The sequence below is a fragment of the Centropristis striata genome, chromosome 19 (assembly GCF_030273125.1).
Source record: "Centropristis striata isolate RG_2023a ecotype Rhode Island chromosome 19, C.striata_1.0, whole genome shotgun sequence".
Lineage (NCBI taxonomy): Eukaryota > Metazoa > Chordata > Actinopteri > Perciformes > Serranidae > Centropristis > Centropristis striata.
This window is the reverse complement of record NC_081535.1, coordinates 31568941-31641029: the sequence shown is the minus strand read 5'-3', so window position 1 is coordinate 31641029 and position 72089 is coordinate 31568941. Positions and strand designations below refer to the sequence as shown.

Here is a 72089-nt window from a genome sequence, read left to right as displayed (position 1 = left end):
GTGTGTGATAAGCAGCAGTGTGTCTGGTGTGTTGGTCTGATAACAGCCCAGGTCCTGACAGCAGAGACATCTATAACAGGCCAACAAAGCGGCAGCAGACAGCCCATCAATACTCGGCGTGTGGCGGCGGGACAAAGCGGCGTGTCAATAGCCGAGCGCTCTCTCAAATTAAAATCTTGTATCACAGCGAATCTGATGGCAACAACTCTTTAGTGGCCATATTTTACGTGCGAGCCAATGAAAAGTAATAACAGTTTTATTTCATGTATCTGCTGCTGGCAGCTGCCGCGCTCGCTGCCTCTTAATAGGAGCTGTCCATCACCGTCAGCACGCCACAGGGCCCGCCACCGCCACCGCCACCGCCACCGCCCCGCCCACGCCTGCCGTAATAAACACAAGAGCAGATAACAGCAGCATCACACCGTGTTCACTTCCTGCTCAACACACCGTTTGTCATCTCACTTTGAAACCTCTGATTCTGTTTATAACCTCACTGTAACACACACACACACACACACACACAGTAACACACACAGACACACAGTCTGTTACAGTAACACACACACACACACACACACACACACACACACACACACAGTCTGTTACAGTAACACACACACACACACACACACAGTCTGTTACAGTAACACACACAACACACACATACACACACACACACACACAGTCTGTTACAGTAACACACACACACACACACACACACACACACACACAGTCTGTTACAGTAACACACACACACAGTCTGTTACAGTAACACACACACACACACACACACACACACACAACACACACATACACACACACACACACACAGTCTGTTACAGTAACACACACACACATTCTGTTACAGTAACACACACACACGCACGCACACACACACACACACACACACACACAAACAGTCTGTTACAGTAACACACACACACACACAGTCTGTTACAGTAACACACACACACACACACACACAGTCTGTTACAGTAACATACACACACACAATCAGGAAAGAAGTAAACAACAAATAAAAACAACATGATGATTTTTATTCATTTACACACATAAGAGTGCAAACATCCACATAATAAAAAAATGAGAAGTGATTCAGGAGGTCAGAGAGCTGCTGTCAGCTGCAGAGGATAACAAACAACAACAACAACAACTAATTTAGAAAATCACAGAACACAAAAATGGTACGAAATGAATTAAAAAACTCCGGAGGTGACGTGTGGTTTTCCATCGTTGCATAATTGTTTAGCGACAGTTTCGACCATGATCACATACACAACAGATTAAACATCGCTAACTGTGCACAACATCAGCAGGTGATCAAAACAAGCAGCATGGCTAATTATGTACAGCATCTCCGCTGATCATAAACATAGTGATCTTGAATTAACTGTGAACAGAGTGTCCGGTGCTTGTTGTAAACAAACAGAGATCGCTCAGTGAACACCTCCTGCAGCAGCAGCACATACACACTGTACTGCTACAGAGCTAACTGTTAGCCTGTTAGCACATACACACTGTACTGCTACAGAGCTAACTGTTAGCCTGTTAGCACATACACACTGTACTGCTACAGAGCTAGCTGTTAGCCTGTTAGCAGGACTGTGCCTCTTCGATTAGTTCTTACTCTTCTTAACGAGCCGCCGTCTCCTGCGACGTCATTCTGGCTGCTTGCTGCTTCCCCTCCTTCTCCTCCTCTTCTTATTAGGGCCTCGGGCAATCGCACCGAGCACTGATCCCATACAGCAATAGCTGTATTTAGCTCTATTTAAGTTTACGATTCAAACGGTTGGGAGTTACTTTTAAACTGTATTCCACTGCAGATGAATAAATAAAAAGTAGCTAACATATTCTAACACTTAATACAGTTAGTCAGTTTGTGTTATTGTCTGTCTTCGTTGATTTAAAACCTTTTGGAACCAAATAAAACAAACTAACCAACTGACAGTTTCAGGTTCACTAACAGCTCCTGTGTTCTGTCTGCTAAAATCACTGTTTTTATGAATGGAGTCTGGTTGAAGAGATCACAGATAACAGCTGCTGACAGCAAGAAAAAGAGGAGAAAATATAATAAGTGTAGTGTTCACTTTAACTGGTGTTGTTATTTTTTTCATAGGTGAAGCTTTTTTTAGTTTGCAGTGCACCAGCTGTTTTTATTGTTTAGATTAAGACTGCAAACCAGCAACTGATGGAAACAAATATACATAGAAGGGACATTTCTTATAGAGAGGAGTGGATGGCTGCTGGTTTTAATAGCTTCATATTTTATATTTGTAAGTCTTCAAATTATAGTCAATAAAACATTATGTAACAATTGTATTCCTTGCGACTAAAAGTGTAATTCACTTCCCCACCATTCACTGGAGTAATGAACAGCTGCACATATTCATTTGTTATGATTACATTATTTACAACTTTACCGACAGCCAAACACCAAGCGAGTGCAACAACACAAGACATAACAAGCAGCTAATATTACTCACTAACATCACAGCTCTGTGGCTGTCTGCTTTAAAATACCACCAAAAATCCACCGTTTATGGTAGAAAGGAACTGTAAAAACAGGCATTATCATCAGAGTTTGAACTCTCCGACTGCACTTGAACAGATCATCTGTGAAGACATGATTGATTCTGCTGAGACCAACGGTCACGTGACAAATATTCACTGAAAATCTGTTTACACAGAGCAGAGAGGAGAGGACAGGAGAGGCTGTTTACACAGAGCAGAGAGGAGAGGACAGGAGAGGCTGTTTACACAGAGCACAGAGGAGAGGACAGGAGAGGCTGGAAACATGATATTTGGAGGAAAAACTGGTTTTGGACATATTACATTTTATGTAAATATATATGGTAAGAAAACTTTTTACGACATTCAGGACACTGTAGTGCTTTATATAAATTCTGTTTTATTAACATTTTTTGAAATAATTTATCAGAGAAATTCAACTTGTTATGATTTATGTCACTTTGACTTACTGGATTAACATTTTGAACATCAAAAAATATCATCAAATCTGATTTTGAATTGTTTTTATCACAGGATCACCATGCAGTGGGGGTAAATCATTATTATCAACATTATAAAGCAAAGAACTAGAGCAGTTTCCTAGACTAACAACAATCTGCAGTGTCCTTTCTATCCTGTTAATTCTGATCTTTGACCCACTCTCAGTGAAAAATGTCTGTTTACTCTGTCTGTAATATTTTTCCTTCTGCTTGTTACTGTATCTGCACATCCATCAGAGATAACCTGCAGTCTGTATTTGGTTTTAAAATGTAAATATATTCTGCCTTGTGTTGGTGCATGTACAGTGGCTGTGCAGCTGTGTGTGTGTGTGTGTGTGTGTGTGTGTGTGTGTGTGTGTGTGTGTGTCCTCCCGTCATTAGAGGACAGCAGTGTGGGTAATAAGAGCGTGGCGTTCTGGCTGCAGTTTTAATCTTTATAAAAACCTTCACCCGGGTCCCCTGTCCCAGCGGAGGGAGATTAAATGCTTCTTCACATTAGTAATGTCAGCACAAAATGATTATCTTTTCTGAATAATTTATTCCTCAGCCCGCCGTAATTTTCTTATCTCTCCCTTTTTGCCTCTTTTACTCTGCAGGAGACAGTAAATGGCTGTTAGTCTCCAGAAAACCTATGGATCGCCGTTTCCATCAATCAATTAAAAAACACTTACCTCACACTCAACATGATTTATATCTTGTTAATAGAATTGTCTCACTATATCCCTATATTATTATAGCCTTAATTCCATTAGCTGTTTGCTTAATGCTTTTTTTAAGGCTGACCTCCAGGAGCAGCGAGATGGAGGGGGGATTAGTCTCAATATTGGCCAGAAAACAGAGGCTGTTTCTGGGAACGCTGTAGGTCAGCACGGCCGCGGGGCGCGGGACGCCGGCTCCTCATTGGCCGCCGCAATCCCAAAGACCTCATCCTTCCATTATTCCCTGTTTACTGACGAGACATTCGATTAAATGACCTCTGGGTGGAAGACGGATCAGCGTCTCTGACTCTGTGACTCTGACCTCTGCAGATGAACCGTTCCGACTCTTTATCACTGATGATAGTCTCAGGATGGACTCTGGCCGCTTTAACTAAAAAGCCTTTTTTTTACTCTTTAAGACTGAAAACACAGCAAACAGCAGTGAAGCTGCCAGGCCGAGTCCAGAACGGACCACAGACTGTATGTGAATAATGGACGTCGTCATGGTGACGTTGGTCAACATGGTCTCACAGAAATCCGTGAAATAGCCACGGATTTCGCTTAACTCAAAATCCGTGGAATAGCCACGGAATCGCTCAAATTTCCGTGAAACTGACACGGATTTCGCTACAATGCAAGTTAATGACAGTCATGTCCCGTGGCTATTCCAACATACAAAGTGATTATGTACATTCACTGAGTGAATATTTAGAAAATAAAACATATATTTCTCGCTAGAAATGTGATCAGAATCCATTTTTATGCAGAAACTAAGTCAAAATATTGATTTTTCACTAAAAATGAGAGAACTGTCCGCCATGTTTTTTGTTCTGACCGATGGGACCTTGAAAGTCACGTGACTTGGAACAAACCAATAGCCACGGGATATGACTGTCATTAACTTGCATTGTAGCGAAATCCGTGTCAGTTTCACGGAAATTTGAGCGATTCCGTGGCTATTCCACGGATTTTGAGTTAAGCGAAATCCGTGGCTATTTCACGGATTTCTGTGAGACCAGGTTGCGTTGGTTTGTGGACATTTGAAGCATCGAGTTCTTTGTTTGTTGAAACCAGCAGAGACCAGATCTGACTGTGGAGGAGCTAAACATGAACTAAATGTACGTTACTTGGAGTCTTTGAGTCCGACCGAACGCTGAACAAGACATTTTTAAATAAATTGTGATGAAGTGGAAACATGGTGAAAGTTGTGTTTAGAGGTCCACGTTGCCGTGGATACGCATTGTTCTGCTTTATCCTGATGACAGCCACCTGTCGATCAAATCACACCCTGCTTCATCATCTGTTTAGTAAAATAAACAAACAAGTCTAGGACCTTCACCCAGGAGACATGAAAGAAAGATGTAAAATGACCAAACAAAGACATAAAAACTACGATAAAGACACAAAATTACAGAAATGACACAAACATTTCCAAAAAAGATGTAGAATTTCCAAAAAAGACACAAAAATTCAAAAAAATTGACGAAATTAAAAGATACACAAAATGACCAAATAAGAAACAAAATTACAAAAACAACACAAAATTACAAAAAAAAAGATGTCAAATTACCCAAAAAAACCAAAAGGCTAAATGGGCCCATTATTGACACAATAACATCAGATTGTCTTGAAGCAGACTTGAAACTAGTGATTGAGACCAGAATGTTGCCACCAGAAGTTTTTCTGAGCTAATAAATGAGGTGAGAAGTCGACTCAGTTTGTGTTGAGATAGAGAGGACCGGACGGTGGCGCCCCCTGCTGGAGGTTTGAAGAACTGCAGGCTGAAGACACTTCCTGTTCTGATTGGTTAATGTTTGGCGCTGAATTCCGGAAACATCACGACTGCAGTGAGACACTGTTGGCTCATTTTGGGTTTGACTTGAGATTGGCTGAAGAACCTGAAACATGGATAGCTAGGACGCTGTTTGAAACTGTCGACTCAGCACAAACTGCACTGTTACAACTTTAGTTTATAGTTTAAGACACGTTCTTGTTATAATCAGAATCAGAAATACTTTATTGATCCCCGGGCAGAAATTGCTTAATATAACTCCATAACTTTAGGAACCCTTTAGGAATCTCTGACCACGACTATCAGATTCTGTCTCCTGTCTCATTCTGTCGGATGTGCTACCTTTGTCTGTTACCCTGTGTTTTCCAGCTGTTTCCCTGTCCTTCGTGTTCTGTGATTGTTTTTGTCTGTCTTCCCTGTCTGTGCTGGCTGGGCGTGGCTTACCTACTTCTTTAACCACTCCCTCATTAATCCTTACCTGTCCATCTTACCCACCTGCCTCTTATCACCTAATCAACCTCCTGCAGTATTTAACTCCGGTTCACCCTTCCAGACTCACATGGTAAATTGCTGTAACGGCTCCCAGAATAACTTCTTGATATTCTTTGGCCGCGTTCAGACTGCAGGCGAATCTGATTCAAATCAGATTCCTACTCAAATCAGATTTTTAGGGCTGACTGTCCACACTGTTTTTAGCAAGTGGCCAAATCGGATATGGCTCTGTTCAGACTGGGCCACATTATTGACTGATCTGACAGGTTGCTATAGTAACAGCGTCTGACGTCATAACGGCGTCAGACGTCATATAATTGCGACGGCGACAAGAACTAAAACAACAAACATGAGGGAGGCAGGTCACCTCAGTATATTGGCCTTATCACTGTCCAGTAGAGGTACAGAACATCTCAGACGCACCAGGGGAGAAACCGGACGGATGGACGCCCCCGTCGGGCCCCATGAGTCGGGCGCGGCTGCCGGTGGACACCTCGTCTCTGCGCTGCCGGCGCTATGCGTGCCGCATAGAGTGACGTCACGGACAGTCAAAACAGTTTGGAGGTTCAGACTGAGACACATCTGTCCAAATGCGATCTGAAACTACCTCCCAAAGGTGGTTTCGATCCGGTTCGCAAAAATCGGATTTCATGTGATTTGTGACTGTTCAGACTTCAAAAGAGCCATCCAGTTCCAATCTGGATGGGCTAAAAATCGGATTTTGGCTGGCAGTCTGAACGAGGCCTAAGTCTTGGATGTTTTTTGGATACACACCTTTTTGACTCAACCTGTTTTGTCTCCAGTCCTGCCATACCTACCTGCTCTACTCGCCGCGCTCAGCCTGCCCTAGTCATCTCCCTCGTCCTTGTTATCCTTTCATTAGAGTTTTCCCCCCAGACTTCCCCTGTCTTGTCTGTTTGTGTCCTTTTTGTGTGTGGCAAATACAGCCTACTACATCAACCCCAGTTTTGGGGTTAACACATTCCTCCTGCTGCATGCACAACTCAATCTGAGCCTGTTTGCATTAAATGTGCATTGAACGCCACTTCTCTCCTCCTTCACCAAACCTCATCAAAACATCTCAGACTCCATCTGTCACATGTTGTTTATTACCTCCATCACCTTCCATTGACGCCCTTCTGACACATCGTCTTCCAGCCATCCACACAAAAGACGACATAAAAACGTCTACATGTCAACATACCATAACCCACAGCCGCCGACCAATCAGGAGCCAGTTAAAGCCGTCAAACAGGACGCCACAGCCTGTTTATAGAATCTGATCAGCGTGATGAGAACGTCCTGCTGCTGCCGGCATTTATCATTTATAAATTCTGCACAAAAACAAGAACCTGTGAATCTTTAACCTCACAACTAATAAAACAAACCGAAACAATGTTTTATTTAAACACCAGAGATTAAAAATGTAAATTGCTGAGTCAGGAACGGATCCAGTTTCTGGTTCAGATCAGGTCCTGACCCTCAGACTCTACAGACTCATACAGAAGATACAGTGTGTTTATTATTTAAAGTTTCTTTGTGATTTAAAATGAAAACTGGTTTAAAAGAGCAAAGTGTTTGTTTCTTGACTGTCGTCTCCCTGAGGTTAAACTCATAGTTCACTCACTGCACTTCACACATTTACATGTAAGTTACATTTTAAATATTCATCACATGTGGCCTCCTGAACCCCTCACACACACACACACACACACACACACACAGGATAAAAAGTAGCACAAAGTGTCATTAAATAATCAATCACACTGCGGCTGTGATTGCTCTCATCTATTACTGAAACATGTTGCATATTATTTTAATATATTAGAGCAACTTCTGAACACACTGAACGTTTCTGTTCCCTGCACAAACCTCTCTCATTCTCTCATCACTTTAAACTGATCATGTTTTCATTTTAAATCTCGACCTGAAAAGTAATTAAAGCTCTCAGATAAATGTATTGGAGTAAAAGTATGAAGTTGCATAAGATGGAAATACTAAAATAAAGTACCTCTGAATTGTACTTCAGTAAATGTACTGAGTTACATTCCACCACTTTATTTACTTGAATTATCAGCGCGAAACATGTTGAACATTACTGGAGAACTTCACCTGATGGTAGCGCTGCTCCTCCTCCTCTCCTCTCTCCTCCTCCCTCCTCCTCTCCTCTCCTCTCCTCTCCTCCCTCCTCCTCTCCTCTACTCTCTCCGCCTCCCTCCTCCTCTCCTCTCCTCTCCTCTCCTCTCCTCTCCTCTCCTCTCCTCTCCTCTCCTCTCTACTTTCTCCTTCGCCTGACTCTAATGAGTCTCAGTAATGAAACGATGGAGGAGAATAAACACATTTCTATTGATCACAACATAAAGCTTTCACTAATTTAATAAGGGTTACCACAGCTACAGTCTCCTCCTCCTCCTCCTCCTCCTGCTCCTATATCAGGACCAGAATCCATGTGGGAATACTGGGCCCAGAGCTGAAGTATTCCAGGCTAAAAGAAGGGTCGGATGTGTTTTACATTGAGAATTCTGTAGAGTTCAGTGCAGGGCATGAAAGAGTTCTCAGTATAGAGAATGTTTGCAGCGTGCAGCAATACCCTAATGTAACAAATATATATATATATATATATATATATATATATATGACTTATATATATAAATATGTATAAGTCAGCTTATATATAACTATATAAGTCAGTTATATATATATATAAATATATATAAGTCAGCCCAACTGCAGCCGGACAGAACTACAACTACAGAAGATGTCGTTTCAGGACAAACAGGTGCCTGTTAGGCTTAGAGACCATGTGGTTAGGTTCAGAGAAAAAAATGTGGTTAGGTTTAGAGAAAGAAACTATGTGTTAGGTTCAGAGAAATGATACGTGATTGGGTTCAGAGACAAAACTATGTGGTTAGGTTCAGAGTAAAGAAACTACATGGTTAGGTTCAGACAAAAAAAGCTACGTGGTTAGGTTCAGAGAAAATAAACTATGTGGTTGGGTTTAGACAAAAACGCTACGTGGTTAGGTCCAGAGAAAAAAAATACATGGTTAGGTTCAGAGACAAAACCAATTGGTTAGGTTCAGAGAAAATAAACTACGTCAGAGGAAAGAAACTATGTGGTTAGGTTCAGAGAAGAGAAACTACATTTAGGTTTAGAGAAAAGAAAATACATGGTTAGGTTCAGAGACAAAACAAATGGTTAGGTTCAGAGAAAATAAACTACGATTTAGGTTCAGATAAAAGAAACTATATGGTAAGGTTCAGATAAAAGAAACTACTTAGTTAGGTTCAGAGAAAAGAAACTTTGTGGTTAGGTTCAGAAAAAATTTGGTTAGATTTAGAGAGGAAAATACTACGTCTTAGGTTCAGAGAAAGAACTGGTTTATAGTAGTAGTAATAATAATAATAGTAATAATAATAATAATAATCAGTATGTTATGCAGAAGTTTTGGTCGGGGACTTGAAAGTCGGTGTGTCGTGAGAAGATTAATTTATTTTCAGCCTTTAATTTTCAATTTAGCTTTTTTATGTGATGCTGGATTGTTAAACATCAGCAGGTTGGTGTTTTCAATGCAAAACTTAGTGTCACAATGATTTAATAAATGTGTTAAATTTATTGAATGACTGAGCGAGTCTGTCTCAGCTGACAGCAGGAGTCTTTGTTTCACTGCTGCTGTTGTCAGCTCAACTCAAACAGCACCGATATCAAATTGTATTACTTTATTTTTTTACATAAATGTAAACTTAGTGAGTTTTTTGTTGTGTTCCTGAACAAGAGGGAAGAAAACTCCGACTGCATGAACACAAACAGTTTTAGTAAATTATGAGAAACACAAATATTTAAACGGTTTCCAACCTGCTGAGTTTAGTTTTTATGAGAGATGATCCTCCAGAATTAAAGAAGATCAATTCAATTAATTGGAGAAAAGCCTCTCCATTAATATTTTGGTTTTATATGATTTAATATCTTAAACTATCTGGTGTTATGAATCGTCAGATGAGTCTTTGTGTGTCTGATGTTTCAGCTGGATGCTGCTGCAGTTATCACGTCACTGCCGGACGCAGCTGAACATAATTCAGCCTAATAGAATGAAAGCTCTGCGGCTGATGTGGAACATTAAGTGACATTTACTGAAGCCAAACAAAAGGACAGCAGAGCCTCGTTTAAACATTTTAATCCGCACAATAAATCTCATATCGATTCCAGTTAAACAGGAAATCAATGCAGAAATATAAAACTGAGGGGAGCACATTTAAAGCGTCTGATTAGCAGAATTAAGAGAGCTGCAAGTGGAGAGGCTCTTAATGTGGCGGGGCCTCTGATTCCTGCACGTCTGCAATGTAAAAACAAAATGATATGAAAACAACACAGTAGAGAGCTGTGATTTACAGATTTCAACTATGATTTTATGGTTAATATTCATAGTAAATGTAATTTACTTTTTTTATGGCATTTGCATTAAATGTAGAAAAACCCTGAAAATAATACTGTAGATTTCTGGAAAATAATCAGTTTTAATTTATTAATTTTAAGAAAAATAAAAAATATGTTTCTATTATTATTATTATTATTATTATCATTATTGTCGTTGCCATTGTGACTTTAAACTGCAAATCTTGTAATAATTTTAAAAATTAAAAAATGATAAAAAATGATCATAACCTATTATGTTAATTTACAGATTTCAACTTCCATTTTATAGTTAATATTTGCAATAAAACTAATTAATAATAAATGTATGGCATTTGCACATAATGTAAAATACTGCAGTACATTTCTGGAAAAAAAAAAAATGTTTTATTACAGTGTGTGTGAAACGTCTGTTTCCAACGCGCCTGGATATCATTTTTTATTGTTTTTCTTTCTGTAAACACTTAACATTGTTTAGTCAAAGGGCTGTAAAAAATGCTTTTCTCATTATAATTCTAATTCTAATTTTTGTTGTGGTGTGACATCAAATCCTGCAAATCTTGTAATAATTAAAAAATAAAAAACATATAAAAATCTATTTTATATGGCATTTGCAGTTAATGTATAGAACCATTAAAAGGCTGTAAATGATGCGGAGGCTCTGTGAGAGCTGCTGCAGGTTAAGCTGCTCAGAGTGTTTGTGAGCTGTGAGTCTCAGAGGCTCCGTGGCGGTGGCGGTGGCGGGGGGGGCGGGGTGTGTTTTCCTCCTGCTGCCTTTCCATCTCAGTGCTCCGAGTGCAATGATGGAATGACCTGGACTTGATCTTTGAGGGCAACATGCCTGATGGCTCCTGCAGATTGATAAATTGATTCAAAACTATTACCATGGTAAAAAAGCAATAAGGTCATAAAAATTGCATCGGTCCAGCCGGCTAAGTAAATCCGAGGCATTTTGTGGACGGGCGCGGCGGCCGGGAGACACCGAGAGACAGCGAGAGACAGCGGGCATGAGGTGGAATGAGAGAGCGAGAAATGACTTTGAAGAGCTCATCATCTTCAATCTATTTTTCCTGCCGGGGCTCCATGCCGCTGCATAGAGGCACTTCATTACAGGGGAATAACTGTACACAGGCAGAGCGCCGGCCCCGGCCCCCCCCCCGGCCCCGTGGGGCCCCCAGGGGCCGCCGCCCGCTTAATACCTCATCACGGGCTTCATTGAACGCTTTAATCTGCACTCCTGTGATCAATAGCAGCACGCTGTAAATTAAAAGGGCCATTCCACGTAATCAACTCTGTTAATGCTCATTCTGAAAACCATTATTTGTGGAAGGTATTTACGAGAAAATTGCCTCCGTGACCGCCGCCGCCCCCCCCGGCCCCCTCAGCCCCCCTGCCCCCCCCGACACCCCTCAGCCCCCCTGCCCCCCCTGCCCCCCTCAGCCCCCCCAGCACCCCCTGCACCAGCCCCCCCGACCCCCCCCCAGTCCCTCAGCCCCCCCGACCCCCCAGCCCCCCACCCCCCACGCTGACAGCGAGCGGCGGTCAGTGGTCGGTCCGGTCAAAATAAACTGAAGCAGCAGAATGAGACAACATTAAATGTTTACAGCCGGAAATATGACGACAAACAGAGACCAGAAACCAGAGACCAGAAACCAGAGACCAGAGACTGGAAACCGGAGACCAGATACCAGAAACCAGAGATCCGAAACTAGAGACCAGAAACCGGAGACCAGAAACCGGAAACCAGAAACCGAAGATCAGAGACCAGAAACCAGAGATCCAAAACCGGAGACCAGAAACCGGAAAGTAGAAACCGGAGACCAGAGACCGGAGACCAGAGACCAGAGACCAGAAACCAGACACCGAAGATCAGAAACCAGAGACCGAAGACCAGAGACCAGAAACCGGACAGTAGAAACCGGAGACCAGATGCCAGAAACTAGAGACCGAAGATCAGAAACCAGATACCAGAGACCGCAAACCAGAGACCGGATACTGGAGATCAGAGACCAGAAACCAGAGGCCAGAGGCCAGAAAGCAGAGAGCAGCTCCAGCACCACTGAAGCAGCAGAATGAGACATTATTAAATGTTTACGGCCTGAAATATGACGACAAACAGTTTTATCATCAGACTCATCAGGAGGGGGCTCACATTGAGGTCTGAGGACCCTCAGGGGGCCACAGCAGGCTGCCACAGGGTCCCTCGACACTTTAATATTCTTTATTAATATTTTACTTTTATTTAACCTTCATTTAATCTCAATAAATCATTTTAAACAACACAATCATAAAAAAGCCACAAAGAAGTAAACGAACAGTTTTAAATCAGTCTGAAGGAATTATTACGTTCATCCCGTCGCTTCACTGAACGCAACAAAGACTCAGAGACCATGACACACCAGGACAGACCGGGACAGATCAGGACAGACCGGGACAGACCAGGACAGACCGGGACAGACCAGGACAGACCGGCTGCTACAGGCCATGATTTTCATCTAATAACTGACCTGTCATTCAACACGTTTCCAATCAGACGATTGGAGGGATGTTTATCAATGATGAAGGCTAGATACTGGAGACCAGAAACAGGAGACCGGAAATCGGAGTCCAGAAACCAGAAACCAGAGAACAGCGAACAGAGGCCAGAGACCGGAAACCAGAGACCGGAAACCAGAGACCGGAAACCGGAGAGCAGAGACGGAGGCCAGAGACTAGAAACAGGAGGCCAGAGACCGGAGACCGGAAACAGGAGACAGGAAATCGGAGTCCATAAACCAGAAACCGGAGAACAGCGAACAGAGGCCAGAGACCGGAAACCAGAGATGGAGACCGGAGACTAGAAACAGGAGGCTAGAGACCGGAGACCAAAAATTGGAGACCAGAGACTAGAAACAGAGACCGGCTACAGCACCAGGTAATATTACAAGAATATTATTCGTAATGTCACTTTGTATTTTCTGGCTTTTTCATGATACAAATAGTGCCAAGTGAAGTTTGTTTCTTCATTGTTTTGTGGTGAATGTTTGACATTTCAGTGTAGTTTCGTGACATCCACGATACTGTTAAACTCTATTTCATACAACTTTATGTCTAAAACCCCAAACAACGGCCTGAGCACAGGAAATGACATAGTGACGTGAAAACATGACTCAGAAGTTAATGGACGATTGATTGACCTGCTGCCTTCGAGCCTCTTCCGTGTTTTAGACTTTCCTGCTCCCCCGCCCCGTTTCAACCACTAGAGGGCGCCGCTCAGCCCTCTGACCGAGCTGATAACAACCTGCTGACCTGCCAGCAGGCGGAAAGATGAACACAAGATAACAGCCAAAAAAGTTGATGGTTCCAGAAAAATATTATATATAATCTTATATATAAATAAGTGTTCCTCCTCAGATTTATCACTTGTTGAATCTTTTGGGCTCAAACCAAACAGCATGTTCTCGCTTCATCGATTTGTCTTTGAGTTTCTCAAATATATTAATTTAATTCGAGATGAAACAGAGAAAAGCAGGAAATCTTCTGATCTGAGAGGCTAAAAAACTGATTTTTTTGACATTTTTTTTACAAAACATCACTTCAGATAGTTGACGATTCATCAGTTATTATGGTAAAACAACAAAAAACTTCCCATAAACATCAGGTTACTATTATATTAACATTATTTTATTATTAAAAATAAAAAGGTTTATTTTGTCTCTTACAATAATTATTATAAAATGTATTTATTTATTTATTTATAGAAAAGTTTTCATACACAAGATTTACCTCAAAGTCTTGGAATAAAAACAAAAATATCACACATTAAAAAAGGGAAAATAAAAAATAAACAAGACAATTTTCTGCCATTTTTTCAGGCTTCAACAATCTAAAAAGTTGGTGATTATTTCTCTGTTATTTGTCTTATTGTTTCAGCTGAAGTCCATAAAATGTCACGTTTATAAATGTTTTACTGACCATTAGATTAATATTTAATATTTCTGTCTCATTAGAGAAAAAGAAAATCAGCATTTTATTTATATATTTATATATTTTTCAGGATTTTATTTAGACAAATGTTCTGCTATTTTTGCTTTAAAAATCACTTTAATGATGAATCAATTATCAAAAAGTTGGTGATTATTTCTCTGTTATTTGTCTAATTATTGCAGCTGAGTCCATAAAATGTCCCGTTTATAAATGTTTAACTGATCATCAAAAGTCCAAAAGTATTTCTGTCTTATAAGAGAAAAAAACAAAAACCTTTGATTGAAAATTGATATATTTGGGATTATTTGAGTAATTGTTTCAGCACAAATGATTAAGATAAAACAACAAAAAGTTAACCCATAAACATCAGGACACCAGGACTGACAGAATATTTTATTAGCACATTATGTTAATACAAAAAATAACTAAGTACATGTTGCTTCACAAGATTCATAATTGTGTCTGTCTAATAATTATTAATATAATATAATGTATTTATAGATCATACACAAGTGTTTTACAGGATTTAATTTAGCCTCTTTTTTTTTGCCATTTTTGCTTTAAAAATAAGTTTTGATTATCAAAATATTTTGCAATTATTTCTGTTATTTGTCTGATTGTTGCAGCTGGAGTCCATAAAATGTCGTTTATAAATACGATAAAAAAGTCCAAAAATATTTCTGTCTCATTAGAGAAAAAGAAAAGCATCTTTTTATTTATTTACTTGTGATTTTGCTTCATTTCATTGTGTGTTTGGAGGATAAACTACAGACGTGTTTCTCACCAAACATAATCCGTGTGTGTATCTTCAGAATACGGCGGCTGGTCATCGCCGTGGCGATCTGAGCGAGGTCACGGGGCGGAGACGGGACGGAGAGCCCAACACGGAGCGAGGAGACGATCAGAGAGGAGGAGGGATGAGACACACACACACACACACACACACACACACACACACACACTCTCACACATCCGCCGGGAGCGAAAATGAAATTTTCCAGGCCGCTATTTCTGCAGCAAATTCAATTACTGGAGGCACTTGTACAAAGAGCTGTGACTTCCCTGATGCTGAGATTGGAAACGGCTGATGGCTGCAGACAGTGAATAACACGCCACGCCGCCATGTCTGCTGCAGGGGGGGGCGAGCACAGAAACAATAAGACTGATCCGGACAGGTGAGAGGGTGAGGAGGGTGAGGGGGATTGGAAGGGGGGGGGGGGATTGGGGGGGGGGGTCAGGTGTTGAGGAGAAGTTGCATCACATTATGTTTGTGTGATATAAAGCGAGCGGCGGCGCCTGATTTACACGCCGTTACTGTCGATACAGACGAGTCATCGTCCATCACAGAGACGCACCTGAGATGATAAACAGCCGCAGAGACAGACAGGATATTAACCTCTGCACACACACACACACACACACACACACACCTGAGGAGAAATCACCTAAAATCTGCTGCAAACAAATGTCTGAGAAATAAAAATGAATGAATACAGTAAATAATATACATGTAAAATAATTTAATACATTTTTAAACATCACTTTATTAATATTGAATAATTAGATTTTTTGATGATTATTTTCTTATTATTTTGCTGTTTAAATTAGAATAAAACTGTAATAATAAAAATGTCTTTAACATATTAGCAAGATATTTTTGTTTTTTTAATTGTTAGAAGATTTGCAAGAATAGAAAAGAGACACACCAACAACAATACTACTACTACTAACAATAATAATAATAATAATAATAATAATAATAATAATTACTATTATTATTATTGTTATTGTTATTATTATGCCATTAGGAAAAGGTAAATTATTTTATGACAAATATTACCCTTAAAATAAAAGTTGAAATCTGTAAATTAATATCATGGGACTTTATATTTTTTATACAGTATTATTTAATTGTTTCATGGTCTTTAATGTTAAATTACATTGAATTCCGTGTAAAAGTCATATTACTGATACTTTCTGTTTTCTGTCAAAAGTCTGACAGTAAAAGTTTCCCATCCTGTTAAAGTTATTCCACAGATATAAATATTTATATATATTTAAATTTAATTTAATTTCCTGTATATTATCTGTATTTCTAAAGAAATGATCTGAATATCCTTCAGTGTTCGGAATTTTTTCTGACAGACCTTTTTCAGTTTTTCTTTATTGTGTTTTGCTTCGTTTTTATTAAACTCAACAGAACTACAGATGCTACATAGCGAGCAAGCTAACATGCTAACACGCTAACTGAGCCTTTGAGCTGAAATTAGGAAAGAAATTAACTTTACTTTAATTTCTACAAACATCTGAACGTACAGCAACAAGAGTCCATAAAATCATCTGCAACATTAAAGTGTCCAAGAAAAACATTTTATATCTCCAGTTAAAACTCTACAGAGCTATATCTATATTATATGTATTTTATTAGTATGATTATTATGATGATGATTATTATTATTGTTATTATTGTATTTAATAATAATAATGTAATATTATTATATTTTATTTTATGCAGTTATACTGTATATTTGTAAATAATTAACTATATTTTTGTTTAATTATAATGTATTGATTAAACTGTATTCATTCTAAATATTAGTATCTATAGTTTGCTGTTGCAAGTAAATAAATAACTAAAGTTGTGATCTGTGGGACTCAAAATAAGTCACATAATCTTTTTTTTTTTTTAAACGCGACAATATACAAAAAGTAAAAGAATAATTTCTCATAAGAAATAATTTCTGAATTTAATGTAGTGCCCCAGTAGCAGGTGTAGAACATACGTGCTGTTATTATTCCCTGAGCTGAGGCTGACAGGAGCCTGAGCAGCTCGTCCTGTCAGACAGGACTCGGCTCGTCTCTCTTGGCTGTCCTCTGGAAAATGAGTGTCCTGTGAGTAATCCTGCTCGCCTGCTCCTCATTCTCATTGTGTGCTTTTCCTTTAATTTCTCCTTTCTGTGGCACAAAGCCGCAGCATTACCTCGAGGAAGAGGGGATCTAAAGTATTTGATTCCAATTCCAGGCAAACCCTGAGGGGGACTTCATCAGCACGCGCAGCACCGGACGGGGAGGGCCGAGAAAAGCTATTAAAGTTGTATCTTAAAAGGTCAATAACATTCTCTGTAATGACTCTGACTGTTTAATCCAAATGTATGTGTGTGTGTCTGAGCCGCCGTGACATTGATAGACTTGAGTGGCAAGTGAAGGATCCCTCGCTGTCAAAACATCCGCCGCCGCCACGCCTAATGAGAAACGCCACCGGAGTGTAAACGCTCGTACAAAGAGCCTGAAGCCTCCTCTAATCAGCCCCATTCTGTGTGTGTGTGTGTGTGTGTGTGTGTGTGTGTGTGTGTGTGTGTGCAGCCAAATCAATACTGGATGCTCCTACAAATCTCCGAACGCGTCCCGTGCTACAGTATCTGCAGGAAATAAAAACTTGTGCATGCAAACAAGAAATACATCTAAAAAAAATTTTGATTGTTTGTTTAATTTGCACAAGATATGAATTTATGATTATAACGTGTGTGCAAAATATATTAAGATCTGTGAACAAGATTCATATCTTGTGTAAATAAGATAAATATAGTTCATAAAAAAGATGTGAATCTTGAACAAGACGACCTTTGTGAGAAAGATCTCAGCCTGAGAGTCGAGCTGTGGATCAGCAACATAAAACATAACCATAAAATGTGCGTAACCAAAGTATATATATATTTTTTTTTTTGCAAATTTGCACAAACAAGGTACCTTTTGTGCAAAAACATGGTTGCTTTTGCACAAACAATAAATTTTGCACAACCATTTCTGCGAACAAGAATCAAGGCAATTAGTGAAGAAACAAGATAATCTTTGTGCAATACAAGAAAACATTTGAGGGAAGATTTTCTTTTTCTTGCAAATATGTTTTTGGTACAAACAAGATCATTATTGTACAGATCCAATTATTAATAGGTAAAGGTCGTGGCTACGGCTGGTAAAAAGGTAAATTAGCATGTGAAGTTAACCTTGCACAAACAAGATCATTTTTGTGCAAACAAGATGACTTTTATCAAGATCATTTTCATACAGAATCTTGCACAAGATCTGTATCTGTTGCACACAAAATAATAACAAGTGTGAACAATATGAAAACTTATACCAACATGATATTAATCCAGTTATTGCAGATAAACTGGGTCAGACATATTCTGCTGTCAGGTGAAGGCGTAATGAAGTTAACGTTTTTTTCTTGCAAATTATTAAAAGGTAGAGGTTGTGGCTACTGCTGGTAAAAAAGGTGAATTTGTGTGAAAATTAATTTTCGTGCAAACAAGATAACTTTTGCACCAACATAATAATTATTCTGCAAGTATGTTAACCTTTGCACAAACAAGATCATTTTCATGCAGAATCTTGCACAAGATCCTTATCGTGTTTGCACAATATAACTCGTGCAAACAAGACAATAACGCGGTTATTGCAGATAATCTGGTGATGTTTTGTTGGGTGAAGGTGGTTACTGTTGGCGAAAGGTGAATTTTAATGGAAGGTACGTGTCGAGACGTAAACCTTCAGCTAGAGAAAGGACTCTCTCTTCTCTTCTCTGCACTGACTGAACGCTTGTTGAGAGGTGTGGGATGATCCTGTGTGTGTGTGTGTGTGTGTGTGTGTGTGTGTGTGTGTGTGTGTGAGATGGGGTGATAGGTGCTTGTGTTTGTCCAGGGCTGAAGCAGAGTGATATGATCTGTGCAGCTCTGCAGCTAATGTGATATTTGCCGTGTCCCTGGCCTGCAGATCCGGTGTCAGCCGGCAGATCTCATCTGCAATGTAAGACAATTTCCGCAGATCTGAAAAGACAGTTTCTCCAGTCAATAGACTATAAATTGCACTTGGAAAACGGTATCATCTTAACTAAAGGTGATTCACTTTCCTCCCGGGGTGCAGAGGGTGACCCCTCCTTTTTTAATAATTTGTATGTTTGCTTGTTTGGTCAGCCCATCAATCAGCCGCAGCGCCACAATATTACACTTATTAAAAGGAGCATCAGCAGGCAGCGGCTGTGTGTGGGCTCCGGCCTCACAGAGCACGGCCCCGCTGCATAATCAAGTGATTCACCGCTCCCTCCCTCCCTCTCTCTCTCTCTCTCTCTCTCTTTCTCCGTCAACAAGTGCCCCTCCCTCATTCCCTCCCTCCCTCTCTCCTCTCTCTCTCTCTCTGTGATGAAACGCTGCTGCAGCTCTCGGCTCAGCGGCTCCTCTCACAGGTTCACACGTTTATCTTCAGACTCACATTCATGTGATGAAATCATTCAGAGGAGAAATAATTTGTACAATCACAAAAGAGTCAAATCTCCCGAAACCATCTGAGCATCAATAACTGATGGAAACATCTTTAATAATGACACGAACAATATGAGTCAAGATTCATAGAACACAGATATAAACATACAATGAATAACAAATTAAAAGACGATAAAAACAAAAGATGATTTCATGTAAAAGTCGCTTTTGTTAGCAAGAGAAAATCCTGCAGGAACAAAAGGAGGGACGATTCATATTCAACACATTCAAACTAAATGTTTAATAGATAATAACTCATGCAAACAAGATAATTACTCGTGTAAATACAATAATAACCCATGCAAAAGATATTAATCGTGCAAATAAGATAATAACTTGTGAAAATACAATAATAACTCTTGCAAATACAGTAATAACTTGTGAAAATAAGATAAGTACTCGTGCAAATACAATAATAACTCGTGAAAAAAAAAAACTTGTGCAAAAAAGATAACTCATGCAAATACAATAATAGGTCTTGCAAATGCAGTAATAACTTGTGAAAATAAGATAAGTACTCGTGCAAATACAATAATAACTCGTGAAAATAAGATAATAAATCGTGCAAATAAGATAATAACTCATGCAAATAAGATCATAACTCTTGCAAATACAGTAATAACTTGTGAAAATAAGATAATTTCTCATGCAAATACAATAATAACTTGTGCAAAAAAGATAATAACTCATGCAAATAAGATAATAACTCATGCAAATAATTTAATAACTCATGCAAATACAATAATAACTCTTGCAAATGCAGTAATAACTTGTGAAAATAAGATAATAACTTGTACAAATACAATCATAACTTGTGCAAATAAGATAATAACTTGTGAAAAAACGATAATAACTTGTGCAAAAAAGATAACTAATGCAAAAAAGGTAATAACTTGTGTAAAAAAGATAATAACTCATGCAAATAAGTTAATAACTCGTGCAAACAGGATAATTACTTGTGCAAATTGGGTATAACATGTGCAAACAAAATAATACCTTTTGAAAACAAGACAATAACTTGTGAAGATCAGATGATAAATCGTGCAAACAGATTGATTGTTTATGCAAACAAAAGAATAAATCATGAGACAATAGAAGAAGATAATAACTCGTAATAATAACTCCATTACTTGAGTGCACAAATTCAACAGATAAACTTTATAATCGACAGATATTCAGGCTCTTTTTTGCAATTGATTTCTTTCTGTTTCCTTTGTTCTGTTGTGACTCTGCAGCTGTGATTCTGGATCAAACCTCCACAGAAACACGTCTGACTCAGTGTGAAGACGCTTCGTCTCGTTAATCTGAAGCTCCGCCACTGAAACGTTGTTCTTTGGGTTATTAGAAGATATTTTTCAAATTTTACATGATTATATTTTATTATGGAGACGGACGATGGAAGAGTTCTCTTGTGTTTCAGGTAAATAAAACTCGTTTCTGTTCAGATTCAAAGAGCTGACGGACGTTTAATATTAAATGATATAAACAGAGGGACGACAGATAATATGACTGTAATCAGACGTGATCCATAACCGGTAATTCCTCAAAAGATTTATGATGCATCTAACAAGCTTTTCACTTAAACTGCTAAATATTGCTGTGATTACTCAGCATTAGAGAAATTAATGTCTTTATTTAAATTAAAATAAAGCCTTATCACGATGACAGGACTTAAATAATGACTCCGTCTTTATGTTGGCCTTACATTAATATTACTTTTTATCTCCGTCCAGGATATTAATAATGGAATACTGTGGGAATTAATACTTTTGATCATTAAGAGTTCAGGGCTGTGTGAGTGGGAGAAGTGAGCGCTCAGGTCGTCATTAATAACCATCATCAAACATACAACTGGTGGCTCTCTGCTGATGATTGATCATGAATATTAATAACACCAAATGGCAAATAAATGGCGTCGTTTAAATCCTCGCGGCCTCCTCCATATACGTCTTGTCAGGGAGGTGCGGCGCCCGAAGAGCCAACATCTTTCATCCTGTCGACCACAAAGAGTTTAATTTACAGTCAGAGAGCCGAAGCTGCTTTCCTCCTTCTACACCACTAAATAATCCTTTATTATCCTCTATTGTTCTCTATTATTCTCTATTGTTCTCTATTATTCTCTGTTTAACCTCAACAAGATGCTTTACTTCACATTCTCCTCTCTGTTTCCTTGTATTTCTCTGTAATATATAAATCTATATGATCTATAAGTCCTGCAGCTCTATGGAATCAGAACAATCAGAACAACTCAAACATGTCCTTGTGCAGAATAACACAGTTAGAATGACAGAAATCAGAAAAAAGATGAAAAACACATGATTTGTGAAGCAAAAGTTTGATACTAATTAATTTAAAATAGGAGTATGAGGGGAGGCAATAATCCGAGAGAAAAATCACAAATTTGCGAGGAAAAACAGTTTTCTCCACATATTCTACATATTGGAGTATTATCATGTTTCCTGCTTTTCCTGTCCTCTCCTCTCTGCTCTGTGTAAACAGCCTCTCCTCTCCTGTCCTCTCCTCTCTGCTCTGTGTAAACAGCCTCTCCTCTCCTGTCCTCTCCTCTCTGCTCTGTGTAAACAGTCTCTCCTGTCCTCTCCTCTCTGCTCTGTGTAAACAGCCTCTCCTGTCCTGTCCTCTCCTCTCTGCTCTGTGTAAACAGCCTCTCCTGTCCTCTCCTCTCTGCTCTGTGTAAACAGATTCTCAGTGAATATTTGTCACGTGACCGTTGGTCTCAGCAGAATCAATCATGTCTTCACAGTGTCTCTGAGGAGCAGAATTTAATGTTTTTAACAGGACCTGGTTAGTGCAAACACTTTATTTTAAATGACACATGGAGAATAAAGAGATTCAGACACAAATATCAACATTTAACACAAGTTTTGGTCACTTTTTATAACAGAAATATTCGTAACACATGATCCGTTCAAGGACCGTCGGAAAGTTCAAACTGACGATAAAGGTGGCAGCAGCTTGGTGCTCACAGATTGACCTGCTGCTGCAGCTCTCTCTGACCCCATACATCATACATCACGCCTCATGCGAACATATATTAAGTGCTTTTCCCGCCCATTAAAAGTAAATAATCTGCAGAGAACCCTCACGCGGGACAGGTGTCTGTTTGTCCTGCGGGGAGGTGTGGAGGAGGCCGGAGAGTCTAACCAGCAGAATCACTTCATTAAGACCCAACATGTTAATGAGAGAAACAGGAAACCAATTAGTGATTAAGTTCCTCCATCACCAGCAGGAGTTAGAGCACCATGCTGCTGCAGCGCCGCCGCCACCGCCATGTTCCTGCATATTCATGTCGTGGATTCTTCCCTCGGCCGCCACATAAATCATGCAAATTTATGAAGTGAAGCTTTTTGTTTTATTGCAGCGTATTATGTCATGTTCAATGTCTGAGGTGTCGCAGGAACAACGGCGAGGCCGAGCTGATGGCGCTCAGGAGCGTTATTTATGACCTCTTCCTGTCAGCACACACACACACACACACACACACACACACACTGGGAGCTGTGTGTGCATGTGTGTGAGATCAGGATATTGATGATAGAATCTCTATCACACATCCTCTCCTCTCTGTTTGCTTCGATCAATATATTTATAATACAAACACATTCATAATATGTAGATATGTTCATATGTTTCTGTAGATAAAGTGTGTGTGTGTGTGTGTGTGTGTGTGAGAGAGAGAGAGAAGCATAATTGGGAATTTATACATATTTATTTCTGAACATATTTGCTTTATGACCTTGTTTACACTCACTTTGTCTGCAGATGTTTAACAGAGTTTATGTGATAATTCATAAACATAAGAACACAATACAATATAACACAATATATCAACAAAGATTCAACACAGTAAGTAAATATCACATGAACCCTCTCAACCCCAACAAGCTGCTTCAGATGAAAGATAAGTTTTACTCGGGACCACAAAGAGACAAAAATATTAAAAAGAGAAACAAAAAGACACTCAAAGTGACACAAAGAAATCAGATGAAAGATTAAAACAATAATGAAAGACACAAAATGGCCAAAAAACACACAAGATTCCAAAGAGACACAAAATAATTAAAGAAAGATAAAAAATTACACAAGACAAATATAAAAAGATTACAGAGACACAAAATAATTTTAACATTAAGTGCAAACGCCATATTACAAATATGAACCATAAAATCAAAGTTGAAATCTGTAAATTGATATAATGACATTATTATTTAATTGATTGATGTTCAATTACAGTGAATTATATGTAAAAAATACAATAAATACACATCATATTGATGAATGTAAAATTAAGGAAACTTTCTCTTTTCTGATGGTAAAATTTTGAAATAAAAATATATTGAAAAGATAATAATAATAAAATAAACTTCCCACTTCCACACTTCCCTTCGAATTAAAAACTTTATTTATTCTACAGATAAATATTTAACTACAGATATTTACTGTATATTATCTGTATTTTTAAAAAAGGTGTTGGTAAGATAACTTGCAGTTGTTTCCTGACTTGTTTGGTGCCAAACTTTTTATTATTTTTAAAATGATTTGTTCTCTTCCAGTGCACGAGCAAACAAACACAATCCTGTCATGATTTAATGATGTACCATCATCTGCAAAATTAACACAAATACCTGTAGCAATAATATTAAAATCAAATAGTATTTAAAGAAGCTGTATAAACATAAACAGAAAATATATTGTTTATAATCTTTGCAGATTCATATCTTCAAAGATTACGTGAGTAAACAAGATAATATCTTCCATGTAGAACAGATTATCATCAGCGAAGCAGAGAACAGTGACTCGTCTCCTCCAGCAGGAGGAGCTGCAGCTTTATTCTAAAGACACAGAAACCACTGAAAAGACACAAAACAATTACAAAAACATACAAATCAACAAAAAAGACAAAACAATTACAAAAAGACACAAAACAATTACAAAAACACACAAAGCAACAAAAAAGACAAAACAATTACAAAAACACACAAAACAATTACAAAAACACACAAAACAATTGAAAAATCACAAAACAATAAAAAAGACACAAAACAATAACAAAAACACACAAAACAACAAAAAAGACACAAAACAACTACAAAAACACACAAAACAATTGAAAAAACACAAAACAATAACAAAAACACAAAACAACCAAAACAGACACAAAACAATTACAAAAACACACAAAACAACAAAAAAGACACAAAACAACCTAAAAACACACAAAACAACAACAAAAACACACAAAACAAATACAAAAACACACAAAATAAAGACACAAAACTATTATAAAAACATACAAAACAACAAAAACACAAAACAATTGCAAAAACACACAAAACAACAAAAAACACACAAAACAATTACAAAATGACAAAACAACAACAAAAAAACACACAAAACAACTACAAAAAGAAACAAAACAATTGAAAAAAGACAAAACAACAAAAGAGACACAAAACTATTACAAAAACACACAAAACAACAAAAGACGACTCAAAACAATTTCAAAAACACAAAAGACACAAAACAATTACCAAAAAAGACACAAAACAATTACAAAAACACACAAAACAACCAAAAAAGCAACACGAAATAATTTTTAAAAAGTCTGACAAAAAACATGTAAAAAAAGGCACAAAGTAAAGAACAAAACAACGACAAGATAAAAACAACCAAACAAAATGACACAAAAATACAAAAAAACATACAAATCTATTAAAAACAAAAAAAAAAAGACAAAACGACAAAAGAAACCATGGAAACAACCCGATAAAAACCACAAAATATCCCAAAAAAGACAAAAAAAGGACACACAATGCTTCCAGATCTTACAGAGAGGATTTGTGCTCAGTTATTAACTGTTTATTACACCTTTATATATATATTTATACATTTCATATTAAAGCTGCAGGTTCCAGGTCACGTGATGAGAGACGGAGCAGGAGGAGGCGGGGTCAGGAACTCTTAACACACACAGCTTCTTCCTGTTAGCGTCGTCCTGCGCGGCGGGTCAGGGGGCGGCGCCCGCAGGACGCCCGACATGATTGCTTTTGTTCTGCGGGAGAATATTCAAATGTGCGGCATAAAGGCGGCGAGCGCGGGGTCGACACGGCGATTCTTCCCCCAAACTGGTACAGATGCTTTGCAGCGGCGCGGGGTCACAGCTCGCCGCCTGACAAAGCCCCCCGCACGCTCACAATGATCCTCACCGCAATCTAGCTTGAGTAATAGATGGGGGTCACGCCGGGTCACTTCCAATTTCCACCTCCAGCGGAGAAAAATGAAAACAACTCATTTGCACAAATCTGAATAATTCAGTCAGAGAAGAAGATGGAAATATGAGGAGGAGGAGGAGGGGGGGGGCCTAATGACGGCCGGCCTCGCCGTCGTCCTGCATAAAGGCTAATGATGAATCTGACGGAGGATATGAATCCAGATGTAAGAATAAAGCGCCGCCGCCGCCTCTACTGAGCTTTTAAACTTATCATAAATGTATTAAGATTGCAGCGGGCCATGAAACAGCTGTAGACAATTAATCTTCTGCAAATCTTACCCGAGGAATTGGTTTCTGCAGAGTAACATCTGCTGCGAGCGACGATTATTCACGGGCGCCGCTCAGCTGCCGCCAGCGCCGCCGCCGCGCTTTATGCATAGGGCACAATCACTGCCAATGAAGTAAAAATTTATAGTTTTCCCTGTTCAGTAAAAATAACATTCAGCAGCATTAAAACATCATCCATCAACATTGTCCCGGGGCCCGGGGCCTCGCCGCCGCACCACAAATTAAAAAGTATTCATTCCTGGAGAAGTTGCAGCGTGCCGCTCCGCTGAGCTGCTCGCCTTATTTATTTCTCTTCCTGAAGCAGCGCCGGCTTCCCCACGTCTCCAATCTCATCCTGAGCCTCACCGCCACCGCCACCGCTTCTCCTTTTCCTTTTTTTTCTCGGTGCTTGGCGGGAGAGGAGAGATGAACCTCGGCCCCCCGGAGACGCTGATGGATCACACGCAGCATGGACTTGCCAAATATGAACTTGGAATAAAATCAGCAGCTGTAATTTTCTTTGAAAGTTGTTTTTTTTTTTTCTGGGACAAGATGTCGCAGTTTAGAGCAGAGCAGACTAAATACTGACACACACACAAACACACACACACACACACACACACACACACACACAAACACCTTCTGTCTGAAACTATCACATGAAGCTGCAGAAACATAAAGTGGTAATATGATAACTCACTGAAACAAAAAATTTATTTTAACAGTAGAATTTCCAAAAATTGATCTAAACATTTTTTAGATAAATAACTAATAAATAATGTAAATAAATAATTTTATTATATGTAGATATTAATTTAGATAATATAGAAATAAAAATGTAAATAAATGATTATGTAGAAAAATATTCATTTTAATAGTATTAGATTTTAAAAATCATGTAAACATTTTTCAGATGAATACAATCAGATTTAAATAGATGAATAATTTAAATAAAAATGTATATGTCAGTATTAATTTAAATAATATATACATAAAAATAAAGTAAACACATTATTATATTTAGAGATATTCATTTTAATAATATAGGAATAAATGTAATACATAAAATTAATAAATAATTTAAACTAGTAATTAGTTATAGATTTTTAGATGAATAAAATACAAAAGATACTGTTAAGAAATAATTAGATATAGATGTGCATTTAAATAATATAGAAGTAAAATAATTAATGTAAACATGTTTAAATAAATAAAAGAATAATCATGTAATAAATTATTATTCTTTATATATATTTTTTTAAATAATATAGGAATAAAAAATAATATAAATAAATAATTACATATAGATATACATTTTCATGATATAGAAATATTATAAAATAAATGTAATAAAAGTAATTTATTTTTTGTGGCATTTGCAAAAACAACGATGAAAACATGTAAAATAATCTGGTAAATGTGTGTAAAGTGCAGAATTCTGCAGCTGGACAGGAACTTGTTGCCGTGACGATGAGACGCTGATGGAGACGCTTGCCGCTGATCACAGATGGCGACATCACTCAGCTGCAGCCGCCAGGCGCCTTAATACGTCTGATCATCTGAAACTTTGGCTGCCTGTCACTCGTTTTGCTTTTTAAACAATGCAAAGTAAAAAATATTCTGGCAATCAATCCTCATCGCTGCTTCCTCGTTATTTAGAGAATAATTAAAGTTCTCTGTCACTGCAGGAGGATCAGCTGATAGACAGGAAACACAGAAGAGACAAGAAATGGACGTGTTGTGATCTGTAGAGCAGAAACATCCTGAAACTGAAAGATCTGGTTGATCCAGATCCAGAAGATCTGACAGCATCAAAACAAACAGCAGACTAAAAGTAAGCTTTCTTTTAAAAAATCGCCAAAAATACTCCATTATTCCTGTATCTGTGTCAGAATCTCTTTATTCTCCATGTGTCATTTAAAATAAAGTGTTTGCACTAACCAGATCCTGTTAAAACATTAAATTCTGCTCCTCAGAGACACTGTGAAGACATGATTGATTCTGCTGAGACCAACGGTCACGTGACAAATATTCACTGAGAATCTGTTTACACAGAGCAGAGAGGAGAGGACAGGAGAGGCTGTTTACACAGAGCAGAGAGGAGAGGACAGGAGAGGCTGTTTACACAGAACAGAGCGGAGAGGTCAGGAGAGGCTGTTTACACAGAGCAGAGAGGAGTGGACAGGAGAGGCTGGAAACATGACAATACTTTATGTGAACATGAGTGGAGAAAACTGGTTTTACAACATTTGTGACACTTGTGGACACTTGGAGAAGTGTTTATATATAAATAAGAGGGAAAAAAATCATTTTCTGATTTCTGTCATTCTAACTGTGTTATTCTGCACAAATACATATCTGAGTTGTTCTGATTGTGTGATTCCATAGAGCTGCAGGACTTTTATAGAGATTTAATATGTTGGAGGAAAATGTGAAAGGAGCTAAAAACACCCTCATCCTACCTCTGTGTCTTAAAAGTGAAGACCTAAACCTGTATTTTCTCGAATGTCCAGCAGAGGGCGACTCTAACTCAGAAAATATCATCATAAACAAAGCTTCTTGTACTTTTACTTGAGTATTTTCCATTTTCTTCTTTTTTACAGCTCAAAGGTAAATATCACACTTTTATTGAATTACTTTTTTTACTTTGCAGATTAAAATTATTAACAACTAGGTTTTTGGTTAACTATATTATTGTTTTGTGTATGATTATTTTGTTATTATTGTTATTGTAGTTGTTAATATTAATAATAAATATTAAAAATAATGTTTAAAATTATAATATTTTTGTTGTTATTATTATCATTTTTATTATTATTTATTGTTGTTTTCAATCAGAACAACTTTTAAATAATAAAAGATAATAAAAATAATAATTTTATATAATTATTCTGTATATTGAGCACTTTCTGTTTTTCTGTATGTTGAGATAAAACTCATGGATTGTTAATAACAGTGATTATTGATCAGATGTGTGTTTGTGTGTCTGTGTGAGTGCCTGTATGTGTGTGTGCATATGTGTGTGTGTGTGTGTGTGTGTGTGTGTGTGTGTGTGTGTGTGTGTGTGTGTGTGACGGATGAGTAACTTTCATCTCTCTACTCTGCGTTTTCATCCATCACGTCGCGTCACAAACACTCGATTCACTTTGTGACATTAATCTTCAGTCCGATAATTTCATATTAATGAACCGACACGTTTATTTCGTTCTTCGTTTAATGAAGCTGCACAGACACAAATATGTCACGTTTTTATTTCATGTGAAATATATTTTTTAAGATATTAAATGTGTGAAATATGTTAATAAATATAATAATTATCATCAATATCAATAAATATGTTCCTACGTTAATAAATATCACATGTGTTTTTAAGAATAAATATGTTCAGTGTTTTTTACAATAATAAATATAATGTAAAAAATATTATATGATAATAAATATGTGAAATATATTTTTAAGATAACAAATGTTTTAATGATAATAAATATATTAAATATGTTTATGCATAATAATTATATTTTAGTATTCAAAATATTTTTAACATTATTTTTTATTAATTTATTATCATTAAAAACATATATATAAGTATTTACCTATTAATATTTTTTTTTCAGATTATAAGTATATAAATAAATATAGATAATGAAATGTAATATTAATGGTAATAAATATGTTTTTGAGATAATATATATGTTTTTAAGACTCATGCGTAAATTAATCTTCATGCTGAGATCATTTCATATTAATGAACGGAGACATTTATTTTATTTATCAGCTGTTTGAGTGTTTGATGCTGAGACATTTCTCTGTTTCTTTCCTCCGTGTTCGTTTCCCGTCAGGCTTCATATCACGAGATCTGACAAATTGGAAAAGTTGCAGAGAAAAGATACGAGCTGACCTGAAACAAAAGCAATCAGTCTGCAGGAGGGACGAGGGGGGAGGAGGGAGTCAGCAGGAGTCAGAGGGAGACAGGAGGGAGTCAGGGCGAGTCAGAGGGAGTCAGGGGGGAGTTGGGAGGGAGGGAGTCAAGGGGAGTAAGGGGGAGTCAGGAGGAGTCAGGGAGGAGTCAGAGAGGAGACAGAGGGAGTCAGGAGGAGTAGGGGGGAGTCGGGGTGTCAGAGGGGTCTGGAAAGAGTCAGGAGGGAGTAAGGGGGAGTCAGACGGGAGTCAGGAGGGAGTCAAGGCAAGTCAGAGGGAGTCTGGGGGAGTCGGGGAAGTCAGAAGGAGTCATGGAGGAGTCAGGGGGAGACAGAGGGAGTCAGCGGGGGAGTCAGGGGGGAGACAGATGGAGTCAGGGAGGAGTCAGGGGGGAGACAGAGGGAGTCAGGGAGGAGACGGGGGAGTCAGAGGGAGTCAGGGAGGAGACGGGGGAGTCAGAGGGAGTCAGGGAGGAGTCGGGGGAGACAGAGGAAGTCAGGGGGAGTCAGAGAGAAGTCAGGGGGGATACAGAGGAAGTCAGGAGGAGTCGTGGGGAGTCGTGGGGAGTCAGAGGGGAGATCACTCCTCCGTGTATCTCTGCAGAACAAATGTCATGATGATTCGTGTCATAACGAGCCGCGAGGCGATTGGACGACGAGGTCAGCCGCTCGGCCAATCGCTGCACGGCTACATAATTATTTTCTAAACTAAATAAACTGAATTCCAGCACAGATCAATGTCCTCTGCTGCTGAACCTCAAACTCAATCAACACGATCAATTCTCACCAATTATAGCTCCGCTCATTAGAGGATGCTGATCAGAGCGGCCCGCCACCGACCCACATACCGCCCAACGCTCACACTGAGGCCGGCCCTGTGTGTGTGTGTGTGTGTGTGTGTGTGTGTGCATGTGCGTGTGCGTGTGTGTGTGTGTGTGTGTGCGTGTGTGTGCTGCAGTCACGGGTGGAACATACATGATGCTGAGCGTCACGGTGAAACCACATGAGACTGACCACAACCCTGACACACACACACACACACACACATACGAACATGCACACACATGATATGATACATATAGATAAATATATATATATATAGGTAATTAGAATAAAATATAAATAAGTTTGATCTAATATTTAATACTATTCTACCATATATATATGATATCAATATAGAGGATTAATAATTACAAAAATAATAATTACAAATAAATATGAATAAAATATGGACATTATAAAAATATACAACAAAATGTAAAATGAAGAGAAATTATAATAATAGAAATACCTATATTAGTTTAGTATAAAATCTGCTGATTGTATATATAATTTTGTTAATTTACAGAAAAATAAACAAAATGCTGCAGACTGACACTGAATTTAACCACCCGCAGGCCTCTCTTTATATGCTGCATAATAACACAAGTTCCTGCAGAAGTCATATTTTAATAAATAAAGTATATATTATGATACAGTGTGTATTTCAAGAGACAATATAAACATGAAAATAAAGTATATTTTAGTTTATAATCGTTGCTGATTCATATCTTCATAGATTACATGAGTAAACAAGATAATATCTTTCATGTAAAACAGATTATCATCAGTGAAGCAGAGAGCAGTGTGTCATGTTCTGTGTTAGCTTTGCTTGTGTGTGCCTTTAAGGGTAATTTATTTTTTTCTTGTTTAAGTCCAGCCTTTGTTGTGATAGGTGGATTTGGTCACATGACATTGCCAGGTCATAATTTTGAGGCTTTGATCATCAAAGCATTTGATTTCTTCATGCCATGAGGTCAGCTTATACTTTCCAGCTTGCTTCATCATTTCGCTGTTTTGCCTTGGAAAAGGATCACTTGTAAGTTGTGTTTACGTTTTTAATAATTTCAACGTTTAGTTTATTTGCATGTTACTGTCAGGTTGTGTTACATTGTTGTCTCTGTTAATATATTGTTTTATTTATGTAATTTCAGTTTAACAAAATTGATTTCAAGAAAAAGACAACACTAAAGACCAGTGAACATTATTCTAGTTTCTGTCCTTTTGGAATGTGTTCGCTATCTGTCGATTTGTGTACAGTCTCCTACAGCAGGGGGAGCTGCAAAGAGACAGATCTCTGTTTATTTTCAAACATTAGTGAACAATTGTAAAGTATTTCTGGAGTCACAGAAACCACTGAGAGAGAGAGTCACAGAACCAATGAGAGTGAGTCAGAAAAACCACTGAGAGTGAGTCAGAAACCACTGAGAGCCAGTCACAGAAACCACTGAGAATCACAGAAACCACTGAGAGTCACAGATACCACGGAGAGAGTCACAGAAACCACTGAGAGTGAGTCACAGAAACCACTGAGAGAGAGTCACAGAAACCACTGAGAGTGAGTCACAGAAACCACTGAGAGTGAGTCAATAATCACAGCCACAGAAACCACTGAGAGAGTCAATAATCACAGCCACAGAAACCACTGAGAGAGAGTCACAGAAACCACTGAGAGTGAGTCACAGAAACCACTTAGAGTCACAGTAACAACTTGTAGTCACAGAAACCACTGAGAGAGAGTGAGAGAGAGAGTCATAGAAACCATTGAGAGTCACAGAAACCACAGAGAGTGAGTCACAAAAATCACAGAGTCAAAGAAACCACTGAGAGAGAGTCGGAGAAACCACTGAGAGTGAGTCACAGAAACCACTGAGAGTCAAAGAAACATCTGAGAATGAGTCACAGAAACCACTGAGAGTCAAAGAAACATCTGAGAATGAGTCACAGAAACCACTGAGAGTGAGTCACAGAAACCACAGTCACAGAAACCACTGAGAGTCACAGAAACCACAGAGAGTCACAGAAACCACAGGAGTCATAGAAACCACTGAGAGAGAGTCACAGAAACCACTGAAAGAGAGTCACAGAAACATTGAGAGTCACAGAAACCACGGAGAGAGTCACAGAAACCACTGAGAGTGAGTTACAGAAACCACTGAGAGAGTCACAGAAACCATTGAGAGTCACAGAAACCATGGAGAGAGTCACAGAAACCAATGAGAGTCAAAGAAACATCTGAGAATGAGTCACAGAAACCACGGAGAGAGTCACAGAAACAACTGAGAGTGAGTTACAGAAACCACTGAGAGAGAGTCACAGAAACCATTGAGAGTCACAGAAACCACGGAGAGAGCCACAGAAACCACCGAGAGTGAGTTACAGTAACCACTGAGAGCGAGTCACAGAAACCATTGAGAGTCACAGAAACCACTTTGAGTCACAGAAACCACTTAGAGAGAGTCACAGAAACCACTGAGAGAGAGAGAGAGTGTCATGGAAACCTTTGAGAGTCACAGCACCTTTGAGAGTCACAGAAACCACACAATGAGTCACAGAAACCACACAATGAGTTACAGAAACCATTGAGAGTGAGTCACAAAACTCAGAGTCAAAGAAACCACTGAGAGAGTCAGAGAAACCACTGAGAGTGAGTCACATAAACCACTGAGAGTCATAGAAACAACTTAGAGTCACAGAATCCACTGAGAGAGTCACAGAAACCACTTAGAGAGTCACCGAAACCACTGGGAGTGAGTCAAGAAATCATAGTCACAGAAACCACAGAGAGTCACAGAAACCACGGAGAGTGAGTCACAAAAATCACAGAGTCACTGAAACCACTGTGAGTCACAGAAACCACTGAGAGTCAAAGAAACCACTGAGAATGAGTCACAGAAACATTGAGAGTCACAGAAACCACGGAGAGAGTCACAGAAACCACTGAGAGTGAGTTACAGAAACCACTGAGAGAGTCACAGAAACCATTGAGAGTCACAGAAACCATGGAGAGAGTCACAGAAACCAATGAGAGTCAAAGAAACATCTGAGAATGAGTCACAGAAACCACGGAGAGAGTCACAGAAACAACTGAGAGTGAGTTACAGAAACCACTGAGAGAGAGTCACAGAAACCATTGAGAGTCACAGAAACCACGGAGAGAGTCACAGAAACCACCGAGAGTGAGTTACAGTAACCACTGAGAGCGAGTCACAGAAACCATTGAGAGTCACAGAAACCACTTTGAGTCACAGAAACCACTTAGAGAGAGTCACAGAAACCACTGAGAGAGAGAGAGAGTGTCATGGAAACCTTTGAGAGTCACAGCACCTTTGAGAGTCACAGAAACCACACAATGAGTCACAGAAACCACACAATGAGTTACAGAAACCATTGAGAGTGAGTCACAAAACTCAGAGTCAAAGAAACCACTGAGAGAGTCAGAGAAACCACTGAGAGTGAGTCACATAAACCACTGAGAGTCATAGAAACAACTTAGAGTCACAGAATCCACTGAGAGAGTCACAGAAACCACTTAGAGAGTCACCGAAACCACTGGGAGTGAGTCAAGAAATCATAGTCACAGAAACCACAGAGAGTCACAGAAACCACGGAGAGTGAGTCACAAAAATCACAGAGTCACTGAAACCACTGTGAGTCACAGAAACCACTGAGAGTCACAGAAACCACGGAGAGTGAGTCACAAAAATCACAGAGTCACTGAAACCACTGTGAGTCACAGAAACCACTGAGAGTCAAAGAAACCACTGAGAATGAGTCACAGAAACCACTGGGAATGAGTCACAGAAACCACTGAGATTGAGTCACAAAAGCCACTAAGAGTGCGTCACAGAAACCACAGAGAGTCATAGAAACAACTTAGAGTCACAGAATCCACTGAGAGAGTCACAGAAACCACTGAAAGTGAGTCACAGAAACAACTTAGAGAGTCACAGAAACCACTGAGAGTCACAGAAACCACTGAGAGAGAGTCATGGAAATCATTGAGAGTCACAGAAACCACAGAGAGTCATAGAAACCACAAAATGAGTCACAGAAACCACTGAGAGTCAAAGAAACCACTGAGATTGAGTCAGAGAAACCACTGAGAGTGAGTCACAGAAACCACTGAGAGTCAAAGAAACCACTGAGAGTGAGTCACAGAAACCACTGAGAGTCAAAGAAACCACTGAGAATGAGTAACAGAAACCACTGAGGTGAGTCAAGAAATCACAGTCACAGAAACCACTGAGAGTCACAGAAACCAGTGAGAGTGAGTCATGTGTTGGTGACAATAACCTGATAGTTTATACAGTTTTATGTTCCCTAAACGTTCCAGACTTCAGGAATATGTAGGATCGGACTGAGGACGATCTATAAAAATGTCGGCCATCTGCTTTTTTTGCTGACGTTTTTATCATAATAAATAATTAATCTCCAGAAAAGAAAATTAATATTGACAAAATAAGAAAAACATATCACGTGAAAATATATATACATATACTGTCTATAAGCCTAAATTAATGACAATAAAATAAAACTTTCAATATAAATAATAAATAACATATGGGTGTTATATATGAGCGTATAAAATACATCTAAACATAAGAAAATAATGATAAATTAATCTAAATAATTGTGTAAAAATGTAACAAAATATATAGAAATTACTATGAAAGAAATATGGGCACAATTCAACAAAATACCTACGTAAACAAAAGTTTATATGAAAACAGTTGCACAGTGCAGCATGAATATAAAATATAATTATATATGAAATATGTTTCTTAAGATAATTAATATATATTAAATATTTTTTTTAAGTTAATGAATATTTTAAATATGTTTTTATAACATTTATGTGAAAAATATTTCTTGAGATAATAAATATGTTTAGTAAGATAATGAATGCTGCAAATCTGAGAGGATGAGGAGTGTGTGTCCTCTGTATCGATCTATGAGCTGCCTCCTCTCCTCCTCCTCCCCTCCTCTCCTCTCCTCTCCTCCTCTCTCCTCTCAACTCCTCTCTCCTCCTCCTGCTGTATTTAAAGCCTCAGGTTGGACTGTCGGTCAGCTTTCTCTCAGAGAGTTTAATGATCATCTGAATGTTTCATGTTCACTCAGTGAATCTGCAGCACATCAGATCAGTGTGTGTGTGTGTGTGTGTGTGTGTGCGTCCTGGGGGCGGGGCTTTATGATGTCGCTCTGAAATCTATGTGAATCACATTAAAGTGGTTATAAAGATGTGCAGACACACACATCACAGTGAACGGTGCCAACAATCCACCTCAACAATCAGGTTACAGAGCAGCTGATCCCATTAATGATTCACATCCTGCTAGTGTGTGTGTGTGTGTGTGTGTGACTGTGTGTGTGTGTGTGTGTGTGTGTGTGCAACAATAACTCTGAGCTATTTCACACTCGCTGCTTTCTTTATTAAAGCGCCGTCACAGTAAACATGTCGCGCCTCCGCTCCGCTGTGCAGCTCACAGGCTGCTCCTCCTCCTCCTCCTCTCTGCTTCTCCTCTCTCCTTCTCTCTGCTCCTCACTACTCCTCTCTGCTCCTCCTCTTCCTGCTCTCTGCTCTTCCATCAATCAGCAGTGGGACACCTTTTATTATTAATAATAACAATATATAGAAATGCCTATTTATTAATAATAGCAATCAGTGGTCAGGTCAAATAGTATTGTGTGACCATATATATATATATGAATATATATATATATATATATATACATATATATATATATATATTATATATATGTATATATATAATCAGAAATACTTTAATTATTCCTCAATACAAATATAATTAAACATAGGCAGAAAAATAACTACTATCGGGCTTCAACTCAGAAATACTCTCCTCACAAGAAATATATATAAACGTCACATTCGATATTATCTTTACTCATTTTAATTAAATCTTGACTGACTGTTTGTGGCATTTTGACTTATGTAACTGAATAAAGTAAACATAATATGTTTACAATGAAACAAACAAAGGTGAAGTGAATATAAATGTTTATGCAGATATGTATTTTGGTTTTCACAGAGATTCAGAAACAGGAAACAGCAGCAACAGAAAATATAAAACATCGGAGATTCTCACACAGATTGTACTCATGATAATAATAATATTAATAATAATAATAGTATAATTCATTCATTCATTCATTCATTAGCCTTAAACAGTAATAATAATAATATAACTAATTTACTCATTATCCTTGAACAGTAATAATAATAATAATAATAATAAACAGCTGTTTGAGTCTGCAGGAGCAGAAATGGAAGAACACGATTATTGTGTTGTCAGACAGCGCCACCTGCTGCTGGAAACACACCACACACACACACACACACACACACACACACACAGTCTGTTGGTCTCTTATCAACACATTAAACCTCAGATTTGTTTTTTTATAATCACTAAGTTCACTCTGAGGTTCGTGTGTCTGTAAAAACATGTTCCAGGACGTCTCATTAGGTTTCCAGGAGTTTCCAGGACCGTAACACTCGTCTTTAAGGTTTATCAGGACAAAGCATCCAGTTTAAAAACAGTAAAATAAGACTTAGAGAGCTCAAAAGAGTCTGAAAGAAGATACAAGTCAGATTGATTGCTGATCAGCCTCATTATTGGTCAGCCTGGTTATTGATCAATCTCATTACTGGTCAGCCTGGTTATTGATCAGCCTGGTTATTGATCAGTCTTATTATTGGTCAGCCTGGTTATTGATCAGCCTGGTTATTGGTCAGCCTGGTTATTGATCAATGTCATTATTGGTCAGCCTGGTTATTGATCAGCCTGGTTATTGATCAGTCTCATTATTGGTCAGCCTGGTTATTGATCAATCTCATTACTGGTCAGCCTGGTTATTGATCAGCCTGGTTATTGATCAGTCTCATTATTGGTCAGCCTGGTTATTGATCAGCCTGGTTATTGGTCAGCCTGGTTATTGATCAATGTCATTATTGGTCAGCCTGGTTATTGATCAGCCTGGTTATTGATCAGTCTCATTATTGGTCAGCCTGGTTATTGATCAGCCTGGTTATTGGTCAGCCTGGTTATTGATCAATGTCATTATTGGTCAGCCTGGTTATTGATCAGCCTGTTTATTGGTCAATCTGGTTATTGATCAGCCTGTTTATTGGTCAGTCTGGTTATTCATCAGCCTGGTTATTGATCAGCCTGGTTATTGATCGGCCTGGTTTTTGATCAGTCTGGTTATTGATCGGCCTGGTTATTGGTCAGCCTGGTTATTGATCAGCCTGGTTGTTGATCAGTCTGGTTACTGATCAGCCTGGTTATTGATCAGTCTGGTTACTGATCGGCCTGGTTATTGGTCAGCCTGGTTATTGATCAGTCTGGTTACCGATCGGCCTGGTTATTGGTCACCCTGGTTATTGATCAGTCTGGTTACTGATCGGCCTGGTTATTGGTCAGCCTGGTTATTGGTCAGCCTGGTTATTGATCAGTCTGGTTACTGATCAGCCTGGTTACTGATCAGCCTGGTTATTGGTCAGCCTGGTTATTGATCAGTCTGGTTATTGATCAGTCTGGTTACTGATCAGCCTGGTTATTGATCAGCCTGGTTATTGATCAGCCAGGTTATTGATCGGCCTGGTTATTGATCAGCCTGGTTATTGATCAGCCTGGTTATTGATCGGCCTGGTTGTTGATCAGCCTGGTTATTGATCGGCCTGGTCGTGTCCGTTGTGTCCAGTGATGATGCTGCTGTACTGTTTCTGCTGCTCCTCTTTGAACGAGTCCTTCACCTTCCCTCTCTTCAGTCCTCCGTCCCTGAAACACACAAACTGCTCTGTGAGATGCACTGAAAGCAGCTTCAAGGAGTTTTTATTCATTGTTTATTGAGGTTATTTATATAAAGACAGGGGTATAAAGTTACAGATCAATCACATCTTGTGTGTCTTTTCTGGTCATTTAACGTCTTTTTGATCGTTTTGTATCTTTCATTGGTAATTTTAACGTCTTTTTGAAAAAAAAATTGTCATTTAGTGTCTTTTTTTCCGTCTCCTGGTGAAAGTCCTGGTTTGTTTGACCCGTCCTCCTCCCCTCCCTCCCTCCCTCCCCAACTGACTCTTTGTGCTTTATACTCCGAATCACTATGGCCACCAGAGGGCGCCACTAACTCCAGACAGAGACATGAAGGATTGGTGATCAGATGCAGCAGGATTGCATATATATATATACATTGTTATATTACTATTTCTCATTTTATAATATCTCATATCCCATACTTTATAATTTATTTATTGCCTTTTCTATTTCCAAGTTATTTTATTTAAAATGAAGTAACTCTGCTGCTATTAATCACACTACTGTCACTTTACTTTGTATTTTGCCTCCATATGGTCTTGTAAAGTTTCTTTTTTATTCTATTTTAATTTTATATCCATCGTATTACTGTTTTTGGTTTCTCTATTTTTCTGCATGAATTAGTGTCCTTGTGCTGCTCAAACAATCAGATGTTTCCTCTGGGGGATCAATAACGTTGATCTTGTGTTAAAATGCTGCCGTCTTTGACTTTCCATCACCACTTTTGTCAGAGTTTTGTTGTTTTCTTAGCTGTGAATTATATTTCTGCAGCTGCTTCTTCCCTTGTTGCACCACAATCGTGTCACAATGCTTTGAGGTGCAAGACGGACAAAAACATCAAATATTCTGAGAAGAGTCTCTCCGTGTGTTTTATTTTATCTGTTTTATATTATTTATATATAAAGAGTTTGGTGTCTGTATTACACTTAATCTGAAGGTGTGAAGTCGAGTTATTTGTACTATTAGAGAGAAGGAGCTGCTGTAGTGGATCACAGTGTGAGGACTCACCAGGCCAGGTCCAGCAGGCCGCCCTGATGAGCGATCGCAGATTTCACTCTGTTAGCAAACTGAGCTGCATCCTCACCGTCCTGCTCACACACACACAGCGCGCACACACACACACACACACACACACACACACACAGTACAGTTACAGTTCTAGACTTTTATATGGTTGACGCTTTTATCCAAAGCACAATTATGGCTAGAAGTGGGAACAACTCAAACATGTCTTTGTGCAGAATAACACAGTTAGAATGACAGAAATCAGAAAAACAGAATTTCTATATAAACATTTTTCAAGTGTCCTGAATGTTGTAAAAACAGTTTTCTCCACATATTGTAGTATCATTTCCAGCCTCTCCTGTCCTCTCCTCTCTGCTCTGTGTAAACAGCCTCTCCTGTCCTCTCCTCTCTGCTCTGTGTAAACAGATTCTCAGTGAATATTTGTCACATGACCGTTGGTCTCAGCAGAACCAATCATGTCTTCACAGTGTCTCTGAGGAGCAGAATTGAATGTTTTTAACATAATCTGGTTAGTGCAAATGCTTTATTTTAAATGACAAATGGAGAATAAAGATACTCTGACACAAATATCAACATTTAACACGAGTTTTGGTCACTTTATAACAGCAACTGTCAGAAAGTTCAAACCAATGGTAACTTGTTGAGTCTGCAGGATGTTTTTAGTCACTGAAGTCCAACTTTAGTTTCACTTCTTCTGTCACGAGTCTGATTCTGAAGCTCAGCGTGATTATTCATGTGACATCATCTGCGGTCAGCTGATAAAACTCTGTTCCAGTTCATTAGTGAAAATACTAAAATGCAAACTATGACTGAAGAGAAGAGGAGAGGAGCTGAGAGGATTTGAAGGTCTCTTTTTTAAAGAAACCTCCAAATCTTCTTTTTATTATTTCAGGCTAATTCTATGTTATTATTATTTTTAATTAATTATTTTAGTGTTTTTATTTCCAAAATATTAATATATCTACCTAATATTCAGTATAAATAATACATTAAAAAAAATGATGACAGGTTATTTGTAATTATTTATTTATTTAAATTACCTAGATTATAGATCATTTTTCCTATTATTATTTTATTTCATTATTTATTTTATTTATTTATTTGAATTTCCTAGATGACAGGTTATTTGTTGTTATTATTATTATTATTAGGTTATTAGAAATTATTATTATTTATTTTATTCATTAATTTATTTAGATTTCCTAGAGGACAGGTGGGGACAGGTAGGTGTCTACCTGTATGGTCATGGGCGGCAGGTACCACACGTTGACCACGATGGCCCAGCTGGTCATCATCCTCAGCAGGTAGCTGACCATGTTGAACTTGGCACTGTTCCAGAAGGCGTCCCCGAAGCGAGCGTCGTACTGACACACACACACACATCAGACACACACACACACACATTTATATATATATATAAATATATATATGTGTGCATATATATATGCAGACGCAAATAATAATAAAAAAAGTAATATAATAAAAAGTAATTCCCGTGCCCCTGAGCAGGACACAGTTCACAGTAAAAATACAGAATGCAGGTTGTTATTCATGTGCAGCTGTTTGTTAAACAGAGAAAACTCTTTATTATTAGTGCATGTCTCCAGCTGTTAATGCCGACTGACAGCTGATCCAGCTGCGATCCGCTGCCGCCGTCATTAGAAAAGGACGTGGCTTCACATGACGCTTCAGAAGGACGTTTCATGTCTCTTAAAACGTTTCCTCTCTCCTCGCTTCGCTTCCTTGCGTCTCTCCATGCATCCCCAGTGGGCGGGACTAAGATGCATGTGAGGGCAGCGGGGATGCGAAATAAGAGACTTGGGAGACACCGGAGAGAGCCATGGAGGTGTGCAAAAAAACGTTTTGAAGGCAGCTTCAGCTCTCGCGTTGTTTTAGATACCCGCTCTATGACTCTACAACCGATCCATGACTCTACAACCGATCCCTGACTCTACAACCGATCTATGACTCTACAACCGATCCATGACTCTACAACCGATCCATGACTCTACAACGATCTATGACTCTACAACGATCCATGACTCTACAACCAACCCATGACTCTACAACCGATCCATGACTCTACAACCGATCCATGACTCTACAACCAACCCATGACTCTACAACCAACCCATGACTCTACAACCGATCCCTGACTCTACAACCAACCCATGACTCTACGACCAACCCATGACTCTACAACCGATCCATGACTCTACAACCGATCCATGACTCTACGACCGATCCATGACTCTACAACCGATCCCTGACTCTACAACCAACCCATGACTCTACAACCGATCCCTGACTCTACAACCAACCCATGACTCTACAACCGATCCCTGACTCTACAACCAACCCATGACTCTACAACCAACCCATGACTCTACAACCAACCCATGACTCTATAACCGATCCCTGACTCTACAACCAACCCATGACTCTACAACGATCCATGACTCTACAACCGATCCCTGACTCTACAACCAACCCATGACTCTACAACCGATCCCTGACTCTACAACCAACCCATGACTCTACAACCGATCCATGACTCTACAACCAACCCATGACTCTACAACGATCTATGACTCTACAACGATCCATGACTCTACAACCAACCCATGACTCTACAACCGATCCATGACTCTACAACCGATCCATGACTCTACAACCAACCCATGACTCTACAACCGATCCATGACTCTACAACCAACCCATGACTCTACAACCAACCCATGACTCTACAACCGATCCCTGACTCTACAACCAACCCATGACTCTACGACCAACCCATGACTCTACAACCGATCCATGACTCTACAACCGATCCATGACTCTACAACCGATCCCTGACTCTACAACCAACCCATGACTCTACAACCGATCCCTGACTCTACAACCAACCCATGACTCTACAACCGATCCCTGACTCTACAACCAACCCATGACTCTACAACCGATCCATGACTCTACAACCAACCCATGACTCTATAACCGATCCCTGACTCTACAACCAACCCATGACTCTACAACGATCCATGACTCTACAACCGATCCCTGACTCTACAACCAACCCATGACTCTACAACCGATCCCTGACTCTACAACCAACCCATGACTCTACAACGATCCATGACTCTACAACCGATCCCTGACTCTACAACCAACCCATGACTCTACAACCGATCCCTGACTCTACAACCAACCCATGACTCTACAACCGATCCATGACTCTACAACCAACCCATGACTCTACAACCAACCCATGACTCTACAACTGATCCCTGACTCTACAACCGATCCCTGACTCTACAACCGATCCCTGACTCTACAACCAACCCATGACTCTACAACCGATCCATGACTCTACAACGATCCATGACTCTACAACCAACCCATGACTCTACAACTGATCCCTGACTCTACAACCGATCCCTGACTCTACAACCGATCCCTGACTCTACAACCGATCCCTGACTCTACAACCGATCCATGACTCTACAACCGATCCATGACTCTACAACTGATTCATCTAGGAGTTCATGGCTGATTTGTATCGATTGAGGAGGCTGCTACTGACGCAGCCATATCTCTCACTTGTTAAACCCAATATCCGGTCGCATCGGTTTATTGTTCACACCCTAATCAGCACGCGGGATTAAAGTGTAACAAGTATTTATTTTAGTTTAGTTTTATAAGAGAGTTAAAGCACCTTGATTGCAACGGGGTAGATGGTCCCTCCAATCTCGAAGCTTCCCTTCTTAAACATCATGACGGACGTGTTGTTGACGCAGGTTCCTATTAAAACAGAGCAGAAGTTATTAAACCATGAAACCATGAAAGCATGAAACCAGCATCACATCATGTGATTATCCGGTCTGACCTTCAGGAAATATCAGGATGGGAAGTTTGGTTTTGGCTGCGACGTGAGCTCTCAGCCTGCAACACAACAGCTTCATTCAGTAAACAGGTTTTATTCATCATTTTTCCCAGTTACCTCCAAGAATTCCCAGTTAAAGTGGGAGCAGTTTATTTCTCTGTATTACAGTCAGACAGCTTCAGTCTGAGGAAAAAAGGAGGAAAGTAGGTAGAAAAAAAAATCCTAGATGACGGCTTATTTGTTAATATTATAATTTATTTTATTCATTTATTTATTTACATTTTCTAGAGGACAGTAGAGGACAGTAGAGGACAGGTGGGGATAGTAGAGGAAAGTAGAGGACAGGTAAGGACTGGTGGGGACAGTAGAGGACAGCTGAAGACGGTAGAGGACAGGGGACTACAGGTGGGGACAGTAGAGTACAGCTAGGGACAGTAGTGGACAGGTGAGGACAGTAGAGGACAGGTGGGGACGGTAGAGTACAGCTAGGGACAGTAGTGGACAGGTGAGGACAGTAGAGGACAGGTGGGGACGGTAGAGTACAGCTAGGGACAGTAGTGGACAGGTGGGGACAGTAGAGGACAGGTGGGGACGGTAGAGTACAGCTAGGGACAGTAGTGGACAGGTGGGGACAGTAGAGGACAGCTGAGGACAATAGAGGACAGCCGGGGACAGTAGAGGACAGGTGGGGACCGTAGAGTACAGCTAGGGACAGTAGTGGACAGGTGAGGACAGTAGAGGACAGGTGGGGACGGTAGAGTACAGCTAGGGACAGTAGTGGACAGGTGGGGACAGTAGAGGACAGGTGGGGACCGTAGAGTACAGCTAGGGACAGTAGTGGACAGGTGGGGACAGTAGAGGACAGCTGAGGACAATAGAGGACAGCTGGGGACATGTGAGGACAGTAGAGGACAGGTGAGGATAGTAGAGGACAGCTGAGGACATGTGGGGACCGTAGAGGACAGGTGAGGATAGTAGAGGACAGGTGTGGACAGTAGAGGACAGGTGGGGGAAAGTAGGTAGAAAAATGTAGCCGTAAAATCCTAAATTTTGTGGCCTCTCGCTCATTCTAATGCCACTATTCCATCATCACTGATATTTATCTCTGATCTTAAAATAAGGAGTCTGGAATTATTATTATTATAAAGGACAATAAAGCTTCCTGTGTGTTTATTCTGCTGACACTTCAATGTGCTCTTATTTTGAAAAGCTGCCTGTAGGTGTGCTTCCTGTCTCACCTGCTGGTCACGGTGTGCCGGTCTTTCATCTCGGACCTCTCGAACCATACATGAGGACACGAGCGGACCATGGACCTCTGGATGACGCCCATCAGCCCACCGTGGATCTGACCCACCTGAGGACACAGAGCAGTGACATCACCACACAGAGCAGTGACATCACCGCACGCCAACAGCTGGCGACCCCTCTGATGATGACATCACTCACCATGGCGTAGCAGCCGTCGTTGGCGAGGATCACCACGTCGATGGGCGTGGTGTGGTTGGCGACACATATTCCTCCTTTCTGAGGTTTGTTCTCTCTGTGGAGGGAAAACACGTGATGCTGTCACGACCTGATGGCGCTCGGCTGTGACCTCAGAGGTAAATTAACCACATGCAACAACCGACCTGTTGTGGTAGCTGACGGTGGCGGACAGTCCGCGGGCGCAGATCCTCCAACACGTCAGGTGGACCAACTCGCTCAGCCAATTCTTCACACTGAGAAGCACACACAGGATATAGATGACATTATATATATTATAAATATTACACATATTATATATATACTACACATTATATATATTACACATATTATACTTCACACTATATATATTACACATAATATACGACACATTATATATTTCACATTTTATACTACATATATATTACACATCTTATACTACACATCATATATACCACACATTTTATACTGCACATTATATATATTACACATATTATACTACAAATTATATATATTACACATATTATACTACACATTATATATATTACACATATTATACTATACATCATATATATTACACGTCTTATACTACACATTATATATATTACACATATTATACTACACATTATATATATTACACATATATATACTACACATCACATATATATTACACATAGTATACGACACATATATTTCACATTTTATACTGCACATATACTACACATATATATTACCCATATTATACTACACGTTATATATATTATACATATTGAATTTATTATTATTATTATTACCAGCTCATTCAGCCAGTTCTTCACACTGAAGAAGTCACATACACAGGATATATTACACATTGTACTACACATTATATATATATTACACATACTACACATTAATAGTTTACACTTTTTGTAAGTTATATATATTATACTACACATATTACATATATAATATTACACATTATATTATACATATTATATATAATATAAATATACTACACTTTATATGCATATTTATATTCATACAACCACACATTATATATTTTATACATATTATACTATATATTCAATTATACATATTAAATAAAATATTGATATTAGCTTTATGGAGCTGTTTCTGAGTTTAGTTTCCGGGTTTGTTTACCTGCTGTCAGGCATCAATCCCACCAGAACCGTCCCGATAACGAGCCACGTCAGGCCGATGATCGCCAGCGTGATCCTGCAGAAACACAACAGGAGGTGAAGGGTTAATCTACTGCATCACAACTGTCTTCTGTCTGTACTGTTGTCCATCAATGTTCATCCATTTGGAAAGTTTAGAGGAGTCATAGGATTGAATTTTATCCCATTCATTTATAAGGAAATCAGACATCTGGTTTGACCCGAGGAACGTGTTTTAAGAGCTCACATTATACATTTTGGTTTTGGTGCACCTTGGGTTTTTGTATATAATATTTCCTTGTATCACTGTTCCTTAGCAGAGTTAGAGTTAGTTTGTGGTCTGGAGACATCTCTCTACTAAAGATTTCCTGTAGTTCTCTGGTATCTGTTCTGGTACTGACAAGGCAGAGTCGTCTGCATAAAGCTTCATTTTAGATCAGGGCTCTGCAACCTTTACTAACAAAAGAGCCATAGTTGCCAAAAAAAAAAAGAAAAAATGTCTGCATTTGAGCAGCAAACCTTATTTTGAGCCAAACAAAGCCGACTAAGTGTAAATTAGCTTACCAACATTACTAATAGGTCATAATGAGCATTTATTAATATGATTTTGTCAGAATGCAGCAAAGATCAAAGTGCAAATGGGGGGCTGGACAGCAAAGAAATATCTCAGGAGATTTGGAATTGAAAGCTTGCCTAGCGAGGAAAAATGAAAACTACTAATTTAGAGATTAAGATGCCAGGCCGTAGACTTTCGTAAGCCATGATGCACATTTTAGTTGACCTAAAATGTAAAGAAATAACTGTTTCCTTGGCCCTCATTTATCAAAAGAGCGTACGACAGAAAGTGAGCGTAAAGTGGCCTTAAGCTCATTTCTACGCAAGGCTTGACATTTATCAATTTGGACGTGAGCGGAGGGTACGATCAGATCTCACATCTGGTCTCAGTTTGTGTACGCAGGTTTGAGTCAGCGTGAAGTCCACACGTCTGAGTCGGAAGATTGATCTTAGACTATTGTAATTGATGCCTGGAGCTAATAAAACTCTGCTATGTTTTGTTTTTAATGGTGACAAACCAAAGCATGTTTAGGCTACATGATTTAAAATAAATGAATAATATCTCTTCATCATAATAATAGAAATATTTGGATATAATATAGGCTATAAGGCTTTATATATCACAATGTATAAATGAAATAGTTTAATGGTCCACTGCTACTCTGCTGACAGCGGCACTGATTTCCTTCCTTTTCACTTTTTATGCTGTTGTGTCGGAGCTGTTGGACCTCATTGTTTCACTTCCTGCCTCCATGAAATTCCTGTTCTTTTGGAATTAAAACTTACTTTAAAACATTTTTTACCTCCTTCAACCAAAAAGCTGTGAAAACTTTAAGTCCGTGCTCTAAATATAAAATATTCACTGAATTTGTTTGAGTTTACAACTATAAGTACTTTTATTTCATGAACTCAGTCGCTGCATATTTCTGTAATATGTCTATTTTGCTCCTATTGTTATTTGTTACGGTGCACTTTGCTAATAAAGCTGACTTTAGGGGGGGGGGGGATCCTCTTTTTGGCCATATTGCGCCCTTTGGTCATTCTCACGCTGTGATTGGAGAGATACGATGGTTTGATAAATCACACGTGAACCATGTTGTAAGACAAAATATACGCTCAGATCTGCGCTCGTTTCTACGCTCGTTTGATAAATTAGGGCCACTGTATATAATTTTCACAGCACAGGGAGCCACTGCAGCTGGCCTGAAGAGCCCGGAGCCTCAGGTTGCCTACCCCTGCTTTAGACGTAATGAGGCCGTCATGGTAACCACATTTATAGGAAACAACAACCAGGCTGTAGTAAACCTGATTCATCCTCTTTATGAGGCCGAGGCTGCCGGACTGACCTGAGGGGGAAGAGGACGCAATAGCGTACGAGGACGCCGAGGCCCCAGATGACGGTGAGGCGCAGGCTGATGTAGCGGAAGTTCTGGTTGGTCCGGGTGAGGAGGTTCCAGGAGGCGAGCTCCTCGGAGGAGAAGCGCTGCGTCACCTGGTCGTCCACGATGCTCTCCAGCCCTCGCTTGTAGAAGTAGAAGACGTCGCTGAGAGAAAACTGGCCAAGCTCCTCCTCCATGGAGCCGCCCGCCCGCTCGATAATCCCTGGGACACACAGAGGGAGGCCACGGCCGGGTCAGAATATATATATATATATATATTACACATATTATACTAGACATTATATAAATTACACATATTATATATAGTACACATATTATGCTACACATTATATATATGTCACACATATATATAATGAAACTAATGGAAATTTAAAAAATCTAGAATTGAAAAATCATTGAACATGTAATACAATTAAAAACGAGAGTGCTTTAAAAAACGATAACTAACTAAAGCTATTCAAAAGATATTTATGTCAATAAAATTAGTCAAATTAATTTAAAAATCACCAATGTTACTAAAATGATTATTAGATAATGAAATTTGATTAATGGGCAATTTGAAAAATATGCATTAATATTTACTTTTTTGTTAATTTAAATAATTTAATATTTTAAAAATATGGCAGCAACATATTCATTATTTTCATTATTTTTTATTTAAACAGTTGATGAATAAATACCTAAATAAATAATAAGCAAATAAATACATTAAATAAACATCAAAAGTAGCTCAACATTCATTAAATTTCTCTTTTTCTCTGACAAGAAAATATCATTTACTGAAAAATGTGAAACAATAATAATACTTTTTTTAAATCTTCCCTTTTGAGAACCTGGAAACAGAAAACATTTTGCATTTTTATGTAAAATGCAATAATTGTTGCAGCTGTCATTTACTGTAAAATTATTGTTATATTTAGGGAAGAATACAATATAATATATATTTATAGATAGTGTATATCACATTTAATTAATATTATATAAGATATAATATTTAATCCACTCATTTGCATGAAATATATTTAGTTGTTTTTCTTGTTTTTACTTTCAGAATGTAAATATTATTCAAGTGAAAAATTGTGTTTTTTTTCTAATATTTTTCTTCTGATTTTATTTATTTATTTTTTATTAGGATTTAAACTTTACCTCTTAGTTACCAGTTACAGTTTCAATCCAAACGTCTGTTTACACAACTAACATGAGATAAAAGTTTATTTATTCACAGAGAACTGTTGCAGCAGAAATTATGAAAGAGTCCAAATAAAGTAAATGTAAAGTGTGAACATGTCGGGACATTCTGTGCAGCACCTCACTCATTAACTATTGATCATAACTAGCTGCTTACAGGTTATTAATGATGCAAAGCTTGTAGAGTTTCCACATGTCGTCTGTATGAAGTGAAGTCTGTAATGAGATTAAAGTGAGCTGCAGCGTTATGTTACAACAGAACAGGAACTTTAACCCTTCACCTGCTGCTTTATTTACCCTGCAGGGTTCTTCACCCTCAGCTCGTCTGCTGCTGTGTGCAACACCATATTTATTATTATTATTATTATTATTATTTATCATAATAATAAAAATAATTGTATACTTATTATTGTTATAATATTGTTATAATAATAATAGTTATTATTATTATTGTTAATATTATTATTATTATTATTATGATCATTCATCTTCTGCTGGATTTTCAGTACTTCATTCATTCAAAAAAGATACATGAAAACATGCAGAATAATCAGGAATGTAGGCTAAATCATCTTTTGTGGAACTTTTTTCCGTTTTCATTAATATGTCCCATAGAAAACAATGAAAAATCAACAAGAAAAGAGGTGATGAACAGCTGACTCTGAGGCTGAGCCAGCGCTCACATGATTCAACAGAAAACCCTAAATAATGCTGTTTTTCAAAATAAAAGCCCCCAATGGTATATGTGTTTTAACAGGGAACCCTGAACAATGCTGTTTTGTTTTGTTTTTTTCAAAATAAAAGCCCACAATGGGATCTGTTTCCTAACAGGAAACACTGAACATTGCTATTTTTCAAAAATAAAAGCCCACAATGGGATCTGTGTCTTAGAAGGAAGTACTGAACAATGCTATTTTTCAAAATGAAAGCCCACAATAGGAAAGGTCTCTTAACAGAAAACCCTGAACAATGCTGTTGTTCAAAATAAAAGCCCAAAGCCTGAATAATGCTGTTTTTCAAACTAAAACCCCATCATGGGGGTCACAGGAATTTTCTTCTGCTTCTTCTTCTTTTTTTTTTTTTTTTAGAAAAGAGTAGTTTCGTAGAATAAAAGTCTGAGAGGAAAATGTGTCTTAACAAACCCTGAACAATGCTTTTTTTTCAAAATAAAAGACCCACCCATCTGCAGTAAAAAGCAGCATTGTCCCTGCAGGTCCTGTTTGGGTCACAATACTTCACGTTCACTTGTATTCAGTCTGCATTAGTGTGTAATGAGAGCCAGACTGCAGCTAGTTAAACACACACACACACACACACACACACCAGTGAACTCTGCTGCTGTTTGACTGCCGTTATGTAATCAGCTGTTGCATCATCATCCTGAGACGAACATGTGTTTCTCATGCTGCATCCTGACACACACACACACACACACACACACACACACACACACACACACACATACACGATGTCACATGACCTCGCTCACACATCGAGACACGCGGCGTCCTGAAACCAGCAGGAAGTTTCAGCTGCTGTTCCACATTCTCAGTCTGTTAAAACGTTTATTTCTTTACTTTATCTGAATTTAAAGCCTGAACACACAGTGGCTGCAAGTCACTGTTTATTATGTTACTGTTTGCTTATTATGGAATTATTTAATTAATTATATTTAACGGGAGTATAAACACAAAGACAGCTCCTCTGGTTCAACAACGTGGAAATGAATCACATTAAACTACAAATAAATACATAAATTAATAAATACATTTAAAAAAATAAATAATAGCAGTGATTAGAAGTGTTTGCAGCAAATCTTTGACATTTTTGGTTAAAAGATTACTATAATGACAAAACTTTTTATAACTTAAATTACCTGAACTTTAAAAGAAAATGTATGAAAAACTATTAATTATATTGAAAATGTAATGGAAAAAATAGTCAAATTAATTAAAATAATTTAAAAATAATTATTTAAAATGACTTAAAAGTTTCTAAAATTATTATGTGATTATTATGATTTGATGCTGAAAATAATCATTTGATTAAATATAATTATTTTATTAAATTTGATTAATTGGCAATTTTAAAAATGTATCTGTTATCTTTTGATATTTTTAATTCATGTGTTTCTTTAAACATTAATTATAATTACTATTTATTTTATGTGGGGGTTTTTTATGTCTAGTGGGGTGGGTGTTGCTCCAGAATATGTTTTAAATTGTACATTAATTTAAATTTAACATTTTTGTTAGCTAAAGTTATTTGTAGTTAGTATATTTTTTCAAATTATAATTTAAAAGAATTTGAAAAATAAAAACACATTTAAATACAATATATTTACAAAATATATATGTTATTATTAATATTATGAATTATTTTAAATTATGTGGGGGTTTTTTCATTTCTAGAGGGGTGGGTGTTGTTCTGGAATATGTTTTAAATTGTTACTTGAATTAAATTATTTTTTTTTAGAAATATCAATATTCAATTTTTTTGTTAACTTAAATTATTTGTAGTTTATAGCTATTTTTTTTAAATCTTTTAATATTTGTAATTTCTTTTAATTTAACTTTTTCTTGTGTTATAGTTGATTATATTTGTTTATATGTTTTTTCCCTATCAATGGGTTGTTTGATGATTTGTCACATTATTATGTCATCTTATATTAATATTATTAATTCATGTGTCTTTTAAATATGCCTTTTTTATTAATAATAATATTATTATTTATTTTAAACATTTTTTTCAAACATGTTGCTCCAGAATATGTTTTAGATTGTTACTTGAATTAATGTTGTTTTTTTAAAGGTATCAATATACATTTTTTTGGTTAGCAAAAAATATTTGAGTTTGTATCTATTTTTTTTTATTTTTTTATTTATAATATTTTAATATTTATGATTTCTTTTAATTTACACAACAATTAAAAACATGTATTTTTGGTAGCTAAAATAATTTGTAGTTTATATCTATTTTTTAAAATCTTGTAATATTTCTTTTTATTTAACTTTTTCATGTGTTATAATAAAAAAATTTATGTTTTTTTCCCTTTCTAGTGTGTTTGTTGAGTCGTTCCATGTTGTTGTTGATCATAATTAAACATCAATCATTAATTTTGTCCCGATGAAGCTCAGATATGATGAAGAGGAGGATGTGTGTTGTTTCCTCACCGTTGGGCAGCGGGACCGGCACGCTGGGCAGCTGCTGCCGGCCTCTCTGGATCCGCAGCGTGGCCCACTGCACACACACACACACACACACACACACACACACACACACACACAGACACACACACACACACACACACACAGTTATTAGAGACGGGACCTCTGACACGTTTCCTCGCTGCTCAACATGTTGAGTAAGACTCTGTGAACTCTGATTACCTCCAGGATCCGGACCAGGACCTGGATGTAGACCCCGGTTACCCCTAGCGACAGGCCGAACATGGCGGGCAGCATGATGAGGACCAGCACCACGAACACCCACAGCTGGAAGACGGCCAGCGCCGCGGCAAACAGGTCGTCCATCACTACGCTGAGCTCACATCATCATCATCATCATCATCAGCTGCATCTTCTTCTGTAGACACACACACACACACACACACACACACACACACACACACGTCCTCTTAGTGTGTCTGTCTCAGCAGACGAGGTACTCAGAGTCCCAGATTCTGCTTTCAGACGTCTTTGTGATGGTTTTCATCTAATTTTAGTCATTTTTTGTCTCTTATTTTTAGTCTCTCTGAGTCTCTCTGTGCTCATCCTGCTTCTATTTTTACTCTTTTTTCTTTTCTATGTGTTCGTTTTGTGGCTCTGTTAGAAAAACAGAAAAAGTAAAATCTAAAGCAATATATAGTAAGCAAATAAATAAAAATAAAATAATAAAAGCAAAGGTAAATATATAAATAGTATAGAGAGTAATAGAGAGTAGTTAAAATTAAAAGTATATATATATATATATATATATACATATACATATACATATACGGTATTATTATTATTAACATTGATATTTATTAATATATATCAAGCAATAAAATGTCAAAAATAGAAATACAAAAACACATTTAAATACAATATAATTACAAAATATAAGATGGAATTTTAAAAAAAATAGCAGTTAAAAAACAGTAAATATAAAAAATATAATAAAACAATACAATTAGAAATTATAAGAATTATCCAAAAATATATATTAAAGAAAAACAAAAGTCATTGTACATTTAATTTTACACATTCAGTGGAACTGAAATGCATTAATAATAACTAAATAATACATAAATAATGCAATAAAATATAACAAAATATAAGACCAATAAAAATACTTATATAAATGTAATTGCCTGGAACTAAAATATGATAATAATAAATATACATGTATAATGGAAAAATAAGAAGCAATAGAATATATATATAATGTATCACTTTTTGAAAATATAATCATGGCTGTGAATATTTCTCAGGGGTTGTTTGTCTCTTTGTGTTAAATTGAGTTAATATAAATGCATCAATAATAATCTAAAATATTATACAAAATAATTCTAGGTCTGATATTTAACATATTTAAGTGAAAGGGGAGAATCTTCTAAATGAGTCATTTTGCTGCTTTGCTGATAAAACTTTGACTGTACTCTGATTACTGTAGTACTTTATATCCAGTACTCTGATTACATTAGTACTTTATATCCTGTACTCTGATTACTGTAGTACTTTATATCCTGTACTCTGATTACTGTAGTACTTTATTACCTGTACTCTGATTACTGTAGAACTTTATATCCTGTACTCTGATTACTGTAGTACTTTATTACCTGTACTCTGATCACTGTAGTACTTTATATCCTGTACCCTGATTACTGTAGTACTTTATTACCTGTACTCTGATCACTGTAGTACTTTATGACCTGTATTCTGAGTCTGATTACTGTAGTACTTTATATCCTGTACTCTGATTACTGTAGTACTTTATATCCTGTACTCTGATCACTGTAGTACTTCATGACCTGTTCTCTGATTACTGTAGTACTTTATGACCTGTATTCTGAGTCTGATTACTGTAATACTTTATATCCTGTACTCTGATTACTGTAATAATCTTTTGTAAAGCACTTTGAGTTGCATTTATATGTATGAAAAGCGCTAATACCGTTTGTTTGATTGATTGATTGAATACTTCATGACCTGTACTCTGATCACTGTAGTACTTTACCTGTATTCTGATTCTGATTACTGTAGTACTTTATTACCTGTACTCTGATCACTGTAGTACTTTATTACCTGTACTCTGATCACTGTAGTACTTTACCTGTATTCTGAGTCTGATTACTGTAGTACTTTATATCCTGTACTCTGATTACTGTAGTACTTCATGACCTGTACTCTGATTACTGTAGTACTTTATTACCTGTACTCTGATTACTGTAGTACTTCATGACCTGTACTCTGATTACTGTAGTACTTTATGACCTGTATTCTGAGTCTGATTACTGTAGTACTTTATTACCTGTACTCTGATTACTGTAGTACTTCATGACCTGTACTCTGAGAGTGATTACTGTAGTACTTTATTACCTGTACTCTGATTACTGTAGTACTTCATGACCTGTACTCTGAGTCTGATTACTGTAGTACTTCATGACCTGTACTCTGATTACTGTAGTACTTTATTACCTGTACTCTAAGGCTGATTACTGTAGTACTTTATTACCTGTACTCTGATAACTGTAGTACTTCATGACCTGTACTCTGATTAGTACTTTCTGTCCTGTATGTGTCGCTGGTCTCAGCAGAGGATCAGCCTCTCGGTCCCGTTAGTTAGTTAGTTAGTTCATGGTTCAGGTTCGGCAGCTTTCTAAAGTCATTAAACACCAGAAAACAGCGACACAAACGACTAAAAACATAAATAAGACGTTATAATAAATACCTGGAGAGCGCGAGGCTGGCAGCAGATGAAATGTCCTGTTTAAACACAGAGAGTGTGTGTAGTGTCCAGACAGGAGGCTGGTTCGAGCCCCTCCCTCCCTCCAGTATTAACCCTTCTGATGCCGGACTGCGGGAGGAAAACGCAGGATCTGACTGCGGCTGTTCGGCGCCTCAATGACGCTCCTGATCCGTCACACTGTCTGCAGACCCGGAGTTTTAGACCCCTTGTGTTTTTCGTCAGCGCCTCCTATTTCATTGGAAAGCATTACAAACTATTGTTAACTAACTTTTGTTTCATGAAACCGAAGCGTGATGACGAATCATTTTAGCATGTTATTTAATTTAACCCTCTATGGTACAGTGTTGCCCTCTGGCAGGTGCCCATTTTTTGTCTGTCAAATTTCTACAATGCATGTTTTTGAGTGATGCATACTTTAAAAAAAAGAGGGAAGAGTATAGAGAACCACTAGCAATGCTTTAATTTGTCACATGACCTCTAGGAGGCCATATTGAAACCCTGGCTGTATCCCTATGTCAAGCATCCTTCCTTAGTAGGATCCTACTAAGGAAGGATGCTTCCTTCAGAGTCGGGTCCTCCAGAGGCGAGGCCACAGTCCTTCCTATCACTGTAATAACGCACAAATGGAGCAGCGGAGCATAATTCACCATGGAAATGTGTTCTGTGAATTTTTAAATTTTATTTTACAGTACAGTACAATAACATTTATTTATAAATAACAATAATGGTTAATATCGGGCTGTCGGTCCTTGTTAACACAATAAACATGTAGAACTTTTCGAAAGGCATAGCTACGTATACTTTGAACATATAAATCATCACCTGACACATATATATGAATTAACAATAACTTTAGCGACTGAGACGCATCAATTAACTTAACTGGCAATGTATCAACATGATGTTTATTATCCTTTAGGTAAATGTTCTGGCATTTGTTTATGTATATGATTTCGCTGTTTCTTCGCTCGCCATTTTTAAATCTCCCGGTTGCAAGGCTTTATGGGTACTCGGGGCGCACGGAGGATACACACATGCATCCTTGGAATTTGGGCAAAAGAAAGACTCTGTCCTCTGGAGGATCCTGGACGTTGGGACAGTCCTTCGGCGAGGTCGATGACGTAGAATCCTTCAAATTCAGCTGTTCGAGGATCCTTCCTTGACTTTGGGATACAGCTCCTATTTTAACTTCTCCAAAGGAAACAGCTTTGCCATTTTGTTCCACAAATCACAGTCACTCAAAACATAATTTCCTAGCACTTTTCCATCCGGAAACAATATATTCCTACTGATAGGTAAGTAAGACTGTTCAAGACCATGTTCAAGACATTCATTTCAATGGGTCGTTGGTTCAATGGTACAATGTTGCCTACAGGCAACATTCAGACAAGAAACCTAAAAAGTTCCTTTTATAATGTTTTTCAATTTAAAATGTTGTGTATTGTACCCTGTTGAAGCTACTGAATCTTTTACACATGTTTATTAAATAAATTATGTAATTTTAAAAACTGTCTTTTTCACTTGTGCACCGTTATGGTACCCCAAATGGGACCCCCCCCCCCACAATAAGTTTTTAAGTTTAAGTTATAAGTTTATTTAGTCTATTTTAAAATAACACTCCAAAACATTTTTTCCTAGCTGGCATCATAATGCGTACCATAATTATTTTTATTATGAAATTTGATGAATGGACAATTCGAAAAATAGGCATCAATTTTATATATTTTTTTATTATTATCATAATTTATGCTAAACATCTTTTTATTTCTAGTGGGGTGAGTGTTGCTCTAGAAAATGTTTTAAATTGTTACTTGAATTAATAGTTGTTTTTTTTTAAAAGAGGAATCAATATACATTTTTTGTTAGCTAAAATTATTTGTAATTTATACGTATTTTTTTAAATATTTGTAATTTCTTTTAATTTGACTTTTTCTTTTGCTATTGTTAATTATATTCATTTATTTATATATTTTTTTCCCTATCAGTGGGTTATTTGTTGATAACGTTACATTATGTTGATAACAACACTGTCATCCTTCAAGTCACATCTCAAAACGCACCTGTTTAGACTAGCCTACCCCTAAAATATCCATCATTTTTAAATTACAATTTTTCTCTGTGTTGTTTTTGTGTTGTCATTATTACTGTCATTGTTGTTTTTATTGTTCTAATTTGTAATTGTTTTATTGTTGTTTATTATTACTGCCATTGCTGTTTTATTATTATTGTTTTGTTTTTAATTGTTTATTGTAAGGTGACCTTGAGAGTCCTGAAAGGCGCCTATAAATAAAATGCATTATTATTATTATTATTATTATTATTATTATTATTATTATTAACAATAATAATAATAATAATAATAATAATTAATTAATTAACAACAAACCTTTTTATTACTTAACCCTCCTGTTGTCCTCGGGTCAAGGAAGGAAGAAGAGGGAAGGACGCAAAGGGAAGTAAAAAAGGATGGAGGAAAGAAGGAAGGAAAGAAAGAAGGATGGAGGAAGGAAAGAAGAGAGGAGGAAAAGGAGAGAGAAAGGAAGGAGGATGGAGGAAAGAAAGGGGAGGAGGAGAAGAAAGGAAGGAAAAAATAAAGAAGGAAGGAGGGAGAAAAGGAGGGAGGCAGGAAGGAAAGAGGGCAGAAAGGAAGGAGGAAGGAAAGAAAGAAAGAAAGAAAGAAAGGAGGGAAGGAAAGAATGAAGGAGGATAGAGGAAGGAATGGAAGCGGGAGGGATGAAAGAAGGAAGGAAGGAGGAAAGGAGAGGAAATCAGGAGGAAGGAAAGAAGAGAGAAAGGAAAGGAGATGGCGGAAGGAGGAAAGAAAAGAAGGGAAGGAGCGAGGAAAGGAATGGAAGGAAAGAAAGAAAGGAGGGGCGAGGGAAGGAAAGAAGGACGGAGGATAGAGGAGGGAGGAAAGAAGGAATAGTCAAAACAGATTGGGTCAATTTGACCCGGAAGGACGAAAGGAGGGTTAAATTACTTGAACTGTTGCAGTTCTACATCCGTCCAGCAGGGGGCGCTGTGGTTGTTTAAAAGGGTCCAGACCTTATTTATATACCGTCTATGGTCCAGACCTGCGGGTGAGAGTCTGCAGTCTCTCCGGTCTGCAGGGAGTCAGCAGCAGCAGCAGCAGCATGGCGGAGCCCACGGTCCGGGTCTCCGGGATAGTTTTAGCTTCTCTCATGTTCCAGCACGTTAACAGCGACTCAGACGTGGTGAGACAAACAGCAGCACTCTGTTTAAACCATAGACTGGAAATATAAAAAACAAGCTAACCTTTATCACCAGACTCTGTTCAGATATCTTCCACTTTAACATTACAGCGGTTATGGACACGTGTAGGTAACATTAGAAATATAGTTAAAGTGTTTTTAAAGTCATTAGAGTTTCAGGGTGAATTCGGCAACAGTTTTATTCAACCAATTATATTTATCTGTGAAATGTCAACATAAATAATGTATTAACACCAGACTCCGCTCAAATATATTCCACTTTAACATGACAGCGGCTATGGACACGTGTAGGTAACATTATAAATATAGTTAATGTGTTTTTAAAGTCTTAAGGGTTTAAGGGTGAATTCGGCAACTGTTTTATTCAACCAATATAGTTTTTCCTGTGTGAAATGTCAACATAAATAAAGTGTTGTTCGGTTCCCGCCCACCGCTGTGTGCAGGGATGGGCAACTGGAGGCCCGGGGGCCGCATACGGTCCGCACCTTCACTTGAAGTGGCCCTCAGTACAACTACATGCATTTGAGCATGAAATCTTAAAAGTGCAGTGTAAAAATGCCCAAAATTACTTCTTGCAATTAATGTTGGTCTGCTGTTCTTGCACTGAAAAAAAAATAAATCACAGTTAGTGGTTATTTTTTATTAGCTTCAAACCTTTTGTATTCCTATTTATACTGTTAAACATGCATTTGAGCATGAAATATTTTAAGTGACTGCACTGTAAACATATTTAAAATTGCAGTTTCATCATATCTGGTGAAGTGCACAGTCCTATATGTGGCCCTGTGGTAGTGTCCATGAAAAATTGTGGCCCCCTGCAGCATTTAAGTTGCCCATCCCTGGTTTACAGGGACATGAGAGTAAAATATGTCTGCGGTCAATGGACCTTTGCGTTTACATAAATGGTGTTCAAACAAATGCAACACATTTGCAAATCTGTAAACAACTTCAGTCAGGATTTTAGAAATACCATCTTTAATTATTTATTTTTTCAAATGATTTGGACTTTTTGCTTTGGCTGCAGCTTACACAAAAGTTAACGCAAAATTATTAAATTAACACAACAATTATTGCATTTATTCTAGAGCGATAATTGCATCTGATATAGTGAAATAAATGTTTGTGATGTGATGTAATCACAGTTAAAGTTCCAGCACTGATTTTTATTCATTTATTGATTTATTTGGTGACTTTTCAGGAGGGTCTGATCCTCGGAGAGTGTAAATTTGAGGAGCAGGTCACCATCAGCGACTCTCAGGCCGATCACATTCACATCGAGGAAATATACAGTAAGTTACATTAATATATAGTAAATTACATCAATATATAGTAAGTTATATTAATATACAGTAAATTACATCAATATATAGTAAGTAAAATTAATACACAGTAAGTTACATTAATATATAGTAAATTACATCAAAATACAGTAAATGAAATAAATGTACAGTTAGTTACATTTATGTACAGTAAATTAAATAAATATATAGTAAGTTGCATTACTATGTAGTAAGTTAAATGAATGTACAGTAAATTACATAAAAATACAGTAAGTTAATTAGAAATAAAGTTAATAGATATAAAGTAAGATAAATAGAAAATATTCAGTTAGTTACATAAATATACAGCAATTTAGAGAAATATGTATTCATTTAAATGCATATTTGGTAAATGAAATAAATATAAATTAAATAAATATACAGTAAGTTAAATAAAAATATTCAGTAAGTTAAATATAAAATATTCAGTAAGTTTACACAGTAAAATAGATAAATATACAGTAAGTTACATACATATACAGTGAATCAGATAAATATACAGTAAATTAAATAAATACACAGTAAGTTAAATAAAAATAAAGTACATTGAATGAATATACAGTAATTTAAAAAAAAATAAGTAAATTAAATAAATATGAAGTAAATTAAATAACTAAAGAGTAAGTTAAATGTGTTGCTAATGAAGCGTTACGTCCTCATTGTCACATAACGTCTTTATCATTTTTCTCCCCAGACATTCAGAAGCACATCGCCTGCCACAAACCCAACGAGTGAGTGAACAGATTAATATCTGCTGTATGTTTTATTTAACGGTGGTTTAATGTTGACCTGCTGTCTGTAGGTTCTATAACAGTGTTGGAGACGTGAACCTCGACGCCGTGAAGAAACTCCTGGCAGACAACAAGCAGGTCAGACAGACAAACCAAAGTTATTTTAAATGTTTTGTATCTCAGCAGCAGCGATCAGGGAAATAAAAGAACAGAATCTGATGATTAACGTAGTAAAGTGATGTTTGTTCACGGAGTATTATTAGGCAAGGCAAGGCAAGTTTATTTGTATCGCACAATTCAACACAAGGTCATTCAAAGTGCTTTACATACACATTAAAACAGCAAGACACAATTGAAAACAGTAAAAACAGTCAATTAAAAACAGGGAAATAGAAAATAAAAATACAAATAAGACAAAAATAAGATACAGCAGGATAAGAAAATAGATAGTAGTAGTAAAAAGCACAAGTCAAACATTGCGTAGTTAAAAAGTAAGCAGCAGATAAGTGTTAAAGTTAAGAGTACGCTGCAGTAAACAATAGTGTTTTTAGTCCTGATTTAAAGGAGCTGAGCGTTTGGGCAGACCTCAGTTACTGAACAATTACTACAATACCGTTAATGTATTTCTTTTTGTATTATATATGTGTGTGTGTGTGTGTCTCTCTCTGTGTGTATCAGGAGTGTGTGATTGGCTGGTACCGTCAGAGGAGGAGCTCTGTCCAGCTGATGTCTCTGAGAGAGAAGACGCTCCACGAGAAGCTGAAGACGAGTCTGTCCAACCCGCACATGATCTTCCTGCTGCTGACGCCCGGAGAGCTGACGGCTGCAGCGAGCACGCACAGGACGGAGTACGCCGCCTTCATCTCTCGCAGCAGGTACAGACCTTCTGCTTCGTCTCCTCTGATGTGAACATGTTTTCGTTTTTAGAACTGAAGAGGTCTCACTCTGCTGCAAAAAAATTGCTTCTGTCTTTTTCTTCCGACTACAAACTACCAAACATTCACCACAAATACAGTTTATCATAGGAAGAAGCTGGAAAAAACAGGCATTATACAGAACATGTTTGAGTGATTGTGCTGATTCCATAGAGCTGCAGGACTTATAGAATACCGGTATAGAGATTTTATAGAGATTTTATATGTGTGTGTGTGTGTGTGTGTGTGTGTGTGTGTGTGTGTGCAGGCAGTTCGTGAACGTCCCCGTGCTCGTCACTAATCTGGGTCTACTGGAGCAGCAGGCGTACTGGAAGGTGTCAGCGCCGTGCTCTGCAGCCGGTTACAACATCACTATGAAGAAACACAGGTAACATCCTACACACACACACACACACACACACACACACACACACACACAAACACAGTCTGAGCATCAGGTGACTTCAGGTTGAGTTGTTGTTGTTGTTTTTGTTTTTGTTGGGCAGCTCGAGGTTCTTCTGCTCTGACGGGATGCTGAGAGACGTGAACGACGTCAACAACATGAACGACTCTCTGCAGACAGAGCTGCAGGTCAGAGAGAGTGTGTGTGTGTGTGTGAGTGTGTGTGAGTCCGCGTGCATGCGTGTTTCTGTTGCTTCACACAGTCCGTGCATTTGCATGCACAGTTTAATCGAGCTATGCTTAAAAATTGATTTTGGCATCTAATCAGACTTCTGTCCTTGTCGCATTTTACATGCAACTGAGAAAATTGAATAACTGAAGGGAACGTGTCCTCCTCCTCAACACTGGGTGGAGATATGCGTTTTAGCGGGTTAAAATGGCGCCCTCTCCGGTTGACCTCAGTTTGACACTTTGTGCCGTCGCTACTGACGGCACTATATTTACGGCTAATGTGACCGGCGGTTACTGTGAGAATAAGAATAAGAATAGAACTTTATTGTCATTGTACAAGACAACGAAATTTTGTTTGGAGCAGTCCTCCTCCAGTTGCACAGTACAAAACATCAATATAGAAAAGCGGCTTTCTTGAATGTTTTTGTTCCGGGGTCATACACCAGCACAGGGAGTCGGGGGGTGGAGCCTGCGGAGCATGTGCGCATGCGTTATCATGTCATACATACCGGCGAAAATCCTATTCCAATCTCATTATCTGGATGTCTTAATCTGAGTTGGAGATCTCCGACATTATTTGGACTAACACATTTACATGCACCCTAGTTGTCCAGTTATAGTCAGATTAAGGCAATAATTAGTTTTTTTTCAAGTGTCATGTAAATGTACTGACTGACTCTTTCTCTGTGTGTGTGTGTCTCAGAGAGCGTGCAGTGATCTGGAGGACAGTGAACGTCTGCTGGAGAATCTTCAGTTTGATGTTTCAGCTCTCAGGAGGAAACTGAGAGAGAAGAAGAGGCAGCCGAGCTCAGCAGGTTCAGTTTAAACCTTTTATAACTTTTATATCCACATCAGTCATTCTACAACATCACAACAAACACTCAGTTAATGATGATTCTTAACAGTTAAAACATGTGACGCTTTAAATAACAATAACAGATCAGCTGATGGACAGGAAACAGCTGCAGCTGTGTTGATTAAAAAAAAGATTTGTGTTTTTTCTTATGTAGTGTGGCTCAAAGGTGATGGTTAATCTACACTGTTAAAATAAAAAAGAATTACAGAAATTTTCTGTATTTTACAGGTTTTTCTTTTTTTCTACATTAACTTCAAATGCCATAAAAATAAAGAAAAGTTGATTTTATTACAAATATTAACTAATTGAAATAAAAATTGAAATAAAATTGATAATTGAAATAAAAGTTTAAATCTGTATATATACTGTATATTATCTGCATTTTTAAAGAGATTATCTGGAAAATAATTTAGACATTAAAACATTTTTTTAGCATTATTTGTTTTTATTTTTTTACAGTGTATCAAACGACTTGCAAACCAACAAAGATCCACTAACAGACATTTTTTAAAAGATAAGCTGTAACTCAACGCAGAAACTCTCGGGTCAGGTTCAGTTCTGAGGTTTCCTGTTTGTGTCCCAGCAGCAGACGGCGCTCCGGTCCGGAGGAACAACGAGCTGCTGTGTGAGGCGGTCCGGGCTCTGCTGTGCGGCTCGGCTCTGTTCCAGACTCAGACTCTGACCCTGGAGGCGTTTCCTGTCCCCGACGGCTGCCAGCGGGACGACCACGCCTCCACGCCGCCGCCGCCTGGCAGGACGATGTGCAGGAAGAGGCTGAAGGAGACGCCGCCGGGGCGGGAGAGGAAGCGGCGGAAGAGCCGGTCCTGACCGGAGGAACTTTAACCACCACAGGAGGAACAGTGACTCATTATTCTGAGAATTATTTAAAGATAAAGATGTTTGTTTTTGTTAAAAAACTGTTTCAGTCCTTATTTCACCTTCATGTTGTGATTCACACAACTGATGGAAGCAGAGAAGGAGGGCTGCTGCTCTTGGTCCTGGTCCTGGTCCTGGTCCTGGTCCCGTCCACTAGACAGCATAGCATTGTGATATTTTGCATGGAAATATATCGATTCATGGCCACAAAGTATCCAGATTTAGTGTTCTGACAGTCGGCAGTGTTTTTGCTGTTTTTTTTTTCCTTTTTTTTTTCTCCAGAGGCCGTAGAGGGCAATCTCCTGGAGATCCTGCTATCATACGAAAAACTAGATGTCAGGAATCGTGTCAGGATCTCTTTTAAAAAAATATTTCTACATTAAATCTAAAGTTGTATTGTACTGTACTGTAAAAAGTAAAATTACCAGAAAATAAAGTAAAATTTACAAGAAAATAAGTCAAAACGCCTCAATGAGGATCATTTTTTCTTTTAAAAAAATGGCACAAAAAAAATCCAGTTCATCATACAAATAAACAGGACTGTTTGTGGGATTTTTTCTTGTAAATTTGTGAGGTTTTTTTGTAAAAAAAATATTTTTACTTGCTGTCCATCTCATGTATTCAAGATAAATTCAGAGTCAGGATGTAAAAATGTGTGGTGAGGAAAAAAAGAAATGCTTTTTAAAAGCTCATTAAAGTGGAATCACCAGCAGCAGACGTGTTTCTGTGACTGAGGACTTCTAACTTTAACACATCAGAGGTCGTTTTAGCACGAAGACGCTTTAGATTCAGACTCCTTACATTAGGTTGACGTGCTGGTTTCAGAGCGAGGAGCAACTTTTAGCTGCAGAATGTTTTGTGCAGAGACGACAGACACACAGATCAGGACAGACACACTTTAATAAACATAATGACAGATAATAATAACAGTGATAATAACAGTGATCCACTAATCAAGTCGCTTCACTCTGCAGACGTTTGGGTCGTTCATGAACTGTGGATGTTTGTGGACCACGGGCATGAAACCTGCAGGAGAAAAAGTTATTAATGATCCGAGAGAAAAAAACTGAAAACTTCTTTCATTTCTCCTTGTTGTCATACAACGCAGTATTATGTCCACATTTAGAAAAATGAATTAAATTCTCGAGATTAAAGTCTTAGATACTGAATAAATTAGAGGAGAAGAGTTGTAAAATTAAATATTTACAACTATTCTCATAATTCAATTTAACTATTCTCTTACTTCAACATTTTTAACTTTAATCTCTTAATTAAATATTTGACTATTCTCTTCATTCAATATTTTTAACTTTAATCTCGTAATTAAATATTTTTGACTATTCTCTTCAATATTTTTAACTTGTAATTCATTAAATATTTGACTATTCTCTTAATTCAATATTTTTAACTTTAATCTCAATTCAATATTTTTGACTATTCTCTTCAATATTTTTAACTTTTAAATTAAATATTTGACTATTCTCTTAATTCTATATTGTTAACTTTAATCCCGTAATTAAATTTTTTTTAACTTTCTTGTAATCATTTGAATTTATTCTCGTAATTATATATTTACGACTATTCTCGTAATTGATTAAATATTTTTAACTTTATATTCGTAATTTATTTTCAGGGTGAACGGTGAAGACAGGTGAAGAACAGAGGATTCGTACCCATAGCGTGAGCTCTCTTTATAGCCTTGGTGATTTCCTTCTGTTTCTTTCCACACAATCCTGAAATAAAAGAAACGTGATGAGTGAAGCTGCAGACGGACTGAACGTTGCTCTGATCGCGGCGAGCTGCTCACCTGTCAGGTGTCGGCCGTAGATTCTGCCCGTGTTCGGAGAGATGAACTGAGACAACAACTGCAAACACAAACACACACAGAGCTTCACTTATCTGGTAGGAAAATAATGAAAAGTCATATTTTATAACATTTAAACGGATTCATTTTGACAGTTTGTCATCTTCCGTTATTTCCACAGTAATCAAACATTAGATGTAAAAATAATAAAAGATATTCTGGCTGAAAAAAGAAGCTCGAACAAACAGACAGGTGCAAAAATAAAAATATGCAGGTGAAATATCATGAATATATATTTAAAAAAATATTTTAAAAAGATGCAAATATAAGAAATGGTCTCATAAAATAGATTAAATGCCAAGAAAATAAAAATGACAAAAAGTACCATTATTTCTTTAAATAAAGTACAATTTGAATATGTAATGACAAGTTGAAATATAATATAAAAATAAATATTTAATCGTGATCTAATGTGGAAAATATAAATTCACCTGCATTATGAGATTATTTTGTTTATTTTTGCACCATTATAACAGAAAACAGTAAGAAGATGAGCGGAGAATGTTTCAGTGGAAAATTGGAAAGTTGAAAAGTAATAATAAAAATATAAATAACTTCAGACCAGGACCACTCTGTTAATGTTTTCCATCCTTGTATCACTTTAACTTCAAATTTTCTTATTATATTCCTATTGTATGTTTGTTTTATTTTAAAATCAGTACATTTAAACTCATTTTAGTTTATATTTATATGCACTTTTTAAATTATTTATTTACATTTAATCTACTTGTACAATCTCTTATTTTTGCATTTTATTTATTAATTAAAACGTCCCCTTCTTTATATAATATTATTTTTGTTTTATCCACATTTTATTTAATAGTTTTATTTGTGCATCTCCGTCTGTTTATGTTTGATTTATTGTTTATCGTTCAATAGCCAGAATATTTTCTATTAATTATTTTTTCTCCAGACCAGCTGCTTCAAACATCCTAACGTCCTTTATTACATTCCACCTGTTTAACATGAGATTATTTTGTCTGATCAACATTATAAATTAATGTATTTATTATATTTCAGATCCTGGTTGAAGGAAAATTAAGCTCTGAGGTTTTACAGACAGTTTAAAGGTTCACAGCAGAAACTCGGTGTGACCTCAGCTGTTTCTGTTCTATTCTATTACCAGCTGGTTTCTATTCCATCTCACCTGTGTGTTTCTACCTCTCACCTGTGTGTTTCTACCTCTCACCTGAGTGTTTCTACCTCTCACCTGTGTGTTTCTACCTCTCACCTGAGTGTTTCTACCTCTCACCTGTGTGTTTCTACCTCTCACCTGAGTGTTTCTACCTCTCACCTGAGTGTTTCTACCTCTCACCTGAGTGTTTCTACCTCTCACCTGAGTGTTTCTACCTCTCACCTGTGTGTTTCTACCTCTCACCTGAGTATTTCTACCTCTCACCTGAGTGTTTCTACCTCTCACCTGTGTGTTTCTACCTCTCACCTGAGTGTTTCTACCTCTCACCTGAGTGTTTCTACCTCTCACCTGAGTGTTTCTACCTCTCACCTGAGTGTTTCTACCTCTCACCTGAGTGTTTTTAAAGTCCACTGTGACGCTGCAGAGCAAACATCCTTTCTGTGGCCTTTTGTACGGATTTTCCATCTTCACCAGCTGGAAACAGCGACAGAACATTACATTATTATAACTCTGGTATCAATAAATATTACTGTAAAAATAAGAGTAACGACCCACCCCGTCGTCTCTCTGCTGCCCCGCCTGTGAAGCCGCTGTCAGACTTCTGAAACCTGCACAAACACAGTTTATTTCCACAGCAAAGCGTTAGCTCGGTGGCTAACGTTAGCATCAACATTTGACATTATCTGGAGCTAAACAATGAATTAAACCTATAATTCAAACAGCTAGATGGGTTATGCTACACTTGATAAAGCATATAACATATTCACACGTATGATAAAGTGTCACCTGTGTTTCCATGCTGAGATAAAACAGTTTTTATCCTCTGTAGCCCTCTAACAGCGAACATCTTGACCTGACACACGACCGGAAGTTGTGCACCACGAACTCCGGTCGGTGCTCCCCTGGGTCTTCTTACATTAGTTCCTAACAGGTTGTTCCGTATTAATTACAGACGAGTTACATATTAACTGGAGCTGTATTTGTAAAGTTCTAATTAACATGTTGTTTGATTATCTTTGTATTCTTACATTTTATGTGTCAAATATAAATGCAAATTACGTCACTCAGACTTCATGTGAATTTTACAGTTTTGTGGTATGAGAAATATAAACTATGAAGTGGCAGAAAACATGTAGCCGATGAACAAGTGTGTTATTTTTTTAGTTATCGGCATTATTTTAGTGACATTTATTTATTAGCTTAACTAATACAAGTAACAATTGACACACGACCCGAAATAGGAATTATACTATGGCACCCGGACCTGTTCGGCATTATTTTTGTGACTTTTATTTATAAGCTAAAGTAATAAAAGTAAGGAAGTAACGTATGTGACGATTCACACGTTAAACAACTTTATACTGCGGTATAAGATAGACTAAATGGCAGATAATGGCGCCGATTTAAAAATGTGTTATTTATTAATCATCTGCTTTATTTTTAATTAACTTATCAGACGTTTACTGTAGGTTAACTAATAAAAGGAAGGAAACAGGAAACATTTGATCAAAACATGAACTTTAATAGCCTATGGTCTGTATATACAGTGATAATGGTCAGTAGGCTATTATTCTGTACTAAAAGTAAAAACCAGAATAAACCCTTAAAACACACATTAATGGAGCCTGGGAATATTCTGTATGGAGGTAGACTAATATATTAAATATTAAATATAAGATTGTGTTATGTACTGTTAGAGAAATGCTTTGAGGAAACATTTAAAATTGAATTATCTGACACCAACAGAAAATCCTCACCTATTTCTCTGAGCAGATCGTTTGATGGGGAATGATGAGCAGGAGACGTCCGAGTTCTCAGTTTAACATAATTTTATTACAATACGTCAAGAAATGTGCAGTTACAGAGATCTCTGGGTTCACACATCACTTCCCTGATACACATCAGACTGGTTTCAGGTCATGAAGTCTGGACCAGTCTTATTTCCCTCGAACCCCTTATTATATTCTAACAGATTCACTAATCATGAAGGTAGATTTCTTCCAGGAAGTGCCGCCCTCTTGATCAGCTGATTCGTCAGTTTTAATCAATATAGGGACACGTCATGTCACCAGGCAGTAATCTGCCCAGAACACCATGTCCCTGTCCTGACCTGTTCCCCAAAACATTCAACAAAACCTCCTGCCTTGTTATGACGTACAGAGATATAATTGGAGACACAGATGTTGCAATGTGCACATAAAATACAAAGCATATAATATATCTTTTTATGATGATAGAATCTTACTAAGTTTAATCAGCTGGGGTAAATGTATTTAGTTTTGATGTGTCTAGAGTAATCATAGTTTTAAAAGAATATTAGCACATGATCATTGTATCAAAAACATCTTACATGATTAATATATAAATGCATAGAGAGAGAGCACACACACAGTGAATTACGCATGCATAGTGACCTTCACCACACAAAGACAGACAACAGAGACAGAATAACAGATTATACCGTGTTTGATATTTGAACATGTGTTAGTGGGCTATGAAACCTATTTTTTATTACCCTGTTACATATGTTTTATGCTGTTAATAAAAGCTCCATATACATCCTGTATCTATTTCATATTCAAAGCCCTATGAACATAATCCCTAGATTTCCTAACAAGGCTTTTATTGTGAAATATTTGCATGGTTCCCATGCAGAACATTAAATGTCAAACCACGTGAACATACAAACAGCCACAGTGACACTTCAGGACAAGCTGAATGTACGAAGTGATGGAAATTAACATTATATGAAATATTTACCGTTTCTCCACACTGCAGCTTGGATCTTTAAAACCCAGAGAAGACTTTGAGACTCTCCTTTATCTGATCAAAGTGATCAACAACGTTGTGACATCGATCAGCTAAGCTGATGATAACTGCTTCCTGCTCAGGGGTCCCAGTGGTTGGGATTATTTTTACACTTAACTTTACCATAGCATCCATATTCTTCATCCCAGTTTCTGTTAAAATTAAAACAGGTTGAATCTCTTCTCTGAGACCAGTAACTGGTCCAATGATCCACTGAAACACATTCTGATCTGACAGAGTGTTTCCAGCCTGAACTTCAGCTGATTTTTGCTCCAACTCTTCACACGTCCTCTGCATTTCTTCCAGTTTCTTCTGCAGCAGTTTGAGAATCTCCATGAACTCTTTCCCCAGTCTTTCTACTGCTGCAACAGCGTCCTTCTCTATTTTTGATATTGCAGTTATTAAAACAACTCCAAAAACCAATGTTACTTCCGCTACTACTACTGCTATATTTGCTACAACCGCTACTCCTGCTAATAAGCTCAGCCCCATAGTGAGCAGAGCTGCAGCAATGAGTCCTAGTCCTACCAGAACTATTCTGAATATTATGTTCTGCTTCATCTTTCTTACATTCCGAGTGATCTTGTGACACTCCTCTCCTACAATCTGTCTCATCCTGGGTCTTCTGCTGTCAAACTCTGTGATAAATGAATCTGCATTGTCACTAAGTTTGTCCATTAATCTGGACAGATCAGGAGGGAGGAATTTATTCCATCTTCTTTGTGGTTTTTGGATGTTGAACAATTCCAATAATGTTTTGAACATGCTGAACTCTTGTTGTCTTTGACTATAAATCTGAAGTTCTGTCCGAACGTTTCTAAAAGTCCTTCCACATCATCAGCTGGTCCGAGAGGCTCTGTGGAGACAGATCACACCTCTATATACACGTCTGTTACTGGGTCTAGAAAGGTGGTTAAAAAACAAGAATTCAATCAATCATTTGAACTTGTGAGCCATTAATAACTCACCAGGAATATGTTATATTGCTTGTTTTATCTAATGTTTGCCCTGTTTGTTTATATGGTTTATCTGCCGCAGACCTGACATGAAAATGAGCTTCGAGCTATATTTCTGTCACATGTATCAGAATGAAAATGGTCATAAAAAGCTCAAAAGTGGAGACACAAAGAAATCCCTCTGTGATAACTGGTGAATATATAATCTCACTGTAGGACTGTGACACACATATTCTGTTTTAGGGGCTGTAACTTTATTCTGCTCAGTTTAAAGGTAGAGGTTTTATTACACTCACATTGAGGATTATACAGGTAGTTAACAGGTATTCTCTTGAATAATTTGAGACATTAAAGAATTATAAAATGCTCTCCTATGGACTTCTCTATGTGTTGAAGAGGTTTTCTTACCTGTTTGTGTGAAGGTCTCTGAAGAGCTGCAGGTCTCTGAGGATCCGATTAAACAAGTGTGTTATCTAGTTATCATCGGCTCTACTTTATCAATTTATCAGCCGTTTACTTCCAGCAAATTCTTCTGAATAACACAGCTGATCGCTGTGACGTATCTTTTGTGCAGTTCCTCATAGGGCGTGGTCAACCTGACAACTGGCAGGTCTGTCAGGTTGTCAGGCCGCCGCCCGCCGGTCCTTGCAGTAGAGCATCCCAGGTATGTGAGAGCATGTGGGGCGTGGTCAACCTGACAGACCTGCCAGTTGTCAGGTTGACCACGCCCTATGAGGAACTGCACAAAAGATACGTCACAGCGATCAGCTGACAGTTCTGAAGAAGACCGAAGTTGTCAGTTGAACATGTCAGGTAAAAAAACATCTCCTACTTTCCCTTGTCTGAACAAAAGAAACTAATGTAGCAGTAGGTCACCAGGAAGCAGCACAGACCAATCAGAGGAGACAGCTAGTCACACCTGCTGTTAATCAGCCTCTCCTCCAGCTCCTGAGTCACTTTCTGGAGATCCTTTGTTTGGCACACATGTGCTGTGACTGGTGACTCTGTTCTGTGTGGTAAGGTGGACTTTTGGGGTTTTTAACATTGTTTTAGAATTAGGATAGCATTTTAATTGTTAGGGTAATGTAGGGGTGCATGCACCCTGAGGTATTTGTATTTTAATGATTTTAATTGTGGGTCTGTCATTTGTTTTTAGGACTGAAACACTAACAGTGCTTTGTTTGTTTTTAGGCATAGCACTGACTTTTAGTTTAGTATTTTATATTTTAGCCCTATTGATTTTATTGTTCTTATTATTTTAGATTTGAGTTGTTTAGTTTTAGGATTTTAACATTCTGTCT

The 72089-nt window shown here is 37.8% G+C and overlaps 3 protein-coding genes across 4 annotated transcripts; 1 reads left to right on the top strand and 2 right to left on the bottom strand.

Moving 5' to 3' along the window:
- Window positions 1-36784: 36784 nt before the first annotated feature.
- On the bottom strand, window positions 36785-55526 carry gpat3 (glycerol-3-phosphate acyltransferase 3). 2 transcript variants are annotated; one of them, XM_059358423.1, is made up of 14 exons: window positions 55446-55526; window positions 52901-53096; window positions 52685-52751; window positions 48270-48525; window positions 46352-46426; window positions 45376-45465; window positions 45194-45287; window positions 44986-45101; window positions 43751-43806; window positions 43580-43665; window positions 41100-41228; window positions 39847-39926; window positions 38687-38802; window positions 36785-38206 (listed from the first exon to the last, which is right to left on the bottom strand). In XM_059358423.1, exons 2-13 carry the CDS (start codon window positions 53042-53044, stop codon window positions 38691-38693), a joined length of 1305 nt encoding a protein of 434 aa, XP_059214406.1. In that variant the 5' UTR covers window positions 53045-53096; window positions 55446-55526; the 3' UTR covers window positions 36785-38206; window positions 38687-38690. The 2 variants fall into 2 exon arrangements, with proteins under 2 accessions (XP_059214406.1, XP_059214405.1); XM_059358422.1 differs by lacking the exon at window positions 36785-38206 and having other exon boundaries at window positions 38618-38802.
- A 3010-nt stretch (window positions 55527-58536) lies between these two features.
- On the top strand, window positions 58537-64489 carry abraxas1 (abraxas 1, BRCA1 A complex subunit). Its single transcript, XM_059358211.1, has 9 exons — window positions 58537-58678; window positions 59895-59985; window positions 60710-60746; window positions 60818-60884; window positions 61425-61621; window positions 61929-62048; window positions 62167-62251; window positions 62997-63108; window positions 63736-64489. Exons 1-9 carry the CDS (start codon window positions 58598-58600, stop codon window positions 63975-63977), a joined length of 1032 nt encoding a protein of 343 aa, XP_059214194.1. The 5' UTR covers window positions 58537-58597; the 3' UTR covers window positions 63978-64489.
- A 418-nt stretch (window positions 64490-64907) lies between these two features.
- mrps18c (mitochondrial ribosomal protein S18C) lies at window positions 64908-67892 on the bottom strand. Its single transcript, XM_059358294.1, has 6 exons — window positions 67811-67892; window positions 67580-67632; window positions 67415-67498; window positions 65833-65890; window positions 65699-65758; window positions 64908-65051 (listed from the first exon to the last, which is right to left on the bottom strand). Exons 1-6 carry the CDS (start codon window positions 67869-67871, stop codon window positions 64975-64977), a joined length of 393 nt encoding a protein of 130 aa, XP_059214277.1. The 5' UTR covers window positions 67872-67892; the 3' UTR covers window positions 64908-64974.
- Between the last annotated feature and the right edge of the window lie 4197 nt (window positions 67893-72089).

Bases quoted from the DNA above. Each gene is read 5' to 3' on its own strand.
- gpat3 (XM_059358423.1), bottom strand. From the start codon at position 53,044: ATGGACGACCTGTTTGCCGCGGCGCTGGCCGTCTTCCAGCTGTGGGTG. The intron at 52,752-52,900 runs GTAATCAGAGTT...GTGTGTGTGCAG, and splicing joins TCCTGGTCCGGATCCTGGAG to TGGGCCACGCTGCGGATCCA. The intron at 39,927-41,099 runs GTAGACACCTAC...GTGTGTGAGCAG, and splicing joins TGCCGCCCATGACCATACAG to GACGGTGAGGATGCAGCTCA.
- abraxas1 (XM_059358211.1), top strand. From the start codon at position 58,598: ATGGCGGAGCCCACGGTCCGGGTCTCCGGGATAGTTTTAGCTTCTCTC. The intron at 60,747-60,817 runs GTGAGTGAACAG...TGCTGTCTGTAG, and splicing joins GCCTGCCACAAACCCAACGA to GTTCTATAACAGTGTTGGAG. The intron at 62,049-62,166 runs GTAACATCCTAC...TTTGTTGGGCAG, and splicing joins ATCACTATGAAGAAACACAG to CTCGAGGTTCTTCTGCTCTG.
- mrps18c (XM_059358294.1), bottom strand. From the start codon at position 67,871: ATGTTCGCTGTTAGAGGGCTACAGAGGATAAAAACTGTTTTATCTCAG. The intron at 67,633-67,810 runs GTGACACTTTAT...GTGTTTGTGCAG, and splicing joins ATCTCAGCATGGAAACACAG to GTTTCAGAAGTCTGACAGCG. The intron at 65,052-65,698 runs GTACGAATCCTC...TTTCTCCTGCAG, and splicing joins AAAGAGAGCTCACGCTATGG to GTTTCATGCCCGTGGTCCAC.